The sequence below is a fragment of the Salmo salar genome, chromosome 19 (assembly GCF_965601325.2).
Source record: "Salmo salar chromosome 19, fSalSal1, whole genome shotgun sequence".
Classification (NCBI taxonomy): Eukaryota; Metazoa; Chordata; class Actinopteri; order Salmoniformes; family Salmonidae; genus Salmo; species Salmo salar.
This window is the reverse complement of record NC_138309.1, coordinates 27356696-27428784: the sequence shown is the minus strand read 5'-3', so window position 1 is coordinate 27428784 and position 72089 is coordinate 27356696. Positions and strand designations below refer to the sequence as shown.

The window sequence follows — 72089 nt, the reverse complement described above, 5'->3', positions numbered from 1 at the left end:
TCAGTGCCCTCCACCCTCCACTGATCAAAGCTGACGCTCCTCCGTGCCATAGCCCTGGTCAAAGGGGGCAGGGTCGGCCGATGAACTCTGCGTTTCTGTAATCTGGACGTGTCCAGACCCAATTGTCTCCTTTCACAGCCCAGAATGGACCCTTCCGGTGCCACTGATTACATTAGGGAGAAGAGGCTCTTTTCACAGGGGCCGTCCACACAAAAGGGGAGCTTCCGTGCCCCTCCACCATCTGGTCCCCAAAATAAGAGAAAAGGTCCCTGGAAGAGAATAAGCCTGGCGTGCCGCGCCTCCCTTTAATTAAAGGGATCCTATTTGAATAGATTGGATGGCTGGACAGATAAGCAAACATACAGTAAAGCCTCACACATTCAGCCCAGAGATTGGGACCCAATCTGCATCTACAAATAAAGCCAGTGTGAGCTATAACCATGTTGAAGGATTTATGCAAATATGGATTTTTGCTGCATAACCGCAGAAAACAACAACAATCGAAATGTGGCTATTGAGCACCATTCTTAAGCCATCTGTTAATAACCACACATTTTAATTCATAATTCATCGGGGGGGAAAATGTAGTACTTTGAATTGACAAATGGTGTAGAAAGGAGAGAGTTAATGTCAAAATTATCTCTTGTTGATCTGAAGGTGATAGTAACATGTTCATCAAAGCTCCTACCTCAGCAATGACAGGCCCATCCATGTCTTTTCTTGGCCAGTGTGAGGGATTTGAAGGGCATCTCTCCGGACATGGTACAATGCGAGAACAAGAGGATCCAACCGGCCAGCCATCCTTAAAGAGAGGAGGCCCCTCAATAACTTATCCATTGTATTCCCATTGGAGGAACGGACAGCCATCTTTGAAAAGACTCTGGACAGAAACTGGTCTCTATATCTATCGTTACAGAGGCAGAAAATTCTTTCAGGTTGCAATTATCTCAAGAGAACTCATCAAATGTTGTTGTCCATGACTAGAAAGAAAACAAATCCAGCCATTGAGGGACATTTTAGAAAACATGCCAATTACATAACTATCATCATCGGGCATCTACAGGCATCATGATAAGATTATACACAAGCAATATTTAGACAATTACTTTTTACATGGTTCAAATAATCCTCCAGGTAGAACTGAGCGTGTGCCGAACAATAAGACTTTGAATCCATGATAATCAGTTCCTCCTGAACTGTAATCACTTTTAATTACTTGTTTCTCTGAAAATTATACTTTAAGGCCAAACGGCATTGTGATATTGCTGTTATGATTTCATCTCGATTGTGTGTGTGTGTGTCTGTCTGCAGGGCGTGTCTGTCTGTCTGCAGGGTAAGGGTGGGGTCTACAGATGGATGTCTGAGACTGACTCAGTTCACTTCGACTGTTTTGGGACAACTCGAGGGAGCGTGGCATGAAGAGGGCAGGTGTCTGCAGTCAAATGGAGTATATAAGCACAGTCCCACTCCACAGTATTTTGGCTTCGTAATTAGTGTTTGTTTCATACGAATGTTTTCCGAGCAACAAATGATGTTATCTGGTCTTATGGTTCCCCATTACTTCTGGTAACAAACAAACTGAAAACAACTTCCAATCCTACAGAGACCTGCGAATGGCGTTCCAGGGAGGGACTCGAGTCACCGTGTGAAACGAACAAGAACAGACACGACACCTGGCATTTCTCAGCCAAAGTGTGCTGTTGCACACTGCTGAGCACACTGCTGAAACAGCCTGCTTATTTGTGCTAGTTGAAGGAGACTTGCAGAAATGGCAGTCTAATCTCCCCTTTTGTTTTCCCCAACAACATTTAAAAAACCTGGGGCTTTATTGACGAAACACATCTGAAAACTGCTTTTCTTTTTGTTACACACAATTTCTGATAAAAGTAAATCATAAAAACAGTGATAAAAGCTTTCTAGTTGAAATATGCTAAACTTCATTGTAGCCTGGTGTGACGCGAGTTGCCCATGCATAACAGCTACCCCAAAACATAGCTTGCGGTTTCCTTGGCATCACTGTTTATCCACAGTCCTGAAGTTAATGAAAGTGCCCAAAGTCTTTAACAATGAGCGCACTGAAGAAAAAAACCATGCAAAATGATTAAAGGGGGAGTAAAGCTACTAGATAGAGGTTTCTGAAAATGGTTGAAATGGGGAAGCAAACATAAACTCCACATTAGACTCATCAAATTGCAGTATTCTACTGATATGAGCTTACACTATATTTGTTTCCTGGTTGATAAACCAGACTTCTTTGTAATATGCACAAGACTTGACGTGAACATAAACCCATCGTTAATTGTGCCCCTTGATTTGAGATGACAGTCACCCAAATATACTGCTCAGTCACAAATGTCACGGAACACTGCATGTTCACCACCAGACATTTGCATACTGTATGTGACACAAAATGTTATTGTACAGTAAGATCCGGTTAATATTGATAATTCCATGAAAATGATATTCGCTGTGTATTCATGTTTGAGGTTATGATTGTTTGACAAACGAGGGCCTATGTAACAGTGAATATAATATGGTATTCATGCTTCCCCCATTTTTAAGTGATTCTTTAAAATCCAGCCAAAGACATCAACTCATTAAAAACTTTGTTTAAAGGGGAAGTTCAGTATTTTACAACTGGATGTTAAATGATTCATCATCATGAAAGTAGTCTATCGGCCAACAGAAACTGTAATCCATGGTTCAGTTCTCTAAATAGCCTCTACAAACTTCAGCTAACTTTAGCCACCGCTAGCGAACAATCAATTGAAGTGATAGGGGCAACCGAGCAGTGTATTTTTGAAATGATAAGTAATTAGCCCACAGTTTACAGCTGTACAACCGTCCTTAAGATGGTGTTGTAGATGAAAGAGGTCAAGTCAAAACAAACGTTACCATTGAGGTCAATGAGGGATCCTGGAGGTCACGGTTGTAAGCCCTGCTAAGAGCCTCAGATGACACAAACTGAACACAACACTTTGTAAATGTCTATTTTAAAAAAAACAGCAGGGTTTAAGCACACAAACATGAAAAATATCAATTTCACATTTGGTTTAGCGCTTTCACACTTTGTGTCACCGACACTCACGTTGGGCTGCGGAAGACAAAACAGCTCCTGGATAAGGATTGTGTTATTGCCTATCAATTAGGATCAAATGGGGATTAACCCACATGGCTGGTGGGGCAAGGTGGAGTGGGGGCAAGCACACCACCCCTGAATACCAGGGGTCACACCTCTGACTTCATTAGGCCTGACCTTTCCACACCCTTGTGTGACAGGAGGAAAGACATGGTGCAGTCTGCATTTCCCCTTTTCTCATTTTTACTTCTGTGGAGACAAATATATGAAATAGGCCAAAGGCATGCTAGCTCGCACTCAGTGAGATATGAAATCTACCCTAAAGGTCTCCTGACTGACGTGGATTTTCATGGTTTGCAGTAGGTGAGTATTTACCCTCCAACCCCCACCCTCCCTGTACTAGAAATAATTTCTTCCACCTTTGAGAGAGGTGAGCTTTACTAATTAGTTATGGTAGCTATGAGGAACCGCGGGGTAGACTGGTTCTAACTCCACTGCCTGGGCGTCTTAATTCATGAAAGGTCACAGTGCTGAAGGAGAGAGAGTGCAGGTATTCCAGGTGAACAGAATGAGCCTCTAATCAAGAAAAAACGTTAATACACCCTCAGGACGAAAACTGCCATGCGTACGAGGAAGCGTGCTGGAAAAAATACTCCAGGATGGTCGATATCTTAACTACGCAGGTGATACGCTAGGCTATGTATTTCATTTCCTTTAGGGAGATTGTCATGAACTATCAATTAACTCAGCTGACTAATGGTCAGTCAAGAAGTACAGGTAGTACAAGAAGCGCTCAACCAAATGTGTAGTAAGATAAATGAGAAAGAGCGAAGACAGAGAGGAAGAGAGGAATAGTCCATCTCATTATTCTGCCAACTGACAACTCCAGATATGAATACACTTCTCTAATGTCCCTCTTTTATTAAACACCTTCCATTTTTCCTCTGAACAAAGCAACAACAACGAGTTAGCATGGAAGCAACCCCTGCCCATCTATACCATTGGTCAATTCATCCCAAGAATACTCAAGAAAATAAATAACCAGGGCAGCAGCATGGTATGAATGTGTAATACTGTATCTTACGATGAAAGATGATACATACTAGGAAAGAAAAATGTGTTTAATATGAGATGCCATCCCTGGACAAAAGTTTCCAGCCACAGTCTCTATTCAATCTGGACAACCTTATGGAGAAAACACATGATTTCACGTGAAATGTTAACATGTTTTGCACATGTAATGATATTTCACATGATCACAATCTTTCACATGTGAAATCATGGTTTTGGAAGACTTCACGTGACATGGTATTTCATGTGGATATTTTTCACATGAGATTCCACAGGTGATGCCCTGCAAACAAAAATGAGTCGTTAGGATGTCCCCGGAACACGCAGTCGCAGTGTTCTCAACTTACATATTTTACACACATGATTATGTTATGTACATTTATTATTCAACAGGTTCTCACCTGGGATTTGAACTCACAACCTCTTGGTTGATGGCATTCTGATATTCCTGCTATGCTACCATGTCTGTGTCAATAACTGATTTCACCTGTATTCCAACACTTTGGAATTCCAATTAAATCTCAGCTTTCTTAAAAATACACTCAAGAAAAACTATTATATTTATCATAGTGAGGTGTAACATTAAAACAGAATAACATGTCCCACCAACATTAGACAACTATACAGAAAACCCTGAAATTGCTGAAATAAGTAAATTAAATCAATGATGAGAGAATAGTCAAATTAACTAATAACTAAAATAGCAGTGCAGAGGGAACTTACATTTTTAGATATATTTTTGGGGGTATTTTACCCCCTTTTTCTCCCCAATTTTGATCTTGTCTCATCACTGCAACTCCCCAACGGGCTCGGGAGGCGAAGGTCGAGTCATGCGTCCTCTGAAACATGACCCACCAAACCACATTTCTTAACACCCACCCACTTAACCCGGAAGCCAGCCACACCAATTTGTCACAGGAAACACTGTTCAACTGACGACCGAGGTCAGTCTGCAGGCGGTCAGCCTGCAGGCGCCCAACCTGCCACAAGGGTCTGTAGTGACGCCTCTAGCAATGCGATGCAGTGCCTTAAACCGCTGTGCCACTTGGGAGGCCCCCAGAGGGAACTCTTTTGCTAAATGCAGAGATTTATTATAGCTAATGACATTGCAGATGCCTTCTGAGAACGCTACATACTCTTTGGCCCAGCAGAAAGATCAGGGCACCCCAAATCCAGAGGTTGTGATTTCAAATCCCAGGTTGGGTCATATTGAAAAGTCTGCACTAAGTGATAACGTCAAATGGAATCAGATTGATTGAAGATGTTTACAATATTTTAGCTGAACAGCGTACCACTTTCATTAAAACCCCCATACCATTTCATTACTTCCCTTACAAAAACAAACACGTGAAATATCAAATCAAATTTTATTTGTCACATGCGCCAAATACAACAGGTGTAGGTAGACCTTACAGTGAAATGCTTACTTACAAGCCCTTAACCAACAATGCAGTTTTAAGAAAAGACCCGCCAAAAAAGATAGGAATAAAAAATGATTAAAGAGCAGCAGTAAATAACAATAGTGGGGCTATATACAGGGGGTACCGGTACAGAGTCAATGTGCGGGGCACCGGTGTTGAGGTAATATGTACATATAGGTAGAGTTATTTAAGTGACTATGCATACATAATAACAGAGAGTAGCATCGGGGGGGGGGCTGGATGGCCCCGGTGATGTACTGGGCCGTACGCACTACCCTCTGTAGTGCCCTGCAGCCGGAGGCCGAGCAGTTGCAATACCAGGCAGTGATGGTCTCGATGGTGCAGCTGTAAAACCTTTTGAGGATCTGAGGACCCATGCCAAATCTTTTCGCAAAATAGGTTTTGTCGTGCCCTCTTCACGACTGTCTTGGTGTGCTTGGACAATGTTAGCTTGTTGGTGATGTGGACACCAAGGAACTTGAAGCTCTCAACCTGCTCCACTAAAGCCCCGTTGATGAGAATGGGGGCGTGCTCTGTCCTCCTTTTCCTGTAGTCCACAATCATCTCCTTTGTCTTGATCACGTTGAGGGAGAGGTTGTTATCCTTGCACCACATGGTCAGGTCTCTGACCCCCTCCCTATAGGCTGTCTCATCGTTGTCGGTGATCAGGCCTACCACTGTTGTGTCATCAGCAAACTTAATGATGGTGTTGGAGTCATGCCTAGCCGTGCAGTCATGATTGAACAGGGAGTACAGGAGGGGACTGAGCATGCACCCCTGAGGGAAGTCCGGGATCCAGTTGCAGAGGGAGGTGTTTAATCCCAGGGTCCTTAGCTTAATGATAAGCTTTGAGGGCACTATGGTATTGAACGCTGAGCTGTCGTCAATGAATAACATTCTCACATAGGTGTTCCTTTTGTCCAGGTTTGAAAGGGCAGTGTGGAGTGCAATAGAGATTGCATCATCTGTGGATCTGTTGGTGCGGTATGCAAATTGGAGTGGGTCTAGGGTTTCTGGGATAATGGTGTTGATGTGAGCCATGACCAGCCTTTCGAAGCATTTCATGGCTACAGACGTGAGTGCTACGGGTCGGTAGTCATTTAGGCAGGTTACTTTAGTGTTCTTGGGCACAGGGACTACTGTAGTCTGCTTGAAACATGATGGTATTATAGACTCAGACAGGGAGAGGTTGAAAATGTCAGTGAAGACACTTGCCAGTTGGTCAGCTCATGCTAGGAGCGCACGTCCTGGTAATCTGTCTGGCCCTGCGGCGTTGTGAATGTTAACCTGTTTAAAGGTCTTACTCACATCGGCTGTGGAGAGCATGATCACACAGTCATCTGGAACAGCTGATGCTCTCATGCATGTTTCAGTGTTACTTGCCTTGAAGCGAGCATAGAAGTTATTTAACTCGTCTGGTAGGCTTGTGTCACTGGGCAGCTCTTGGCTGTGCTTCCCTTTGTAGTCTGTAATAGTTTGCAGGCTCTGCCACATCCGACAAGAGTCGGAGCCGGTGTAGCACAATTCAATCTTAGTCCTGTATTGATGCTTTGCTTGTTTGATGGTTCGTCGGAGGGCATAGCGGGATTTATTATAAGCTTCCGGGTTAGAGTCCCGCTCCTTGAAAGCGGCTGCTCTACCATTTAGCTCATTGCGAATGTTGCCTGTAATCCATGGTTTCCGGTTGGGGTATGTACATACGATCACTGTGGGGACGACGTCCTCAATGGACGTATTGATAAAGCCAGTGACTGATATAGTGTACTCCTCAATGCCATCGGAAGAATCCCGGAACATATTCTAGTCTGTGCTTGCAAAACAGTCCTGTAGTTTAGCATCTGCTTGACCTGACCACTTTTTATAGAGTCACTGGTATTTCCTGCTTTAATTTTTGTTTGTAAGCAGGAATCAGGAGGATAGAGTTATGGTCAGATTTGCCAAATGGAGGGCGAGGGAGAGCTTTGTACGCGTCTCTGTATATGGAGTAAAGGTGGTCTAGAATTGTTTTCCCTCTGGTTGCACATTTAACCTTTTGATAGATATTAGGTAAAACTGATTTAAGTTTCCCTGCATTAAAGTCCCCGGCCACTAGGAGCACTTCCTCTGGATGAGCGTTTTCCTGTTTTCTTATGGCGGTATACAGCTCATTGAGTGCGGCTTTAGTGCCAGCATTGGTCTGTGGTGGTATGTAGACAGTTACGAAAAATACAGATGAAAACTCTCTAGGTAGATAGTGTGGTCTACAGCTTATCATGAGATACTCTACCTCAGGCGAGCAAAACCTTGAGACTTCCTTAGATATTGTGCACCAGCTGTTGTTTACATAAATGTATAGGCCCCCACCCCATGTCTTACCAGAGGCTGCTGTTCTGTCCTGCTGATGGAGTGTATGTTCTTAATGTCTGTATGCTGTATGTTCTTAATGTCGTCGTTCAGCCATGTCTCAGTTCATCCCACACAAGGCACCCTGATCTCCTTCCGCGAAACCTCTGTTTCCTTCTCCAGCGAATAACAGGAATATGGGCCTGGTCGGGTGTTTGTATTATATCCCTCCCGTCCGACTCATTGAAGAACTCCTTGTCCAGTTTGAGGTGAGCAATCGCAGTTCTGATGTCCAGAAGCTCTTTTCGGTCATAAGAGACGGTAGTAGTAACATTATGTACAAAACAAGTTACGAACAATGAGAAAAAAATAAAAAAAATAGCATGGTTGGTTAAGAGCCGATAAGAGCCCTCCAGTGCCGTTCCGGCGCCATGTTGCATTTCACATGTGAAAATCGAATCTGCACTTTCACTTAAAAAACATTCAAATGTTATCATGTGCAGTTTCATTGCATCACGTTGAAATTTTACATCCCCACGTTGTCAAATTTATTTCACAAGATCATGTTTTCACATGCTCATATGCTTTCACGTGTAGTTTCATTTTATCACATGTTGCTTTTACATGTTGTCACATTAACTTCACATAAGATCACGTGATCATTTGAAATGCATGTGTTTTTTTCTGTAAGGGCAGTCTTCACGGCTAGAGGTTGCAGTTAGAAGTCAGACGTTGCTCACCCACCCCTACCGCTTTTTCATAAGTGTTATGGAGAGTTTTATAGACGAGTAAACCCCATGTAAAAGGCAGTGGCTGAAGGATTTGCAGTCAAATGAAAACAAGGGAAATTGCTGGAGCTGTCATTGTTACGCAGCTGGGTGGAAAAGGACATGCGGTGTATGCACATCCTAAAACTAGCAGCTGCATCTAGAACGGTTGAACATGGGAAATCACTTAGCATTCAGACTGAGCACCGCAGTCAATATCTGAAACAAACCATTCACTTGGTTACCATTCAAAATAAACAGCTCCCAGACAAAAACCAAGAAGTCCACTTGACATGCTCACAGAGCCATTCACCTACTACATGTTCAAAACTTTACTTCCATTAGTACACTCTTTGAAAAAACGGCTTCCAAAATGGTTCTTTGGCTGTTCCAGGTAGAACCATTTTGGGTTCCCTCTGTGGAAAGGGTCCTACAGTACATGGAGCCCAACATGGTTCTGCCTGGAAACAAATGGGTTCTACTCTGGAGCCAGCAAGGGTTCTTCAAAGGGTTCTCCTATGGGGACAGCCGAAGAACCCTTTTAGGTTCTAGGTAGCACCTTTTTTTCTAAGCGTGTAATCTGATGTTTACTCCATGTTTTCATTGGCATTGATATTTTTTGTCCAGCTAATCTTTCCTGTCTGAAGATCCCTTTGTTAGTGAGGGGAAAGCCAATCCTCGTCAAGGTAGGCTTTATGGCTGAGAAGTTCGCACAGGATCCTGGTACACACATACCAGACTTGAAAGGATGAGTAGCATGAAATGTGTACTGTACTGTACAAACATGATACAGCATTATTACAATGTCTTCATTACAATGTCAGAAGAAACATTGAGTAACAAAGTGTGCTAGATATCAAGACTTTAAAAATGGATAGTTCACTCAAATGACCAAAATACTTATTGGTGGTTTCCTTACCATGTGAGCAGTCTATGGACAAGACCACAATTACATACTTTGGTTTTGTTTACCTGACCAGTGTCTCCAAATACTTACTTTTTAGCATCCCCCCCCCCCAAATAAAGTAATTATCCCTGATTTGGACATGAAACACAAACAAATGCTAATATAAGGTCAGGGGATATGTCTCTTCTTCATACCCATAGCCCTATATGGATAGTCCTTTAGACAACAGTAAAGACGAAGGTACTGTTCACTCTGGATTAGAGCATCTGCTAAATGGTAGCTAGGTTGTTATCTTAAACTACAAAACACATTTTCTTATATCGAAACAAACACACTTTCGACTATCGCAGCTGCCTAGAAGGTAACGCTCGTGTTTTTTTTTTTTACACAGTCAGAAATTACTTAGAACCTCAGAGTATTCATAATAAGAGTATCACAAAATAAAGTATTCATATTCTTCAGCAGAATGAACTTTGAACTAAGCAGCCTTTATTCTATGTACTATGTGTGTACGGTACAAAAATATATATTTTCACAATTTTTACTAAAGCTCAGTCATGCAGTGCCTTGTTTAAAACTTTGGGAGATCTTCATGTTTTTGGTTGTTATGTAATACTTCAGCCACAACCATCAATGTAAAATGATCTATAATGCCTGCTGGGGTCAATACCAAATAGAAAATGTAGATGAATCTAATCCCATGTGTTCCAAACCCCAATGTACCCGAGAAATCTCACTGCAGAAAACTCAGCTCAACTGTGTTGGGCTTCGCTTTGTCTCACCCTGAAGGTCAAGAAGTTTGAGAGAACAGTGAAAATCCAGGACTATAGTGCAGACAACCTGACATTAAGCTAAAGCTTGATTCTCCTACCCCACCACCAGCCCTCAAAGCTCCCCAACACCCCTCTCCACACCACAACACACACACAAACCCACAGTCCTCTTTCACTCTTTCTACCTTTGTGACGAGGGAGTAGCATGGCAGCTCAACGCGTCACTGACAGACATTCTTGTGTTATGTGGTATAGAAACCCAGTTCGGCCTTCACAAAAGTTTTTTTTCTTTTTTACAGTAGACCAAGACCAGCATTCAGAGAGAGAAAGTAAGAGGCACCAGTCATCTATGCCCCACAATTCAAAAGATTAAGTCACTCGTCATACGTGGAGTTTGTAGCTACAGTTTTTACTATATGGGAACATGTTAAATACTTTCAACCAGACTATACACAGGACAGAGAGAGACATTTCAATGTAAGGACATTTACAGTTTATGAGTATTTTTTTTCTCACTTACAGAGGATACGTTTTTTTAAGACTTGATAATTCTTTGATTGTTCAAAAGTATGTTGACAAATAGTATATAGAAAACGTATTACAAGTGAATGTGAATTCAAGCAATTTAAAAATAACGTGGGCAAGTATAAAACATCAAATATTATTCCAAAACCTAATGAACTCGAAGGCCAACACCATAAAGTCTTATCGGTTTAAAGGTTTAGTTGTGAATGTCCACTTCAGGGGGTGAGTTTATTTGTTAATTCATTCCTCATGTAACATCCATTCTATTATAGTATAATAATTGATTGAAACGTTAGTTGAAAGTTACCTTTATTGCAAAAGAATATTCATAATATACCCATATATACCGTTTGAGTTTTGCAGTAATGATGGGTGTACAATCGCAATAAATATTTCAATGGGTTACACAAAATGAACGCTAAAATATACAATATTAGACCGCAAACCATGTACAGTACAAAATGGTTTTGTAGTTTTTGTTTAAAAACCAGCCAAATAACAACGTGAAATTGCAAAAACAAACAACAACAAAAATACAAAGACATTAAATTGTCACGTAACGTCATTCTATCATATTTTACAATAATCAGTCAATATTATACAATGTGGTATGTATCCTTATTTGTGTAAATCTAATTTGATTGCAATTCTTCAAGTTCACGAAAAAGTGAATAATATATTTGTTTGCAAATCTACGATTTTATTTTGTATTTTTTATATGTATTATATAAGCACCATCTGATAATGTTTGATACTAAAAATAACACGACTTGGTACGGTTTGAAATGAGGTCATATATAGGCCTACATATTTCCCACTATCTGTATTTATCAAGGTTACGTTTTTATTTTAGGACAAAACAACAGATAACAAGTTAAAATTAACCTGAAAACTATATTTTTTTTTTATATTGTGAAATGTTTTTATTTTACATAAACATTTCTTTTACATATAAAAAATAAAAAAATATCATAGGACATGTTGGATCGCGGTCAAATGTTAAATAATATACAGTCTCTGCTGAGAACAGTCAACTATTTTTATTTGATCTTATTTGACAAACAGATAATGTTGTATGATAACATTTTATGAAGATTGACGGGAAACCATATTTTAGTACAAATCGCCCTGATTCCTATACGCGCTGCATTTTCAATTAGCCTGTTCCAGTAGCTACACTGGAGCGCAAACTCTTTCCCCTTCGCTAGCATAAAATGGAGGCTGCTGGCCTTGAGATTTCAACAGCTAAGACCAGCAAAGAGTACAGCTGTGCAAAGACTCATGATCTTGTGCAGCCATGGGGGACGAGGAAAGTGGGCCCATATTCTGGCAGACTGCCAGGAGACCCCTTAAAATACAGCGAAGGCCTTGAGCCTTGATTCAAAAATATGCCAGACCAATGTCAAAGGAAACGCCCTGTTTCCAGAGTGCAGCGTCATTACGTAGTCAGAATAGGAAAAACAACCAGCCATTTAGAAAGCAGCATTGGCTGGTGTAGCTGTTGTGTGGTGCACTGCTCAAAGATGAAATTACCGAACTTAACCTAAAGTAATATATTGTATGAGCAGAGATACCCCAAGACATGTTTAGATAAAATATCAAACGGCTTTACATGAAAGATGAACCACCATTCTCTCTGGGAAGTTCCATGATGCTAGACCATAAATTGTGACTTCGGCCACTAGAGTGAGGCAAGCAAAAGGGAACCAATAGCAGAGTAGTAAAATTATTCTGAGATATACGTCAGTATTTTTTCCCAGCTAAAAGCCTTCGGTGAAAAGTTATCCGACTTCAGATCCACATTTTTTTATCATCTTATGAAGAGATCAAGAATCTGAGTTTATTAGAAAAGATTGCTGAAAATGATTGGACTGCAGTGCTGAGTACAATGTGCCATTTCTCAGCATCACATCAGATTTGACGATGCAAGCTACTACTCATTTTCTGTTAATATTAGTCCGTGCAGCAAACTCATGTTCCCCCAAGGCGATAACACTTTCTCTCTTTACCCAAAACCTTACAGCATTCCTAGCATTTCTCTTCTCTCCTTGCATCATGCTCAAATGTGCTTTAGCGAAAAACAGGTCAACAAGAATCTTACCATCATCCCTGGAAAAGTGTCATCAGTACACACATGGGGGGTTATCGACAGGGTTCAAGGTGTCATAAGGGCCCCCTGTAAACAAAGACAACAAACATCTAAATATGCTGCTAACATGAAAAACTAAATAATACTCCATGCTTGATATAGGATTAAGGACAGAGCCTGTTTTAAGTGCCACTGACATGTTCTTAAGCATTATAACTGCATAATGTATGGGCTGCTTTCAGTAAAGTGCAACCGAAAAAAATGAAAACAATTTGAGGTCATAATTTAATATATATGTGTGTGTGTGTGTGTGTGTGTGTGTGTGTGTGTGTGTGTGTGTGTGTGTGTGTGTGTGTGTGTGTGTGTGTTGAAGAGCATGGCAGGGATTTCCCAAAAGAGGCCTATTTTATTGCATTGTCATCGTACACAAATTGTATGGTTTTGAATTTAAACCAGCTCCGCTGGACCATCATGAAAATGCTTGCAGACAGACTAATAGCACCATGGGCACGGTTTGCTATTTTTTCTCCCTCTCTAATTGCAATTGGAATATCGTACATGTCAACCATTACAGGTCAGGTTAGGGACACACCTGAAAAGATCAAAGGAGCTGGCGTGTTTAAGCGTGGCTGCACACTTCCCAAGTTAGGCTACACTGAAAACAATCTAAAACCTTTCAAAAACCATTAAGGAGTATGATGAGGGCTCAGTGAGGACAAGGTCTGACAGCAGATACACAAAGCAAGCTTTAACAGGTGATAATTAAGTGATCTGTCCAGGCCGGTCAGTGATAAGAGTCACAGATAAACATCACAGAGCCACCGAGCGGAAATAACATGTACTGTCAGACAGCACCCAGAGGGCTGTTGAACAGCACCCAAAGTGGCCTTGCATCCATCAGCATCTCTCTGATTAGGCCTGTCTAAAGAAGAGCTCTAGTGGTCTACTACTGTACATCATTAACTAGACATTAGAACTCATTCTGATCATTTGTGGTTTTTGTACAGTTTTTACTGTATTAAATGTAGGCTATGAAATCTTGTGTCCATTAACCACATTTGGCACGCGAAAGAGTCTGCATCGAAGACTTGTCTATCACTTGCATTAGTTATGTCAAACCATACTGACGAGTCATTTTGAGCCATGAGGAAAATTGTGATGGGTGTGCCGGCGAGATCTCAATGTTCCAGGCTGCCCTGCTCATTTTCTGAACTCTTTCACTCCCTTCTACTGTGACGACGAGAGGCGTGAGACTGAATACTATGGATTTTTGGCTTAAACAAAACCAGACACTGAGATAATTCATATCATATGCATATCAAAAACAGGGGTGATGTGGGAAGAATATTGGATAACAATGCCCAGAACAATTGTTTACTTAACACATAAACAAAAAGCAGTTTTGGTGCAATGAAAGCTCACTTTAGATTTAGCAGTACCAAATAAATCTATGATTTCTCTAATCTAACGCGGATAACCGTGTTATACTATTCTGTCCAAGATTTGTCTCATCACATTCATCAACTAGCCAAAGAATCAATAGGCGATGGGACATAACAATGCTTTGAGACTTCAACAGCCGCCATCTTGCCCTGTCAGACCAGACTAGTGCCTTCATACAACTACAAGACAAAGCAAAGGTGTCTATTTCACATGCAAAGATTAATCTCTGACTGAGGCAACAAACAAAAAAAAGGATAGAGAACCGTTGTATCTAAAGACAATTTCTTAGAAGTTAATTGTATGTGTAATGGAAAAATCTACCATGTAAACGTTTCAGGCTACACGATTTATTTTGTGTCTTATACAACCATTTTGAATGGCTTCTCTTCAACTAAAATGCAAGTAATTCTAGTGTCCTATGCCAAATCCAGTGAATGACCAGTAATCAACCACCTTTGTGAGGTGCAGTAGACTAAACGACTAATAAACCTACAGCCTGAGACTTATGACGTTTTGATTCATCTTCAGGGCTACGTGGCCCTCCCTACCTGAAGTAACAACTTGTTACCTATATACATTGACTGTGTGAATAAAGAAAAGTCATAACTGTTACTCGTGTTTTGACACAGTTCCAACTTCCAATCCATGACTAAGATCTCTTTGAGCAATAGATATCATTTACTTTTTGGGTTAGGCGCTATCCTGCCTTACCTAAACAGGTAGACGCCATTTTTACAATACCTCTTATTTACTTTTCAAACAGAACCAACCTTTCAAATAATTGCTCCATTGAAATGCCACGTTACGCTTAAACTTCAGCTGATAGGCTTATTTTCAGAACCGAAGAAGATCATACCTGCGGGGGAAGAGCACACTAGAAAACAAACAAAACTAGAAAACCTACGTGTAAACTATTTTTCTACGTGCCAACAACGGCTCTTGTGGTCATATACACACGCTCAGTGCAGCTACACTAAATTAATTCAAATTAATTCAAAGTTGTAAATGTTTCCTCATCCAAAAACAACAAATGACTAATATGCTAGTTTGGCGTAACATCAGGGTATATCACACTGATAACATTTTCCAAAAAGCTATCATCATCCTCTGAAGATGCTCAACAGGTACGCGCCACTCTCGTGAGGTGCTCAAAGGGTTATTAAGAATAACGGTATTCACGAGAGCAAAGATGCGTTGCCTGCGCACATTCACAAAGTAGGCTACAGGACGAAGAATGAGGGATAGATAGGCTACATATTCCCAAAAGCAACAATTGCGTATGTCTGTACAGAGCATCATTCACATCGCATAACGCATGCAGCGTTATATCAACGAATTAACAGCAATGACGTCAACTTTAACGGCATGTAATGTTGGTTACTTTTATGTTACAATAACACATTTCCATTCTTTATCATAATAACATATACATTTTTAACAGCAATGAATAACAGCATTTAGTAAGCTTATATAAAATAGAATCGCGATCTACAGACGGTAGTCTTACCTGTGCATAATGAATTGTCTGATGATAAACATTGAAAAAACTTTCAAAGCATGAGCCTAAATATTGATTTGTATTGCGTCGTAATTCAATCGCTAGCATTGTTGAGTGACTGTAAATTCCCATTTCGAATTCATGATTTCTTATCAATTTACATAGCTAGAGCCTTAACTCCATCTCCAATTTTATCAGTTTCAGACAGACTCCAGACAGTCTCAGAGCAGTTACGTTCCTGTCTGTGTTGCGCGTTCACGACCCGCGCAAAAATCAGCAACATTTCAGACTGACAGCCAGAGAGCCAATGGGATTGTGAATCTGAACCTGGCATCCAATGACAAAAGGCCATAGTGAAAATCCTGGTGCCCGCGTGTTGGGGGTGAAAATGAATCAATAGTCTGGGAATTTGAAAATAGCATGAATGTGAAAACTGCCAAAGCACTTAGCCCATCTTTTGTTAAATAAAGTGTCTTGTAGATTTGTCAATGTAGTGCACCTATACAGAATGAATCCACAACTGTTAGGTTTATGTAGGCGTAATGCAAATGTTATATGCAATAATTCAGCCAGCAGACAGACCAATTGTTCCCAAAACAGTTATGAATTCTGTAACATACTTTCACACACAGCTTATCATGAAGGTAAACGTTTTATTATTGACAAACCCAATAGAGGGTGTCCCGGAACATCCTGACATATTGATTTGATTTGTTTTTGTGTTTGTAGAAGCTGTTTGGCTCCTAAGAATTGCCTGATGCTGTGATGGTTTTGGATATGTGTGGCCCAATGTGGAAGTAACATCTATTCAAAGTCACAGGTTCTAGGCCCATTTATAGGGAAACAGTTAAAGGCAGACATAAAAAACATATTGACACAAATTACTTATATCCAGTGATTATACATACACTAGATGACTGTCGGCACAGGGGGCGTTGTTTTGAAGGGACCGCGCCTCCATTTTGGTACTCTCCCACCATTGTTAAAAAAAGAAATGCATTTATTAAAGTTGGAATTCGTTGCGTTGAAACTGCCAAGTCCGTTTGCGATATTACAACAATAAAGTCGTTACTTGAAACAACGAACACTGTTTTATTCCCTCGGACATCATTGCACGCACAATAGAATAGCAGAGTATGTACTACAACTTTGTTTTATTATGTTGCTGGATAATCAGCTCCTCCTTTTCAAAAACAAAACAAAAACAGTAACAAATGCGCCTGGATCGACCATTGGCGCTATTTCACATTTCGCATATCCCAGCTTTAATGTCTACATTCGTTTTTGCCAGGTATATTCTATTACAGACACCTTAAAGCATACGTTTAAATTATATGTGAGCTAAACACACAAATAAAAATGAATATATATATTTTTTCCTTTAAGTAGATATTTTTATATAGTACTAATCTTACTGTCCCCACTACAACAAAAATACTTAAATGCATGTAATTTTGTCCTTGATTTTAATTTAAATACTGTAGAATTGCATTAATTCCTATGGGGGACTGCTCCTTCTGAGGATTACCAATATGACTGACTTGTGTCTTCAAAGCCTCTCCTTGACCAATACATAGCATCAGCAATCCATGGTTTATGCACTGAGTGTCCCTGTGTAATATTAGGAACACCTGTACTTTCCATTACATAGACTGACCAGGTGAATCCAGGTGAAAGCTATGATCCCTTATTTATGTCACTTGTTAAATCCACTTCAATCATTGTAGATGAAGGGGTGGAGACCGGTTAAAGAAGGATTTTTAAGATGAGCAATGTCGGAGTGGCACTGACTAGAATACAGAAGAATATAGTATATACAGTGACTTGCGAAAGTATTCACCCCCTTGGCATTTTCCCTATTTTGTTGCCTTACAACCTGTAATTAAAATAGATTTTTTTGGGGGGGTTTATCATTTGATTTACACAACATGCCTACCACTTTGAAGATACAACATATTTTTTCTTGTAAAACAAACAAGAAATAAGACAAAAAAAACAGAAAACTTGAGCGTGCAGAACTATTCACCCCCCCTAAAGTCAATACTTTGTAGAGCCTCCTTTTGCAGCAATTACAGCTGCAAGTCTCTTGGGGTATGTCTCTATAAGCTTGGAAAATCTAGCCACTGGCATTTTTGCCCATTCTTCAAGGCAATATTGCTCCAGCTCCTTCAGGCTCCTTCAAGTTGGATGGGTTCTGTACAGCAATCTTTAAGGCATACCACAGATTCTCAATTTGATTAAGGTCTGAGCTTTGACTAGGCCATTCCAAGACATGTAGATGTTTCCCCTTAAACCACTCAAGTGTTGCTTTAGTAGTATGCTTAGGATCATTGTCCTGCTGGAAAGTGAGCCTCTGTCCCAGTTTCAAATCTCTGAAAGACTGAAACAGGTTTCCCTCAAGAATTTCCCTGTATTTAGCGCCATCCATCATTCCTTCAATTCTGACCAGTTTCCCAGTCCCTGCCGATTAAAAACATCCCCACAGCATGATGCTGCCACCACCATGCTTCACTGTGGGGATGGTGTTCTCGGGGTGATGAAAGGTGTTGGGTTTGCGCCAGACATAGCGTTTTCCTTGATGGCCAAAAAGCTCAATTTTAGGCTCATCTGACCAGAGTACCTTCTTCAATATGATTGGGGAGTCTCCCACATGCCTCTTGGCGAATACCAAACGTGTTTGCTTATTTTTTCTTTAAGCAATGGCTTTTTCTGGCCACTCTTCCGTAAAGTCCAGCTCTGTGGAGTGTATGGTTTAAAGTGGTCCTATGGACAGATACTCCAATCTCCGCTGTGGAGCTTTGCAGCTCCTTCAGGGTTATCTTTGGTCTCTTTGTTGCCTCTCTGATTAATGCCCTCCTTGCATGGTCTGTGAGTTTTGGTGGGAGGCCCTCTCTTGCCAGGTTTGTTGTGGTCCCATATTCTTTCCCTTTTTTAATAATGGATGTAATGGTGCTCCGGGTGATGTTCAAAGTTTCTGATATTTTTTTATAACCCAACCCTGATCTGTACTTCTCCAAAACTTTGTCTCTGACCTGTTTGATGAGCTCCTTGGTCTTCATGGTGCCACTTGCTTGGTGGTGCCCCTTGCTTAGTGGTGTTGCAGACTCTGGAGTCTTTCAGAATAGGTGTATATATACTGAGATTGTGTGACAGATCATGTGACACTTCGATTGCACACAGGTGGACTTTATTTAACTAATTATGTGCCTTCTGAAGGTAATTGGTTGCACCAGATCTTATTTAGGGGCTTCATAGCAAAGTGGGTGAATACATATGCACACACCACTTTTCCGTTTATTTTATTTTTTAGAATTTTTTTAAACAAGTTATTTTTTTTCATTTCACTTCACCAATTTGGACTATTTTGTGTATGTCCATTACATGAAATCCAAATAAAAATCAATTCAAATTACAGGTTGTAATGAAACAAAATAGGAAAAACACCAAGGGGGATGAGTACCTTTGCAAGGCACTGTACATATGAAATGAGTAAAACAGTATGTAAACATTATTAAAGTGACCAGTGTTCCATTATTAAAGTGACCAGTGATTCCATGTCTATGCATATAGGGCAGCAGCTTCTAAGGTGTAGAGTTGAGTAACCGGGAGGTAGCCGGCTAGTGACAGTGACTAAGTTCAGGGCAAGTTACTAGGTGGAGGCTGGCTAGTAATGGCTATTTAACAGTCTGATGGCCTTGAGATAGAAGCTGTTTTTCAGTCTCTCGGTCCCGGCTTTGATACACCTGTACTGACCACGCCTTCTGGATGATAGCGGGGTGAACAGACCGTGGCTCGGGTGGTTGATGTCCCTGATGATCTTTTTGGCCTTCCTGTGACATGGGGTGCTATAGGTGTCCTGAAGGCCAGGCTGTGTGCCCGCGGTGATGCGTTGGGCAGAACACACCACCTTCTGGTGAGCCCTCCGGTTGCGGGCGGTGCAGTTGCCGTACCAGACGGTTATATACCTAGACAGGATCTTCACAATGGTGCATCTGTAAAAGTTTGTGACGGTGTTAGGGGCCATTCTGAATTTCTTTATCCTCCTGAAGTTGAAGAGGCGCTGTTGCCACTTCTTCAGCACACTGTCTGTGTGGGTGGACCATTTCAGATTGTCAGTGATCTGTACACAGAGGAACTTGAAACTTTTCACCTTCTCCACTGCGGTCCCGTCAATGTGGATGGGGGCGTGCTCCCTCTGCTGACTCCTGAAGTCCACGATCGGCTACTTCGTTTTGTTGACGTTGGGGGAGAGGTTAATTCCTGACACCACTCTGCCAGAGCACTCACCTCCTCCCTGTAGGCTGTCTCGTCATTGTTGGTAATCAGGCTTACTAATGTTGTGTCGTCTGCAAACGTGATGATTGAGTTGGAGGAGTGCATAGCCACACAGTCATGGGTGAACAGGGAGTACAGGAGGGGGCTGAGCACGCACCCTCGTGGGGCCGCTGTGTTGAGGATCGGTGTTGTGGAGGTGTTGTTTCCTACCTTCACCACCTGGGGGCGGCTCGTCAGGAAGTCCAGGACCCAGTTGCACAGGGCGGGGTTCAGACCCAGGGCCTCAAGCTTAATGATGAGCTTGGATGGTACTATGGTGTTGAATGTTGAGCTGTAGTCAATGAACAGCATTCTTACATAGGTATTCCTCTTGTCCAGATGGGATAGGGCAGTGTGCAGTGCAATGGCGATTGCATCGTCTGTGGATCTATTGGAGCAGTATGCAAATTGAGGGGTCTAGGGTGCCAGGTAAGGTGGAGGTGATCCTTAACTAGCCTCTCAAAGCACTTCATGATGACAGAAGTGAGTGCTACGGGGCGATAGTCATTTAGTTCAGTTCCTTTGCTTTCTTGGGTACAGGAACAATGGTGGACATCTTGAAGCAATTGGGGACAACATTTTGAAGTGCCTTTGAACTGAGTATGGTAGTAGGTGCCAGGCACACCGGTTTCAGTGTGTCAAGAACTGCAACGCTGCTGGGTTTTTCACACTCAACAGTTTCCTATGTGTCAAGAATGTTCCACCACCCAAAGGACATACAGCCAGCTTGACACAACTGTGGGAAGCATTGGAGTAAACATGGGCCAGCATCCGTGTGGAAAGCTTTTGACACCTTGTAGAGTCCATGCCTCAACGAATTGAGGCGGTTTTGAGGGCAAAGGGGGGTGCAACTCAATATTAAGAAGGTGTTTCTAATGTTTTGTACACTCAGTGTATACATCATAATTTGCTTAGATCTGTTACTTTCACTGGAAGTCTCTCACGTCCTACAGTACTGGGCTGCAGTGCTTTCAGACCTCAGTAGTTGCTGACCAAGATCACGACTGACAGAAAATGCACGTAAGGGAGGTCAGATTCACTGTGCTTGGACCCCATCTGACACTCTAAACACATGAAACCAACTGAAAACAAAATACATTATTGCAGTGTCATAACTTCACACAATTATTTGAATATTATAAAACAAACAAGCACTGATACAAATAAATAAACACTGTATCTTTTCAGAACAGCCCCCCCAACAGCTAAACTCTCAGCGAAATAGATTTGCACAGCATAGACTATACATGACCTTGAGGGACAAAAGCTCTCACCTTCCACAAGTCTAAGGGGTGGTTTTATACACTTTTACATATTCATCACAACTTGGGGTCCCCTGGAAAACAAGGACCAAAATGAAGAACCTATCCTGTCACGTAGGCCTACATTACAATTTGATTGTATTTTTCAGGGGATCAGAGTAGACGGTGTGTAGAAGACAGAACTATAATGAGATTAAATTTCTATGGTATAGATAGGACCTACTGTATGCTTTTTATTTTAAAGGGCTTATGTGTGTGTGTTATCTCACCAACTCAATAGAGGAATGTTCTGTTACAATGAATCCTTTCATTTACATGTCTCTTTGCAATGCTATTGGGCTTTCTCAGGATGGTTTATATTATTTTGACAATGATTAGTTCTTTGTAGATACAAATGGCTTACATACAAAAACAAAGAAGATGAGGCTGTGGCTTTGTCAAGTGGGTCTACACAAGGCATATGGGCAGGTTTGTTGTGGGAAGAACTTTTGTCCGTTAACTGAAGAGGATAAATTCTTGTCGCCTCAGGCTTTCCACCCTTTAAATTGCATTGTTATGGAAAACCGCTGGATTGAGAAAAGAGCACAGAATCATTCAGGGCACCGTAATAGAATGTGACAGCTATCCTCAGAACTTGTTATTGGAAATAACCCCCAAATTCTTGGAAAAAAAGAATCAGGATCGAGAGATAATTATATACAACCTCTCAGCATCTTAAAAGCAGCTGTTCAGTTGTTAATATTTCATAAGATGGTATCCCAATTATGAATATCAATATGCATAGCAATAATGTTGATCATCATAAGAAAAACATGGTAAAACATGTAATGATTGGAGCATGATGAGTACTTATAAGTTAAATAATTGTATTATTAACTGAAATGTATATATAGGCTATCTATCATCTTTTCAAGTCATGTTTTTACAGCAGGATCTGTACTACTACTGCTGACGGCTAATGTTGTTTTGTGTTCATTGGACACCCTGAAAGTTATTTTCTTATTTACTGTATAACAACCTTATCCTTAATAACAACCATCAAGAGTTTAATTGTTCACTGCTTGAGGATTTCCTTTTGTACTTGCATGCATAAAGACTTTATTTACAGATAATGTTTCCAAAAATGTGTGTCAGAAGGTAAGCCTACCTTCCAAACATCAAAATAAATGGCATGCAATGCTAAGGAAAATTACATAGTAATTGAGAAATAGGGATAATATTGTATATTTTATCAATACACAACTCCATAAGAAACCAGGAAAATATTCACCAGCTCAACATCTTATCATTCCAATCCTTCCAGTCCATTAGGATTCACAGACTGTCAGTTACCAGGAAAGTCCCTTTACACCTTCTGAAATTAAAAATCTCATGGCTGATCCCCTCCATCACTCTGGCTTTCAGATATTGACCTTGTGGTGCTACAAAATGGCTTCTTCCTCACTGCAGGATCCCATAATGAGCCAATACAATGAGGCTTCACTTCACTGCTCACCTCTCTTTGGTGTCTCTAGGGGTCTTTGTTGACATTTGTCAGCCAAAGAAGAATTTGGGGGTTAGACTTTACCAGTAGCTCCAAAGTCTGGCTGTAGAGTCTGAGAGACAACTGCTTGGATTCCTACTTCAGAGCTTAATGGACTCCAGACTTTAGAATGGACACCAGAAAAAAAAAATGCTATGCCAAAACCTTTGTTACGTTAACTGGAAAGGCTTTGGTTGCCCCCCCACCAAAAAAAAAAAAAATCAAAGGAGGGACTTGAATAACTTTAATAAGATTAACTCCAGTTCTGGAATTGCATAATGACTAGATCTAAATGTAAATATGCATTTGTTGATCTAAAAACATCAAGTAGAATACAAAAGATTTACATCGGTCATGTTTACACCAGTCAGTTTCTGGCCTAAAGAATAGATCTGAGAGTGATTGATAACCTCAAGTTATTCCCAATGGACTGAGTCCTTTGTTAAGGATAGTTCACTTTTTATTCACAATCCACTGTGACATCATTGTGACACACCCATTATCCACAAATGATTTTTGTGACATTTCCCCTCTGTTAATTCCTATAGCTGCCAGTGAGACTGATAAGCATCGTCCGTTTCCTATCCAAGTCACAATCCCAGAGGATGGTCTCTATGAAGAACGGGATAAATTGGCCCAGTATGTGTGACAAATGACTGACATTGTATAGCTATGTATTGTATATTTAATGTTATCACCTACTCTTATTAAGAAAAAAATGTATACTTTCATAGTTTTATGCAGTGGTGGAAAAAGTACACAATTCACACTACTTGAGCAAAAGTAAAGATACCTAGAAAATGACTCAAGTAAAAGTCAACCAGTAGAATACTACTTGAGTAAAAGTCTATAATCTGGTTTTAAATATACTTATTATCAAAAGTAAAAGAAAATGCTATAAATCATTTCAAATTCCTTATATTAAGCAAACCAGAAAGCTCAATGATAATTTTTTTACTTATATATTTACAGATAGCCATAGGCACACTCCAACACTCAGACATAATTTACAAACGAAGCATGTGTTTAGTGAGTCCACCAAATCAGAGGCAGTACGGATGACCACATGTTCTCTTGATAAGTGAAGTCGAAGTGGAGTAAAAGTAGAAGTTGTCAAAAATATAAATAGTAAAGTAAAGTACAGATACCCCCCAAAAATGACTTGAGTATTCCAAACTATTTTTACTCAGTTTCTTTACTCCACTGGTTCCATGCAATATGTACAAATATAATTAGATATCATGCATACTTATTGTTGGGTCTCATGAACCGCAGAGAGAAGTTGACCAAAAGAGCAGATTTAGGATCAGTTTATTATCATATATCCAAAATAGATTCGATATATTTTAGGTAATATAATCTGACTTCGGATCAGGTTTTAGAGAAACATTTATGCTTTCCCAGAATACATCAGAGCTCATTCCCTCCGCCATGTTTATGTTCTGATTCTCTGCCGATGGTGGTAAACAACGTTAGCTGTAGCATTAGCTTGATTTAAACACAAAGGTGTAAACATTTCAATGTATTCTGCAATTATATAGAATTGCACTTACACGGAGGGAACAGTATTGCGTCATGGCGGCCAGCCCCCGAGGTATGTTAACCATCATTATTTCGGTAGAATGGGCTTGCAAGAGTTAGGCCGCATCATTGGCCTAACACAATAATTCACAGAAACAGATCTATAGGTAAATGTACAATCACGATACAAGTTCATGCTGTGTAGTGAGTGTCTTGGTCAAAAGTTCGACGGTGCATGTAGATATTTGAAGCCATTATAACCAAGTGTAAAGCCCACAGTAAGCTAGCCAACTAACGTTAAAACATGCCTAGATAGCGAATTTAGTTCGCTGCGCCATGTCACATTTTAATGGTCACATACACATATTTAGCAGATGTTATTGCGGGTGTAGCGAAATGCTTGTGTTTTGTGATTGTTTTGATAACGTAATTGCAAGTTAACTTGCTACTGTGTCTGCATGTGATAACTAGATGCATAACTGTAGAAGTTAAACAAAGCTATGTTCTGTTCCTGATTCAAATAAATGCTAACGGTAGCTAGCTAACTGTATGACGCAGGCTCCGCTGCCTGGCTGGTTAGCTAGCAGGCATGGTAGCTATGTGTCGCGCTAAAATTGTGTCTTACAGTAACTTTGAACGATTAAAACAAACCTTTGTTGGTTAGTAAAATGTTGTAGCATGCTAACCACACAAGTCATTAATTCATTGGGCGCGTTCCTCTGCCAGATCTTACACCAGGATATGTATTTTACTGCCGCGTTCAAAACAACTGGGAACTCGGAAAAATACGATTTCCCAAGTTGGATGACCGTTCAAATCGATTTTTTCCAGTCGGAGCAGTTGTTTAGTTTCCAGTTGGTTTGAATACACGGAAGTCGGAGATTTCAGAGTTCCGCGCTCCCAGTTGTTTTGAACGCGGCATATGTATCAGCTAACCACATATGTTATAGAAATCTGACAGTCGGTGAGTCTGACATGGCACTCAACCATTAGTTGACGCATGCAACGTCTGTGCGGGGGACGTGAGCCATATGTTATAGGCTATGTATGCAGTGTTAAAAAACACAGGGATCCAGACATCTGACTGAATTCAGTGTGTTCAAGACAACTGGGAACTCTGGGGGGAAAAATAGTTTTGAATGGTCATCCAACTTTCCGACCTGAGGATCACTGATGTCGATGATTTTTTGGGGGGGATTTCCTAGTTGTCTTAGGGTGCGTTCCAGACAATTGGGAAGTCAGAAAAATACATGGTCAAATCATGACTTCGGTGATCTTCTGGTCGGAAAGTTGAAGCTCTAGAAAGAGGCCAAAGTTCCTAAATTGAATGACAATTCAAAACGATTTTTCCCAGTCGGAGCTCGTTTTTTTCCCAGAGTTCCCAGTTGTCTTGAACGCACTGATGTTGGAACACTGATGTCTCAGATTTCTGAGTTCCCAGTTGTTTGGAACACGGAATTAAAAGCACCAATAGCAATCTGGTGCCCGACTTCATAGTCAATGACATGGCACGCAACCATGGGATGCTGCATGCAACGTCTGAGCAGGGGAACGCAATGACCAATGAAACAACTAGGGTTATCAATGGGCGAATTAGATTATGCTGAGCCGCAGGGCGCCGGTCTATGGCCCATGATGTGAACGGGCAAAGCGGTGAGGAAGGAGTGCCCTTCTCAAATCAAACAGTAATCTGCACCGCTCGGTTATGTTGTCAACAAGGCAGCATGGTGCATCATCCAGAAACATGCATCTCATTTCCAGGACGAAATATGTTTACATTATAAAACTAGTTTTCATTAGGAAGGCAGATAAAGCGTTTTCATTAAAAGCAATCACTTTCGCACGAGAACACAGAATCCTACTCATTACTCCACGTGCTTAATTACGTTAAAAAAAAAATTGCCGACATAGCCGTGGGCTTTGAACAGGGCACCGAGCCCTCGCCCGGGACTTTGCCCGGTTTCTCAAACAAATGCATCCAACTTTCACCCGGAGCAAGACCCGGGTGCCCGGCCAGGTTAATCGAATCCCCTCAATTGCTGAACCGAATTGATCGACCAGAGAGTGTTCACACCTGGTTTCCCATGTTTTAATTTGCCAATTAGAAAGCAACGATGTGCTAACTTTGTGGCCCTCAAGGACTGGTGTTGAAGACCCTGACAGCAAACAGAGTTAAGAACCCTGTCTCTTTGTTTTCAGATGATGACTTTGAAGATTATGATAAACCAGGTGCAGAGAGATCACGCAGGAGGAGAGGCGAAGATGATGATTTAGACAGGTATATCTGCTGCTTGGTGTAACATGACTGTCTTAGGCTAAAGATTCAAGCATTCCCCATGTTTTGCATGCCCCCTTTTCCCTTTACTGCAGGCAGTTTTAGGTTTGGCCTCTAACAGGCTATTTTAGTTAGGCTTGGGCGGTATCCAGATTGTCATGCTTTAATACCAACCTTTGTGCCATTCTGGGATATTCGATAATATCGGCACTGAACACAGGGGGCGCTATTGTAATTTGAAAGTTAGCAATGCTAACAGGTACATGTGCAATCCCAAAGAGAAGACTAACGAGCGCATTGCGTCTCTGACCTAAAGTATTTGCATGACTGACATCCCAGTTCAAAAACAAAAATGCTACTCAGTTTGCTGCACGCACAAAACATTTTTTAGACAGCAAGGCTCTTGATCCAAGCAAAACTAGATTTCTTTTAAAGATATTTGTGTATTTATTTTTGGCTGGAGTTAACCACTTAGTCAACTAGCTACTAAATTAGCAAACCAAATGCACAACTGCAAAGCATTTAGCACATTTTAGACAGTTAACTTAATAGTAATAATGTATCTAGCTGGCAAACATTTACAGTTGAAGTCGGAAGTTTACATACACCTTAGCCAAATGCATTCAAACTCAGTTTTCCACAATCCCTGACATTTAATCCTAGGAAATATTCCCTCTCTTAGGTCAGTTAGGATCACCACTTTATTTTAAGAATGTGAAATATCAGAATAATAGTAGAGAGAATGATTTATTTCAGCTTTTATTTCTTTCATCACATTCCCAGTGGGTCAGAACTTTACATGCACTCAATTAGTATTTGGTAGCATTGCCTTTAAATTGTTTCACTTGGGTCAAACATTTCGGTTAGCCTTCCACAAGCTTCCCACAATAAATTGGGTGAATTTTAGCCCATTTCTCCTGACAGAGCTGGTGTAACTGAGTCAGGTTTGTAGGCCTCCTTGCTTGCACACGCTTTTTCAGTTCTGCCCACACATTTTCTATAGGATTGAGGTAAGGGCTTTGTGATGTCCACTCCAATACCTTGACTTTGTTGTCCTTAAGCCATTTTGCCACAACTTTGGAAGTATGCTTGGGGTCATTGTCCATTTGGAAGACCCATTTGCGACCAAGCTTTAACTTCCTGACTTATGTCTTGGGATGTTGCTTCAATATATCAACATAATTTTCCTACCTCATGATGCCATCTATTTTGTGAAGTGCACCAGTCCCTCCTGCAGCAAAGCACCCCCACAACATGATGCTGCCACCCCCGTGCTTGACAGTTGGGATGGTGTTCTTCAGCTTGCAAGCCTCCCTGTTTTTCCTCCAAGCATAACGATGGTCATTATGGCCAAACAGTTGTATTTTTGTTTCATCAGACCAGAGGACATTTTTCCAAAAGTACGATTTTGTCCCCATGTGCAGTTGCAAACCGTAGTTGGCTTTTTTATGGCAGTTTTGGAGCAGTGGCTTCTTCCTTGCTGAGCGGCCTTTCAGGTTATGTTATAGGACTCGTTTTACTGGGAATATAGACACTTTTGTACCTGTTTCCTCCAGCATCTTCAAGGTCCTTTGCTGTTGTTCTGGGATTGATTTGCACTTTTCGCACCAAAGTACGTCCTTCTCTAGGAGACAGAACCTCGTCTTCTTCCTGAGCGGTATGACGGCTGCGTGGTCCCAGGGTGTTTATACTTGCGTGCTATTGTTTGTACAGATGAACGTGGTACCTTCAGGTGTTTGGAAATTGCTCCCAAGGATGAACCAGACTTGTGGAGGTCTACAATTCTTTTCTCCTGAGGTCTTGGCTGATTTCTTTTGATTTTCCCATGATGTCAAGCAAAGAGGCACTGGGTTTGAAGGTAGGCCTTGAAATACATCCACAGGTACAGCTCCAATTGATTCAAATGATGTCAATTAGCCTAACACAAGCTTCTGAAGGCACAGTCAACTTAGTGTCTGTGAACTTCTGACCCACTGGAATGGTGATACAGTGAAATAATCTGTCTGTAAACAATTGTTGGAAAAATTACTTGTGTCATGCAGAAAGTATATGTACTAACCGACTTGCCAAAACTATAGTTTGTTAACAAGAAATTTGTGGAGTGGTTGAAAAACTAGTTTTAATGACCCCAACCTAACTGTATGTAAACTTCCGTATTCAACTGTAGTTGTGAATTCCATACTGTAACTAGATCACCTGGCTGCACAACAGTGAGTGACTCACAAGGCTCTGGTCTCTCATCGTTCTGTGCTTGTAAACAAACACCACTTGACTTGAGACTACCGGTAAGTTTCATAATAAATGACAGGTGAAATGAAGAGTGAGATCTTTATCTCCTAACATATTGCACAAGTTGACTGCAGGTATTTACTTAAAAAGTAGTTATAAGTATTCACATTGATAACATTTTTTCTCTCCAAATAAATTGTTTCAACGGTATTGACTGTTGAAAAACCATCCTGTGGCTATTTCCAAATTCTCCAGTATACGGTATGTACAGTGTACCGCCCACGCCTAATATTAGTACAGTAGTTCCTTACTCTTAACTATGTAGCACATAACTCATGCAGAAAATATAGGCCAAGAAGAGATTTTAGGCAGAGACTATCTTCTGCAGAGACATTGCCACCATGTCACCACATATATTTTTCCCAATTTACCAAGTGTGTTCATGAATGGAGCTGGGTGATACTGTATATACAAAAGTATACTATCGTAATTTGTAAAACAATTTCCCCAACAACAATATGACAAACAGTATGACAACATAATGAGTTTATGATCTGAATGTGATGTAGATTTATGAGCATACCTGGTAGGAGAGAAATTGAGGTGGTACAGCTTCTATTTAAAGTACTTGCTCCTGTTTGGGGCCAACTGAACATGACCCAGGAACAATATAGGGACTGCAGCCTATGAGAACAACATTTGTATCACTAGAATCTGGCCTTGCAGAGACGGGTCTAGTGTAAATATTGTGGAACATTGGCATCTGCTTTTCGTAAATATGTTGTGTTATTGGCGCACAATTTAGCCTATTAGCTGGCCTTGCTCATAAGAATTTAGGCTCCAATGAAGAACCCTATCTAGACTAGCTGCATAGAGACTAGACCAATACATAGCATTGTAAAATTAGATACACTGCCTTGCTTTACGTCATGGTTTATCTCTTCTCTTACAGTGAATTTGATGGTGATTTGCTCGATGAGGATTGGCTGACAGCCAAAAAGGTAAGACAGAGGACTCCCCATCTCCTCTTTTTGTGATTACTTACATAGCATTCATAGGTGCCTCTGCCATGCTAACCTATGACACATATTAACAATGCAGCCTGCCAGCTGTAGGAAAGGTGAATTAGCCTTGATCCCATAAAGTTAGACCTCACAGTGATGCTACATTTTGCAGTAGGCTTGTGCCAGGTGGCTCCACCACAGGGGCATTTATTGACGTGAGCCAGGAGGAAGTACAGTGGTCAACAAAAATGATCTTAGGGTGTGTTTTTTTTTGTATTTTTTTTGTTTTGTACATAGAGTCCTTTTTGGAGAGAAAAAAAACTGTCCTCTTTAAAGTGGAAAAAAAACATAAGAACTCAGTTCTCTTTGTATTCTCATTGCCTTTGAATGAGGACCCAATTCTTATATCTCCCTCACTAATTTTAAGCATCAGCTGTCAGAGCAGCTTACCGATCATTACACCTTTACACAGCCCATCTGTAAATAGCCCACCCAACTACCTCATCCCCATATTGTTTTTTGTTTTTTTTGCTCCTTTGCACCCCAGTATCTCTACTTGCACATTCATCTTCTGCACATCTATCACTCCAGTGTTAATGCTAAGTTGTAATTATTTTGCCACTATGGTCTATTTATTGCCTTACATATGGGATACTCAAAACGTCCAGTCAATAACACAATAGAAAAATCTATATACAGTGTGTGCAAATGTAGTACTACATTTGCACACACTGTATATCGATTTTTCTATTGTGTTATTGACTGTACATTTTGTGTATCCCATGTGTGACTCTGTGTTGTTTGTGTCGCACTGCTTTGCTTTATCTTGGCCTGGTCGCAGTTGTAAATGAGAACTTGTTCTCAACTGGCCTACCTGGTTAAATAAAGGTGAAATTTGGAAAACAAATAAAAACTCTTTTGCCATTTCACTTAACCCATTTTGTGGTCCGAGTCCTCTTTGCATTAACATTGCTATGTTTACAAAGAAACAAATATATTTTCCTAACATTCACTCAATGCACCCTGGGACAAACCATTTCATCAGAATGTGTTATTGGACAGCTAGATATACCTACTTAAATTTTGGAAGCTAATAGATTGCATTTGTTAAAAGATGAGGCATAATAATTGTAATCAGAAGATACTATTAACATAACTATTATTGGTAACAGAATAAATAGCAGAAGAATAACTGCAGATTAAATCATGTTGTAATTAATAATTGTACACCCAGTGAAGGCTACTGCTCTTTTAAGAGCTATCATTTATTTTGTACCCTATGTTGTGATTCTCCAAATACACTATATGACCAAAAGTATGTGGACACCTGCTCGTCAAACATGTCATTCCAAAATAATGGGCATTAAAAAGAACTTGGTCCCCTCTTTACTGCTTTAACAGCCTCCACTCTTCTGGGAAGGTTTTCCACTAGATGTTGGAACATTGCTGCGGGGACTTGCTTCCAATCAGCCACAAGCATTAGTGAGGTCGGGACTGATGTGAGGTGATTAGGCCTGGCTTGCAGTCTGCGTTCCAATTCATCCCAAAGGTGTTCCCTGGGGTTGAGGTCAGGGCTCTGTGCAGGCCAGTCAAATTCTTCCTCACCGATCTCGACAAACGATTTCTGAATGGACCTTGCTTTGTGCATGGGGGCATTGTCATGCTGAAACAGGAAAGGGACTTCCCTAAACTGCTGCCACAAAGTTGGAAGCACAGAATCGTCTATAATATCATTGTATGCTGTGGCGTTATTTCCCTTCACTGGAACTAAGGGGCCTAGCCTGAACCATGAAAAACAGCCCCAGACCATTATTCCTCCTCCACCAAACTTTACAGTTGCCACTATGTATTGGGGCAGGTGGCGTTCTGCCATCTGTCAACCTGTCAGACTGTCAGATTGGTCCTTTAGACTGCCAGATGGTGAAGCGTGATTCAATACTCCTGAGAACGCGTTTCCACTGCTCCAGAGTCCAATGGCAGTGAGCTTTACACCACTTTAGCCAATCCTTGGCATTGTGCATGGTGATCTTAGGCTTGTGTGTGGCTGCTCGGCCATGGTAATCCATTTCATGAAGATCCTGACAAACAGTTCTTGTGCTGACGTTGCTTCCAGAGGCAGTTTGGAACTCTGTAGGGAGTGTTGCAACCGAGGACAGACAATTTTTACTCGCTACGCGCTTCAGCACTCAGCGGTTCTGTTTTGTGCGCTTGTGTGGCCTACCACTTCGAGGCTGAGCCATTGTTGCTCCTAGATGTTTCCACTTCACAATAACAGCACTTACAGTTGACTGGGGCAGCTCTAGCAGGGCAGAAATTTGAAGAACTAACTGTTGGAAAGGTGGCATCCTAGGACGGTGCCGTGCTGAAAGGCAATGAGCTCTTCAGTAAGGCCATTGTACTGCCAATGTTTGTCTATGGAGATTGCATGGTGGTGTGCTCTATTTTATACACCTGTCAGCAACAGGTGTGGGTGAAACAGCTGAATCCACTAATTTGAAGGGGTGTCCACATATTTTGTGTGTGTATTTATAGCGTATTACCAAAATGGCCTATGTGTGGAGGTTTTACTTCAGATTATTTATTAGCAATATGTGATCTTTAGACTAAAAGAGCTTCATAAACTGTTTATTCGGTTGTGCGGTTTGAATAGTGTGAGAAGACAACATATATTTGGTGAGAGTCACAACAGGGTACAAAGTCCATTCTAGCTCTTAAAAGGGCTGTAGCCTACATTGGGTGTACAATTTTCAATTACAACATTATTTAATCTGCAGTTATTCTTCTCCTATTTATTCTGTTACCAATAGTATCTTCTGATTTAAAATTATTGTCGTGTATTTTACCTAAATTCAATCTATTCGCTTCCCAAATGTAAGTAGGTATATCTAGCTGTCCAATAACATATTCTTATGAAATGGCTTGTCCCAGAGTGCACTGAGTGAATGTTGGACAAATATCTTGGTTCCTTTCTGAATATAGCAACTTGGACCACAAAATTGGTGAAGTGAACTGGCAAAAGAGTTGCATCCTCGTTCAAAGGCAAGGGCAGTGTGAATACAAAGAGAACTGAGTTTAAAAAATATATATATATATATATATTTAAAGAGGACTATATGTGAAAACACACTTAACCTGCCCAGATTGCCTTCACCACATGAGAATAAAGCATCCTTTTGGACTGAAGGAGATCCCCATGTTTGTTTGAACTATTTTATTAATTCTCAAGTATTTACCTAAAATATGTTAGATTAGCAATCTGATTCGATCAGACATAGGCCTACACATTCAATCTGATGTGGTTTGTAGAAATGAAAGCACACTTCACTTTTGGTTGATATTCAGTAGTTGTACTGTAGTTGACCTTGCCATCCAAAGCCTTGGCTTGCAAGGAATGAATAACATGAGCTAGAACATACTGATCTGTTCTGGGTTGTTTTTCTTCATTTTAGAATCCCTCAGAAGTGTCAGATGAGGAATTGAACGACGACCTTCTGCAAAGCGATGACGAAGATCAAAACATGTAAGTTCATTTGTGTCTACGTGGTCTGATTGTGCTGATTTGCGTTTCCATACTTAATCTGTAGACACTTGACGTTACAATTTCTGAGCTGCAGTCTCCTTAGTTTATAATTTAGGGTGTTCACCCATAAAAGGATTAATGCATTCAAGGTTTATGCAAATATGTCCACACAATTTGAAAATTCAGTCAGAAAAACAATGGTCCGAACCCCATGTCTCTACCATATATGGTTCCACACGATTTACTCTGAGAATGTTGCATGTTTAGAGTGAGTGGAATGTTATCACAGGCATGATCAAAAAGTGGTAACTACTCAATAGAACTCTGTGGCACTGCTCCGGCGCTAACGGAGCTAACTTTGTACGTCAACTGACAAGCTAACTAGTCAGTTTGTGAGTGGAAACCACGACCCCCTGAAATCTGCTGAACACAAAACAAATAGGGACTAAATGTATATTTCTTTACAAAGCTAACAGACTGAATTTCAATATCCACCCTCCGTGAAGACAATCTGTTCTTGTTTTCATTGTGTATTTCTGAGTCTTTCCCTTTAAAAAGCCATAGAAATGGCCCTCAGCGTAGATTGATCTCCAAAATAGGCAATGAAAGCCAAGGATCTGGAGGTGAAAATGACAAAGGTATCAAGTTGATTTTTTTTATTGGTCCAACCAGTGGAAACACCTCCAAATAATACCACCTCACAACACCAAATATGGAAGAGATACAACCAAGAGCGGCGCAGTCTAAACTAGCAACGTTCACAGCAAATTAACGTTCATCAACACTGTAGAGAACAATCAATCTAATGAGTCATTCAATGTCATTTATAAAGAAAACAACTACGTTTTGACATTAATTTCGTAGCACTTTCTTGAATTGCCCGTTTTTCTCTACATTGTATAGCATTGAGTGAACACCCTATATAATTGTGTGTTTTTGCCTTTCAGCGGCCAGGGCGTTAGCCTCAATGCTACTCTAGGCGAATTTGACCAGCAGGTGAACCCCGTAGACTACACAGACGACCTAGGAGATGTAGAGAGGGGCTACCAGCAGGAGGGGGGAGAGTACGTGGATGAGTACAGCCAGCCCGATGACATGGAGATGCCAGACGGCCAAATGGAATACTCAGGAGAACAGGCCGAAGGCGACGGGATTTACCAGGACGAAGTGTTAGACATTCAAATCAATGAGCCTCTAGACGATGAATTTCAAGTGAGTCACCCCCCCCCCCCCCCCATCTCCCCTCCTTCTGTCTTACTCCATTGTATCTTGAAAAGATAACGTTGATTTCCCCGTCTTGGGTTTCAGGGGGCACATATCAAATCTATTCAGGGGGTGCTAAAGGGGATGCGTGTTGGGTGGGGGGGATTAGATTCATTATCACTCTCCGCCAGTTGATTTCTCCTTTCGCTGACAAAGTTGGTGTTGACAGCTTGTTTGGCGGTAGGTAGGTAATGCTCTGGTGTCTGTCGGCTGTGACGCCCGGTGCCATTGTGACCTTGGGCCCTGTATCTTTGTCCGGCTAAAGAGCCGCTTTGTGCGAGGAAGACGCGCTGCCAATCGGTGGAGGTTTACGCGAGGGGCTTTTATCTCGGGCTCTCGACTCCATCTGATAAACTCTCACATAGGTGAAAAGATTATTGACCTTCCTAAGGACAAACCGACACCCCATACAGTCCTGAAATGATTGATGCGATTTTCCCCGTTATTTATTTCCCAAACCTCGAAGTGAAGAGGGGAAAAAGATAAGACTAGATTAATGTGTGATGTCTGTAATGGCCCGATTTACCAAGGTGTGATGACGCTTGACACCTGTCTGACAAAGACGTATTACTTTCTCCACACTGAAAATAAAGCCTTTGACCTTAGTAGGGTTGCACGGTTTTACTTCATACTTTCTTTGAAAAACCCCAGTGAGTGCGTATTGCACATTTTGTGTTTTTGTGTGTAATAACTATGTTTACAAGGTGACTTGACTGCCTGGGCTTAAACACTTCTTTTTGCAGTGCTATTCAGAGGTAATATGTGGAACAGTTTAAAGGATTAAGCCCTTTCTGTCCCTTCGGGGCAGTCAGTCTGCCTATCCTTCTGCTGCCAAGGGTATTTGTCTGCAATATTATGTGTTGGGTTGGCAGGTTAATGGTGCAGAACACCAAACACTGGCCTGCGACCTACACACTGACCTCATTTGACGGTTATGAAGCACCTAGTGGCTTCTCAATGGAAATATGCTTTTAATATTTTTTTTTATTACCAGAATTGCAGGTTTCGGAACCATAAAACTGTTGTATCGTGTGTGTGATGTTCCTGCATGGCATTGAGTCAGGATCTTCTAAAGTGAGCCAATAAAGCAGCGATTTGTGCAGTAGTCAGTAGCTAGCTCGATGATATTTTCACCATCACTGATCCGGAGAGTGTGTCGTCGTCGTCGTTTCTGTATATCATGTCAAACATTTACATCTCATTGAATTTCAAATGCCGTCAGGAATAGTAATGAAGCCTGCTCCCACTGTTATGGTAATTCAAAAGAGGCTCCCCCTTTCTAAACCCCACCCCCCTCCCTGCTAACCCCCCCTTCATAACATTTCAATGTTTTCCCCTTTATACTCGCGGTTAATATTTTCATTAAAGGGAAACACTGCAGTACTTTTGGCTCTACCGTTATTCCTTTAGACATCAGTTCCATGGGGATATAGTTAGCCTAAACCCACAAAGGCTGTAATCTTAGGCCAGTGTAAAACTATCCTCCTAATATTTATAGTAACAGTAAACATGAGCCAATACAAGGGTGGTAGAAAGAAGGAATATACTTCATCTACAGTGCCTTCAGAAAGTATTCATACCCCTTAACTTATTCCACATTTTTGTTGTGTTTCTGTCTGAATTCAAAATGGATGAAATATAATTGTTGTTCACCCATCTACACACAATACCCCAAAATGACGAAGTGAAAACATGTTTTTAGAAATGTTGGCAAATGTATTGAAAGTTGTATATAGAAATATCCGATTACATAAGTATTCACACCCCTTTGATATGATACTCCAAATTGAGCTCAAGTGCATCCAATTTCCTTTGAGCATCCTTAAAATGTCACTACAACTTGATTGGAGTCCATGTATGGTCAATACCATTGTTTGGACATGATTTAGAAATGAACACACGTGTCTATATAAGATCCCACAGTTGACAGCGAAGTCCAAGGAGCTGTCCGTAGAGCTCTTGTGATGAGCCATATCAACTCAGCAAAAAAAAAGAAACATCCCTTTTTCAGGACCCTGTCTTTCAAAGATAATTTGTAAAAATCCAAATAACTTCACAGATCTTCATTGTAAATGGTTTAAACACTGTTTCCCATGCTTGTTCAATGAACCATAAACAATTAATGAACATGCACCTGTGGAACGGTTGTTAAGACACTAACAGCTTATTTAGGCAATTAAGGTCACAGTTATGAAAACTTAGGACACTAAAGAGGCCTTTCTACTGATGTCTCAGTTGTTGAATCTTATTTTCATACAAATATTTACACATGTTAAGTTTGCTAAAATTAAACGCAGTTGACAGTGAGAGGATGTTTCTTTTTTTGCTGAGTTTATCTGGGGAAATATGGAACGGCCTAGAGCTGGCAGTCCGACCAAACTGATCAACCGGGCAAGAAGGACCTTCGTCAGGGAGGTGACCAAGAACCCAATGACCACTTTGACTGACATACAGAGTTCCTTGGCTGAGATGGGAGAACCTTCCAGAAGGACAACAGTCTCGACAGCACTTTAACAATCTGGGCTTCATGGGAGTGTAAAATATGGGATGTTTATGAATTCGAAGGACCAATAAAAAAGGATAGAAAAAACGTAGGTGCTGGATTTTAGGCTGGTAGCAACCACCACAGGGTGTCCGTTCAGAACACTAGGAAGCAGTAGTTCCAGTTCAAGGATTTAATGAAGAGCCACACACACACACACACACCACTCTCTCTGATACTAATTGTGGTTCTGTAAAGAAAAGAGGAGAACTTAGGCTATGGCACAGTATGGGAAAATATATGCCTATTTGCATGTCAACAACTTAACAGGCTATGTGGACCCAAACACATGCTAGATGCACAAAGAACAATAGAGCAATGCAGAAAAATCTACACATTTTAAAACATAACAAGCATGAGCGATCTACAACCGAAAATCGCCTAGCACCACAGACAAGTGCTAACAAATGTTAATCGCTAATAAGCATGCTAAATAGTAATGCATTCTGGATGACAATATGCTAATGCTAGCGGGAGTACGCAAGCTAACTAGCTAGCAAGTTTAACACAAATGGTGCATATTTATGTCAGACACTATTTAGCTCCAAACAAAAAGACATCAGGATTTTGGCACATACATTTAGCTGCACACACAATAACATCAGAAAGAAAAGCAATTTCTTCTAAGGAGGTAAAATAAGCAGGAGAGAACACCGGTTGATCATCAGAATGGAAACTATAGACTGCCTGAGGCTCTGTCTGATCGGGTATTACCCTAAGTCCCGGAAAAGAAGGCTGCTTATTAGCTAATAAAATTATGATGATTGGCGTGACCTTATTCCAATAGGAAAACTAAAAGAATGTTGGGGTCTTGGAAAGGAGATGAGCTGGCCTTTTTAACAGGAGAATGGCCAGACGGAAGCACTCCTGAGAAAAAAGTACATGACAGTATGCCTAGAGTTTTCAAAAAGGCACGTGAAAGACAGATCATAAGGCAAAATATTTTGTGGTCTGATGAGACAAAAATGTGACTCTCTGGCCTGAATACAGAGCGCTATATCTGGAGAAAACCAGGCACAGCTTATCACCCGTCTAACACCATCCCTTCCGTAATGCTTGGTGATGCTTTTCAGCGACAGGGACAGGCAGACTGGCAAGGATAGAGGGAACAATGAATGGAGATAAATACAGGCAAATCCTTGATGAGAATCTGCTTCAGATTGCAAACGACCTTAGACTGGGGCAAAGATTTATGTTCCAACAGGACAATGACCCCAAGCAAACAGCCAAAGCAATGCTGGAATGGCTTCAGAACAACAATGTGAAAGTCCTTGAGTGGCCCAGCCAAAGGCAAGGCTTGAATCCCATTGAAGAACTGTGGAAAGACTTGAAGATTGCTGTTCACCACCACTCCCCATTTAACTTAACAGAGAAAATCTGCAAGGAAGTATGGGGAAAAATCCGCAAATCCAGTTGCGCAAAGCCTTATCCAGACATACCCAAGACGACTGACTCAAAGCTGTAATCGGCGCCAAAGGTGCTTCTGCAAAGTATTGACTCGGGTGTGAATACTTATGTGAATGAGATTTCTGTATAAAATGTTTTATAAATGAGCTAAAATGTCTAAAAATATGTTTGCGTTATTGTGTGTAGATGGGTAAGATCATTTTTTCTAATCCATTTTGATATTCAGGCTGTGGAATAAGTCATGGGTTACAAATACTTTCTGAAGGCACTGTTTGTTAATGACTGACTAGTATTTAGAATATGGATTCTGAATCTCTCCATGTTGTTGTAGGTGGATGATTACTCGGCAACCTACAGAGATGGAGAACAACCGGAGCATCTAGAGGAGCAGGCAGAGCAACAGGAAGCACCGGAGGGGGAAGAAGAGGAAGACTCTCAGCTTGCAGAGGAGGTGTGAACAGAATGGGTCTCCCTCACTCACTGGCTATGTCCCAAACGACACCCTATTCCCTATATATTCCTATATAAGGAACTACTTAGAGTTTCAGGTCAAAAGTAATGCACTATATAGGAAACAAGGTACATTTGGGACACAGACATTAATATTCAGAGACCCGTTGTGTTGACTGACGCTCGCTGTGTGGCGATTTTGGAGTTGCCTAGCTAAAAAAGTAGCAAATTACCAATAATATCAATAGCTAATTCTAATGGTTTAACCCATACTGAAGGCCTGCATCTTTTGTGAAGTGTTGTGAAATCAGATAACACCTCGTATGTTCATGGTTGCAGTTCATAGGCCTTCAAGATGAACACTATCCATATATCTGATGGGTTGTTCATCATTTATGACTAAGGTGATCCATATATTTCCAAAGGCTGAAAATGAACCAGAGCCAGAGGAAGAAGTGAAGGAGGAGGAAGACGAGGACGAAGAGGAAGACGACGATGGACAGTCTGGCCGGTTGCGTTTCAAAACGGAGCGCAAAGACGTCACGTCTGGCATTGTGCGGCTGGCAGATGCAGCAAACAAAAGAAGAAACATTCCTGAAACATTAGGTACATTTATTTACAACCTTGCACGCAGTTAGGAAACTCGAATTCAAATGTCTACATTTCTTTTGCTTCATATGTTAGCTGTAATATGTTTGGGCTTTGTTTGGTTGACTTGGTTAAGGATGAAGAGCATTTCAAGTTTAACTCTAAAATGTATTTACACAACATGGATCAAAAGAAAATGCTCAACAAATCTATCTTGAGCAAGTCCTCTTAAATGGGCTGTATTTGAGGGCTTGTTTCCCAGACATTGCTTTAAGCCAAGTCCTAGAATAAAAAGCATGCTCAATGGAGATTCTTCATAAGAAGTGCTTTTTAGTCTAGGACAAGACTTAAATCTGTGTCTGGGGAAACTACCCCTGAATGTTGCAATGCTCACTTCCTGATGTGTTTTGCCCACCAGAACTCTCTGAAGAGGCCAAAGCAGACCTGATGGAGTTTGAGGAGAAGGAGCGCCAGAGGAAGCAGGGCCGCTTTGGGGGCCGAGGAGGAAGAGGAGGAGAGAGAGGAGGATTCAGAGGACGAGGAGGAAGAGGGGGGTTCCCCGGATTCGGGATGGGAGACTTTGGTGGAGGAAGAGGACGAATGAATGACCAGAGGCTCCCAATGATGCCACTGCATATGGGCATGCAGGTAAATCTTAACAAAATGAACCGACACAATGCAAAAGGTTTGCTTCATGTTTTCATTTTTGCCAAGGAAAAAATATTGTGATACTGGTATCGTCCTGGCCCTAATGTTTACCTGCAAAACTAATAAGGCACAGCCATGAAGGCTTCTTGTGATTGTTCGCAAATATGCCGTTCTCTCCATGGCCTATTGGAGCCGTGATCACTTGCGCGTGAACAAAGTCAATTATTCCGCTTCTCTGCTCCCCTTATCAATGTTGATATATGGATTATATCAAAACGTTGGCGGTAGTCCATTTAGACAGAACGATATGAAATTAATTTTGTTCTTTGCGTAGGATTTAGTTTCTCATGGCCTTTTATTAGGCATCTTTCGAAGCATATAATCCATTAATTTAAGTTGTTCATCCATTTGAAGTCGTTTCTGGATAGGCCATGTCTGCAGATAAGACTTTTTCCAGACATATTTTTTTTCCGGAATTAAAAAATCCCGAAGCTTCTGCACACGTTTCTTTACTTTACGCACACATTTTGTGGCCTCCTTCCCTTCACATTTGTCACTGTCAATTGTGAATGATAATTCTTACATTTTTACCAGTGAAATGCCCATGCAGCATCTGCATACAAACCATTTGATCTCAATCAGTTTCACGAGGATAGGCATTTAGATTTTCTTGAGTTTATACAGTGTTTCGAAGTTGCCCACAGTGTTGTTTTGAATGATGTACAGTGAGCGAATATTAGAGCAGATGGTGTTAACAAATTGCAGCATAGCCTACTTGTGTATTTTGTCTAGTGGCGTGCGCTGTTGAGTTTTAGTCACATGAGTGAAAAAATGCGGTGGTGTTTTTGTCTTAAGCCTGTCACATGCTTCCCAGTTGAAACAGTTAGCGCATATTTTGTGAGGTTTTGGTGTTCGGCAGTTTTTTAGGGAGCTGTTCTCGCACCTTTTTTTCTTGAGGGAAGTCTAAGTTCGGTAGGCGAAGTCTACGCACATTCGTCGGTGATTGGTCAAAAGTTGGGGTGGGAACTATGGACAGGAGTTTTCAATGAAGTGTTTGCTGTCTTTCGACGAGAGAGCACAGCAGCAGTTAGGCCCTACTGTCTGCAGTGCATTACTAGTTTTCATGCAAGTTGTTTCACTTGAGAAGAACTGCACCAAACAGCTTAGCTAGATGAAAAATTGTGCGACTAAGACCTCCTCAGCAAAAACATCAAAATTAATGACAGATTTCTTGATTTATCTTAGATTAATTCGGGCTATTTTGAGGAAGTGTTACTCCGTATGTTGTTACGGTTGCTCAAGAGGGACAAACGACATTAATATTGCCACTTTTTTAAAAAGTCTTTGGGGAGTATGCGGGCACAGACGTTTGCGTTGCCTGGCCGAGGTGGCTAGGAGCAAACCGAACCTATGTATACAGACGCCTTTAGAGTAATGTAATACTATGCTATTGCATTTGTTATGCAGAATACTATCAATATGTGATCTTGCAGACATTGATTCAGCTTTGATCCGACTTTATTAGACAAGCACCATTCGCCAGAGTAGCCTGTTCTCTACGAGTGACGTAGAGCATATGCACATGCGGAGAAGGTGATCGGCGCGTTGCACAGAAGCTTCGGCATCTTTAGTCCGGACCAAAAAAACGATTAGACAAAAGTCACGTCCGCAGCCATTCCGTTCTCTATATGAAAAAGGAAAATCCTTTTAAACATGCTTCTTTAAGAGGTATGGGAATGCTCAACTGGATCGCAATTGTGCTATGAATTAAAAGTGGGACCAGTCTTAATTTAGCTATATATTACTAAAAGCCTAACAGGATACATTCATGCATTCGTCTTAGTGGTGATGTACTGTGTGGGGAATGACTGGAGAGGTGAAAATATCTTAACTTGGTTTAGAATTGATACATGACTGGCCAACAGGTAATTGAATAGGAGCTAAACTTAACGTATAGGCCTACGTGAGGGATTAGTGGTGTCTTTATTTAACTAATTTACTGAGCAATACACCCACCCCGCCCAAAACCGCCTCAATGCGTCGGGGCATGGACTCTACAAGGTGTGGAAAGCATTCCACAGGGATACTGGCCCATGTAGACTCCAATGCTTCCCACAGTTGTGTCAAGTTGGCTGGATATCCTTTGGGTGGTGGACTATTCTTGATACATATGGGAAACTGTTGAGGTGAAAAGCCCACCAGTCTGCTACCAGACCTTGTTCAAAGGCACTTCAAAAATCTCGTCTCGCCCATTCACCCTCTGAATGGCACTCATATACAATCCATGTCTCAATTGTCTCAAGGCTTAAAAATCCTTATTTAATCTGTCTCCTCCCCTTCATCTACACTGATTTGAAGTGGATTTAACAAGGGACACTAGTAAGGGATCATAGCTTTCACCTGGTCAGTCTGTCATGGAAAGAGCAGGTGTTCATAATGTTTTGTATACTCAACATATTTGACTTGTTGTATTGGTCTTCCCTCTTTCTCCCCCACTCTATCTCTCCATTTCTCTCTCTCTCTCTCTCTCTCTCTCTCTCTTTCCCTTCAATTAGCAGTCTCCCTCCAGAATGCCTCCCCCTCACCACCAAACTCATCAGCAGCACCATCGCCAGGGCGGCCCCGGTGGCCCCCGAGGGCCTCTTTTCCAGGAGCACAGTGGGGGCTCGCTGGCCCAGCAGCCCCTGCAACCCCTCATCCCCCAGCACATGGCCCACCGTAGCTCTCCCTCCTCACACGGGGCACCAGTCAGGCCCCAGATGGACCCGCCTCCCCGCATGATGAGTCCCCCTCCTTCACACAACCACCCCCACCAGCAACAGCAACAGCAGCAGCAGCAGCAGCAGCAGCAGCAGCAGCAGCCCAAGAACATCCACATCAATCCCCATTTCAGGGGCCCAGCGTCCTCCCCTGCACAAGGTAGGTCTGCACTTCCGGCGGCTCCGCATGTTTGCAGGGTTTGGCTTGCGTTCCAAGTAGCACCCTATTCCCTATATAGTGCATTACTTTTGATGTTGTCATAAATGGCACCTTATTCCCTTTGGGCTCAGGTCAAAAGTAGTTCTTTATTTAGGGAATAGGATGTCATTTGAGTGGCTCACTGGGTCCTTTTTCATAAAGTTTTGGACTTATTGTAAGGATAGCACCTCCGTTGAATGTTTTGAATATTTGCCTCTAAGTAAAGGCGTACTTTGCCGTATGGTTGGCAGTTATCCGTGCACTGCTTTGAAAAGTGTCTGGATTAGAATGTCATGTTGTTGTTTGGGTTGAATGACAAGTGAATAGGGCTTTCAGCCAGTAATAGGTTTATTTACTTGTCGTTTTTTGGCGGTATCTCCATTCCATTCCTTGAGATTGGTTTATCTTCCCTGTCTGTCCAGGCTGAAATGTGTTGGTGAGGTGTTTGTGTGTGTCGGTCTCTGTGTGTGAAAAGATCAGGGATTGCCTTCAGTCATGACTCGGGGTGTGTGTAACAGAGATAGACAGACGGTGTGTGTTTTGAGGGGAGGGGGGTGGACAGGATAACGGGAGTGTTTACCAGAGGTTGGCATATGTCCCTTAACCCATATTTGCAACGAATTGTCCTTTTCAATTTCTGTGGGAAATGAATTGCCATTACCAGTGGCAACTCAAACTGATTTATGAATTGAAGATGCATGGAGTATTTACTGAAGTCAAAAAGCCTCATACTGTGTGATGAAATGGCCTCTTTCAGAGCCCAAAGTACCTATCCTCCTTGTCCATTAGACAACTTCAACCGCAATGCTTCACTATGTTCATCCATTCCTTTTTGCCTCTGTCCAGCTGTGTACAAATGTGAGCCCATCTCGGAGGTGAAATGTAAGATGCATGCCTGTGAATCAGCCTTTAGTACACACAGAGGTGTCTAATGGACTACCCCTCCTTCTCCCCACCCCTGCGTTCTCTCTTCCTCTTCTCATTTCTCTCTTGACCCCTCCCCCCTCGCTCTCTCTCATTGCAGTGCCCTTGATGCCTCCTGCCCAGAGCCAGCCCAGACCTGCTGCGAGTCCTCAGAGGTTCCCTGTGAGTAGCAGCTGCTCCTACACACACTCCCCCATCACACGGTTAGCGCTGGGCCTCTTTGTGAGAGAAATATCATTATCGCAATTAGATACCCGCTCTGGTCCATATACTGTTGGAGCAAATCTGTAAACACTCATACCGAGTCTGTCTGCACAACTGGAAATGGTTGATAGGGGCTTTTGGCCGTGGCTGGCCTTCTTGGAGGGCTGGGGTGGCTGAGGCTTAAATTAGTTAGCACTCTTTATGGATGTGCTAGGGCTCAAACTATGTGGTTGGCTTCACAATGGAATCCTGAAATCAGGGTTCTGTCCCAAATGGCAACCTTTTCCCTACATAGTGCACAAATTTTGACCAGAGTACTATGGGAATAGGGTATCATTAGGGACACAGTCCAGGATACAGCCCACTACCACCAGTGAAAATACTACTTTTTTACGGAAAGTTTGTGGCACAAGGCAGAACAGACCTTTAGAAGGCTGTTTTGAATTAGAAAAACAACCCAATAACATAATTGTGGTTTAATACTAAAGGATAAATAGATATTCAGGTAGTTAAGAAAAGGAAACTGGAATCATTGAAGAACCTCTGAGGCTGCGTTTAGACAGGCACCTGAATTCTGATCTTTTAACCAATCAGATCAGATCTGAAAAATATCTGATGTGAAAAGATCTGATGTGATTGGTCAAAAGACCAATTCATGAAAAAAATGATCAGAATTGGGCTGCCTGTCTAAACGCAGCCAGAGTAACATAGAACCCATTACAGAGATGACAGGAAAGGAATGCCTTTAAAGTGATTACAGCACTGGCAGGGAAGTGGATTGGCCAGGCAGCCAACTGTGCCTCCAGTTACTCAGGTTGCATTAGTGCTGGGCGATTATATCAGATTCATTTGAATGTATGTTTTTGAGCGATATTCCAAATGCCTGTATTGCGAGAAGGTTTTGAGGTTTTGTTCTTTTTTGTTTTTATGAGCGTTTGTCGGCTTGTTCTCGTGTTGTATTTTTGGTCTCCTCTCCTTCGTGCCTCTGTGCTGTGTGTACCTTCCCCATTTACACCATAGATATGTATATAATTAAGAAATGTAAGTCTCCGCCCTGACAATGGGAGTCGTTATCCCAAAGGCTGGAAGGCAGGCGACAAGCTTTGGTCCAAAATAAGCCCATAGAAATGCATTGGTCTTATTTTGGACAGATTTTAGCGAGACTGAAACCTCTCCCTTCGCCTCTTCCTCTATGGTTTACACACACCAAGCCCCCTCCCTCTGCCTCTCATGCCAACAAAGTTGAGATCACATCTTCCTCTCTGGCAAGCGGTTTCATCTCGCTATTTGCGTTTGAGTTTTGGACACCAAAACACATTCAGACAAGAAGTTAACTTTTCAAACGATACCCTTTTCATGTCTCAACTACTCAAATTGCGTGCAGAGCAGACACTACTACAACGAAAGTATCATTGAACATTGATTCTGGAAAATGAATGCTCTGTTTGTCGCATGTGGAATTGGTACGTTAGCAGCGTTTTAGCCAAAGACTCTTATACTAGCTGTCTAGTCTGTGTTTTGTAAATGTGCAGTTAGCATAAAGCACAAACATATAAGGAATTGGCAACTCTTTGTCATTCTGAGAAATAAGTTAGGCCACTTGATTTCAACATCTGAACAAAGTGCACAGGCTAACATGCTTTAAAAAAAGTTGGAGATGGACAGAAGGGTGTCTTCATAACAATTCAACTGTTCAACCTTGTTAGCTAGCAAATAGATCCAAGTTGGCTAAACTTGAAATATAAAGATTAGCTGGCTAATCACTAGCACGTGGGCTTGAGAGGTTGTTGATGAGACCTGTGTTCATTTTCTATAGCCTAATACCTTCTACAAGAAGTCATTATTGGTGAATGTGCATTATGCATGGTTAAATTTGTAACAAAAAAGGGCATTTTCATAGATGGACTTGAAAGCCAGATCCATTATTATTGCAAAAAAAAAAGCAAGGAACTTTTTTCATGAAATATTGTAATTATTAGTGGGTCTTATGGTTGTGGAAGGCTTATATTTAGCCTAGGTATAACTTCACAATTCCTGAATTCATTACATTATTGCTGACTGTTTGAAATGCAGTGTATTTGACCTTTAATTGTATATAACACATATTTAGAGAAAACATTTAAAAAAAAATCGAAATACAGTACCAGTCAAAAGTTTGGACACACCTACACACCTACTCAAGGGTTTTTCTTAATTTTTTACTATTTTCTACATTGTAGAAAAGTAGTGAAGACATCAAAACTATTAAATAACACATATGGAATCATGTAGTAACCCAAAAAGTGTTAAACAAATCAAAATATATTTTAGATTCTTCAAAGTAGCCACCCTTTGTCTTGATGACAGCTTTGCACACTCTTGGCATTCTCTCAACCAGCTTCATGAGGTAGTCACCTGGAAGGCATTTCAATGAACAGGTGTGCTTTGTTAAAAATTAGTTTGTGGAATTTCTTTCCTCCTTAATGTGTTTGAGCCAAACAGTTGTGTTGTGAAAGGTAGGGGTGGTAAGGACTGGGGGTCTCCAAGGAGAGGTTTGAGAACCACTGATGTAGAGAACAGGGTGCCAAGCTTATTGATGCCCAGGCATCAGGTGGCACTGGTACTGACTGACACCTTCTCGGGAAGAGCGTTTTATATGGATTAATGCAAATCAGACATTGACAAATGGCTGCATCCAATTGCATTTGGCAAAGATGTACTTACAAACCTTGTCAACAAATGAGCCAGGATCTCACGTTTAGAGTCTGAATACAATTTTGTCGTTTTTCAAATAACCATTGTCCTCGTCTCCTTTCCAGTCTGTCATTGTGGTGGACGATGATAGCAGAGAGGGCTCCAGTGTGTAGCAGAGCTGTTTTTCACTATTATTAGAGTTGGAGGGAGAGGCTGGGCTGATGCCTAGCATAGTGTTGGATTCTCCAGCTGTCATTCACATTTAGGCTGCTGTTGCCAGGGACACGATTTGAAATGCAGGTGACAAAACACCCAGCAACATCCATTTACCACTGGGCAGCAGATTATGGATGATTATCATACATTATCATACCATCAGATTTAATTGTTCAAGAAGGGGAGGGGTGATTTCCCCCCCCCCCAATATGTAATATCATTCTATAAAACATTTGGAAAATGTATTATGAAATATTAATCTGAGGTTCCAATTAAGAGCTAATTAGAGGCTATGGCGATAGAAACTGCTAGTCAAGAATACATTTTTAGGTTTGTAATTTGGCCCAAATGTACATTTCTTGCGTCTAGCATAAAAAAATTATCCAGCATATCAAGGGACTGGTGGTTAAAATATAATATATTTTGTCATTTGTTCCAAATATGAATATGTTGTAATATCATCAGGTTAGATATTGAAAAGATAAAAGTAGCCTTGGTTCCACATTGTCCAAGCTACAAAGATGACATTAAAAGGTGACATTGAAGTCACATCAGGGCAAATTTCTTTCTGATGGTGGAGGCACTTGTCTAACGTATCTTTTAGTCTCATTGGTCAACAGTACCACTGTCCTTTAAATATGAAATTCCTCCATAAACAGTGGCAACAATGTGAAATTTGTACAAGACACTATGTCCAAAGAGGGACCGACCAAAACAAATGCCACTTCTAATCCTCTTCATTTCCATTTCTCAGTGAATGGTTTGACATATGGCCCGGTCCATTGTATGACGTTTGTTTTAGCTAGCCCTCTCTTTCCGAGAGGGATATCTGCAGCATCAGTTACACATTGAGCACCTCTCAGCCTGTTTATCAAGGATTAGCACTCAGAGCGGATGAGCCGCGTTATCAAATTCATACAAATTTCCAGAGGTGTTATGTAGACAACCGAGTCTCCATTGTGCAAACCGGACTGACCTTTGGAACAGAGCGATAATGTCCAAACTAACAATATGATCCACTCCCTCTTGTCCTCTGCTTCGTTAAGCCCCGTTGATTAACTTTCTGTTAAGTAACTTTGGCGACTCTCTCCCTTCCAGCACTCAAAACGCGCCTCTATCCCTCTCTAAATGCCGGCAGTCTACCGTCGAATCAAGGTGGATTGAGCCTAGATAGCATTTTAAGCAATTTACAAAGGGGCGAGGAGGATGGAGGTCTGAGCAACCCAGTTGTGGAAGTGCCACATGTTGAGTTGAAGGTTAATTTTTCAACAGAGACTGATGTTTAAGCGAATAAAGGAGAGACAGGCTATGAGGGGGGGGGGGGGGGGGGATCTTATTCCGAGGAGGGATTATGGGATCGTTATCTGCTGCTTTTCCTTGAAGGTAGACTAGATGGAGCACTGGGGGGGGATTTTGTGCTTTGTGGAAAGCTGTTCTACATACACAATAGGTAGATGAAACAAAGAAATTAGCACTAATCTAACACCAGCCCAATATGCTTTGCCGTCCATGTTCCCGAAATGCGAGCAGGTCCCGTCAACAAAGATCTATGTTGGCTTTAGTACAGGTTTACCATAGATCCATTGTGTTATAAGATTGATTACGATTTTTTAACAGTTTCTTGAATTAATGTTTTTCTGGCCAAGATGGCAGATTTTTTTGTCACAATGCTTAGGATGCTAATGAACACTAGTGAATTTAGAGGTTTACTCTCAATGGTATTTCTCACAAAATGGTGTAAACATTGATACATTTTACCCAAGTCAACATCGTGCCTAATGAGAATCAATTCTGAGCACTCACTCCCTCTGTAGTATAATATTGTTACCCAAAATGCACCCTTTTCATTAGTTTTAATTCGTTTGTGATTACTGTGGTTCCCAATGTGGAATTCAATGTATGAGTGAGTGTGTGTGCACCTCTCCCCCCTCACAGGGATCAGGGGACTTCCAGCAGCAGCACATGCCTGGTAATTTTGGCCAGCCGCCCCAGAGGCCCCCCCATCACATGGAGCCCTGGAGGAACCAGCCTCCCCCCGCCCCCCAGGACAGAGAGCCCTTCTTTATCGGGGGTAAGACCACAGCCTGCATCCCAAATGGCACCCTTTTTTCCTATTTAGTGCACTACTTTTGTCCCAAATGTCACCCTATTCCCTATATAGTGAATTACTTTTGACCAGGGCCCGCTCGTCATAAGTAGTGCGCTATATAGGTAACAGGGTGCCATTTGGGACGCAAACCTCCTCACCTAGACACACACACCTAGCTTGCCCACCCACGTGTCCTTCCCTGCCTTTAAGGGGTTAAATCGTCTCTCTTAGCATATCTAAGCCTTCTGGGCATTAACCCCTAGCAGTATACCTTCAGGGTACGCTGCGAGCGTAATTGCAGAGTTCCATTAACTAAATTAATGTTATACAGTGCCTTCAGAATGTATTCACACCCTTTGACATTTTCTACATTTTGTTGTGTTACAAAGTGGGATTAAAATGAATTTAATTAGATTTTTTTGTCAACGACCTACACAAAATACTCTAATGTAAAAGTGGAAGATAAATTGGTACTTTTCTAAAAAAAAAAGTACTAATACTGTATATCTTGATTAGATGAATAAGCATTCAACCCCCTGAGTCAATACATGTTAGAATCACCTTTGGCAGCGATTACAGATGTGAGTCTTTCTGATTAAGTCTCTAAGAGCTGTCCACCTGGATTGTGCAACATTTGCCATTTTTTTTAAATGTATTCTTCAAGCTCTGTCAAATTGGTTGTTGATCATTGGTAGACAACCAATTTCAGGTCTTACCATAGATTTTCAACCAGATTTAAGTCAGGAACAAGCACTGTGCTCTTGGTAAGCAACTCCAGTGTAGATGTGGCCTTGTGTTGTAGGTTGTTGTCCTGCTGAAAGGTAAATTCGTCTCCCAGTGTCTGGTGGAAAGCAGACTGAACCAGGTTTTCCTCTAGGATTTTGCCATTACGTTTCTTTTTTATCCTGAAAAACTGCCCAGTCCTTAACGATTACAAGCATACCCATAACATGATGCAGCCATCACTATGCTTGAAAATATGGAGTATGGTAGTCAGTATTGTGTTGTATTGGATTTGCCCCAAACATAACACTTTGTATTCAGGACAAAAAGTGAATTATTTTGCCACATTTTTTGCAGTATTACTTTAGTGCCTTGTTGCAAACAGGATGCAAGTTTTGGAATATTTTTATTCTGTACAGGCTTCCTTCTTTTCACTGTCAATGAGGTTAATATTGTGGAGTAACTACAATGTTGTTGATCCATCCTAAGTGTTATCCTATCACAGCCATTATACTCTGTAACTGTTTTAAAGTCACCATTGGCCCATTTGGTAAAATCCCTGAGCGGTTTCCTTCCTCTCCAGCAACTGAGTTAGGAAGGACACCTATATCTCACCATGCTCAAAGGGATATTCAATGTCAAATTTTGTTCCCCATCTACCAATGGGTGCCCTTCTTTGTGAGGCATTGGAAAACCTCCCTGGTCTTTGTGGTTGAATCTATGTTTGAAATTCACTGCTCGACTGAGGGACCTAATTGTATGTGTGGTTGTACAGAGATGAGGTAGTCATTCCAAAAAAAAACATGTTAAACACTATTATTGCACACAGAGTCAGTCTTTGCAACTTATTCTGTGACTTGTTAAGCACATTTGTACTCCTGATCTTATTTATGCTTGCCATAACAAAGGCGTTGAATACATTGACTCAAGACACTTCAGCTTTTAATATTTACTTCATTTGTAAAAAATCCCGAAAATCATAATTCCACTTTGACATTATGGGGTATTCTGTGTAGGCCAGGTTCTCAATTTAATACATGTTCTCTTCAGGCTATAACACAACAAAATGTGGAAGAAGTCAAGTGGTGTGAATACTTTCTGAAGGCACTGTATGTATGTGCACCTACATGCTTTCGAATGAGTCGGGGCTCCTAATATACAAGCGTATCACACATTTTCTAATCACTGCTTATGTGGAATTAAATACCATCATATATTGGTGTTGTGTTATTTTCTGTTGATAGAGATGTAGACCTATGTGTGGTGCTTCCCCCAGCCTTAGTCTGTGCAGCCAAGACTCGAGGCAGTCGCTGTCTCATGTATTTAAAGTGAGTGGGAAATGTGGCGACGCAGCAAACAACTTGACGTCTCTGTTGTGGATTTTTCCTCCCTCCTACTTCCCCTCCTGTTCTATAGACCCAGGGCGGTTCCCTGGGCAACAGCAGCACATGTTCGATCACCAGAACCCTGGCTTACTCATAAACAGTAACAACCATCAGATCCCCAGCCAGGGCCACATGGCCTTCAACCAGCCAGGCCTAGGAGGGTTCAACCAGCCAGGCCAGGGTCCAGGGGGCCAGCTAGGGCTGTTCCAGAGAGAGCCCCCCAGACCCAATCTGCCTCCCCAGGGCCACCCCCAGGGCCACCCCCAGGGCCACCCCCAGGGCCACCCCCAGGGCCACCAGGGCATGGCCAGCCTGACGGGGCTCGGCGGACCCCCCAACACCAGGCCCTTCATGGGCCACATTCAGCCCGGGTTTCAGCAGCAGCAGGTGCCCCCCGGGCCCTTCCCCCTGCAGCAGCTCCAGTTTGGGATGCAGGTACGGATGAGAGTAAGTGAATCTTCTACCAATGTACGTGTGTGGCGGTGGCCTGCGCTTTGCCTGTGCAATGTGGAGTGGAATGATTCAGGGGTTGGTCCACAACTAGGTATGTGTTGTCTATTGCTTAACCTCTTGGGGCTAGGTGGGACGCTAGCGTGCCACCTGTGGTGCACTCCATCAACAGCAGGTGCATTTCAAGAGCGGCAAATTTGAATCCAAATAAATGTCAAAATTCAAATTTTTCAAAAATACAACTATGTTACACCATTTGAAAGATAAACATCTCCTTAATCTAACCACGTTTTACGATTTCAAAAAGGTTTTACGGCGAAAGCATAAATTTAGAGTATGTTAGGACAGTACATTTACAAGAGTTGTGTGTAATGTTTTGTCAAGTCAAAGACAGGGTCACCAAAACCATAAAACCAGCTAAAATGATACACTAACCTTTTACAATCTCCATCAGATGACACTCCTAGGACATTATGTTAGACAATGCATGCATTTTTAGTTCTATCAAGTTCATATTTATATACAAAAACAGCGTTTTACTATGGCATTGATGTTGAGGAAATCGTTTCCCTCCAATAACCGGCAGTCAAGTCAGCGTCAGAAATTAAATAATTAAAATTAGAAAACATTGTTAAAATATTATATTGTCATTTAAAGAATTATAGATTTACATCTTTTGAACGCAATCAACTTGCCAGATTTAAAAATAACCTTACTGGGAAATCACACTTTGCAATAATCTGAGCACTGTGCCCAGAAAAATACGCGTTGCGATACAGACTAGACGTCATGTTGGGGAGATCTAAAATCGAAAATACTATGTAAATAATCCATTACCTTTGATTCTCTTCATCAGATGTCACTTCCAGGTATCACAGGTCCATAACGAATGTAGTTTTGTTCAAAAAAGCTCATCATTTATGTCCAAAAATCTCCGTCTCGTTAGCACATGATGTAAGCCAGCCGGACTTCTCGTCATGAACGAGGGGAAAAAATATATTTCCGTTCGTTCAAACATGTCAAACGTTGTATAGCATAAATCATTAGGGCCTTTTTTAACCAGAACATGAATAATATTCAAGGTGGACGAATGCATAGCCTTTTATAACGTATTGGAACGAGGGTACCCAACATGAAGTAGCGCGCCAGGTGTCTAATGGGACATCACCGTTCCATGGCTCTTGTTCGGTCAGATCTCCCTCCAGAAGACTCAAAACACTTTGTAAAGGCTGGTGACATCTAGTGGAAGCAATAGGAAGTGCCAAAATATTCCTAAACCCCTGTGTCTTTCAATGGGATAGCTTTAAAGTCAATACAACACATCAGGTATCCACTTCCTGTCAGAAAATGTCTCAGGGTTTTGCCTGCCAAATGAGTTCTGTTATACTCACAGACACCATTCAAACAGTTTTGGAAACTTTAGAGTGTTTTCTATCCATATATAATAAGTATATGCATATTCTAGTTACTGGGTAGGATTAGTAACCAGATTAAATCGGGTACATTTTTTTTATCCAGACGTGCAAATGCTGCCCCCTAGACCCAACAGGTTAAGTATTAACTGGGCATAGATGGAAATCACTTAGATGTGAATCACATATTGTATACTGTGGGTTTTTACAAGCTTCTTCACAATTAGTGATTCTGGCGCGGCAGGTGGTTAGAGCGTTGGGCCAGTAACCGAAAGGTTGCTAGATCGAATCCCCGAGCTGACAAGGTAAAAATCTGTCCTTCTGCCCCTGAACAAGGCAGTTAACCCACTGTTGCTAGGCCGTCATTGTAAATATGAATTTGTTCTTAACTGACTTGCCTAGTTAAATAAAGGTTAAATAAAATAAATTATACAATACCTGTCGGGATACATATCAAATTTGATATATGGTCCTTATTCTAAATTCATGAATTTCGTACCATTCTTACTCGGTTATAAAAATATTGGAACCGCTTGTTGAATATTCCCTGTTTAGTGAAAAAGTCATGAAAGCAGCTAATATTTCTGAGACCTTCCCATGCGGTATGAATGGTGAGGCGCAGACAAGAGTGCCCTCTAGTGTACGGCTCATTGTTCTACCTCTGTTGCCGCGGCTATATGAGGACACCGATTGGAGGTTAATCATATGCATGTAACCGTTTCTCCTTAAAGAAGCGCCAATCGTCTGCATATGAGAACTTTAGAAGTGTGGCTGATTTTAAAAAAATAAATAAAAAGTTGTAAGTCAAAACAGTCAATCTTTTACCCTGTCTGTCAGAATCACTCATTCTGCCCGCTTTGTCTTTTTGCGTTGAAAATAAAACTAGGGCTTGATGCAGCACGGCCCTCCCCACTCGCACCTCCAGCATCACGACTTGCCTCTCTCCCATCAACAACAACAGCAGCAGCACCACAGACAGGACCTGTCTCAGCCGCCCCCCCACCACCACCCACAGCACCAGCTCCACCCCAACGAGCAGCGGCAAGGCCCCATGATGCACCACGGCGGTGGGCAGGGCCAGCCCCTCTTTCACCAGATGCAGCAGCACGGCAGCCCCAGACAGACGCACCCTGGCGGACCCCACCCACAGCAACGGAACGCCCCCATCAGGCCCAGGATGGTGAGCAGCCACTATCGGTCGTAGGACTATTTGGATTCATGACACGTTCCAACTGATTTCGAAGGAATCAATGTGCTTTGCTTTCAATCAAAAACCCAACGTGCACAGAATAAAAAAAAAAAATCACATTGGTTATATAGATATATGAAGCTAATGTCAGTTCGGAACTGGCTAGTGATTTAGAATATGATTGTGATCAAAAGACTAACAAAATACAAATCCTCCCCCCCTTCCACAGAACCCTCCTGCACTGAAAGTCCTTCCCCAGCGCAACAGCAACCTCCGCGAGCTCCCCGTGGCACCTGGCAACCAAAACATGAACAATGTCCGCCCCGCCTCGGCGCCCAACGTCAGGCCCGTTGCCAGGGCAATGCAGTCGGGGGTGCGACCGAGCCTGAACGCTTGGCCGGTCCCCGGCAGTGGCAGAGGGAGAGCCCAGCCTACTGTTGCCAACAAGGCTGCAGCACAGCTACCTGGACCACCTGAAAGAACGGTGGTTCGCAGGGATTCCACAGGCACTCAGCCAAACATAGCAGTACAGGTCAGTCCTGCACCACATGTTTGTTTCCCCGTTTTGGCCATGACCTCAACACCGTTTTATTTAGACACTACTTTTGTGTGCGTCCCAAACGGCACCCTATTCCCTACATAGTGTAAATAGGGCTCTGGTCAAAAGTAGTGCACTATATAGGGATTAGGGTGCCATTGGGGATGCTACCCGTGTTACTAGCTCATGGAGAGTGTGAGTGTGATGTTTCTCATAGTGTTTGGTTGGTTGCAGGATCCCGATGAGGACGAAGAGACGCGGCAGTACCGTCTGAAGATCGAGGAGCAGAAGCGACTCCGGGAGGAGATCCTGAAGAGGAAGGAGATGAGGAGGCAGATGCAAGCCGGCGTCCGCAAGAAGGAGCTTCTGGAGCGCATCAACGGCCAGGGTGACCCACAACAACAGCAGCAGAGGCAGTTTCCACCTAAACCCCAACAGCCCCAGCAAGGTTCTACTGCCTTCCCTCCCAACGGCACTCCACCGACGGCCCCCGCGCTCCGCCAGAACGTGAAGACCCGCCTGCAGATGACCAAGGGCCAGGGTCAGCAAGCCCCAGCGCCAGGCTGGCAGGGGGGCCAACAGGCGCAGAACATGGGCCCTGGTCCCAACCCTACCCAGCAGGCCCAGCAACAACAACAGCAGCAGAGGAGGAACGTTACCCAGCTGAACCCTATCAGACCAGGGGGGCCCACTGCCCTGGGGAACATGCCCATGCAGGGAGCCCTGATGGCAGGTCTGAGTCCAGGCCAGGCCCAGGCTCTGGGGCCTAAGTCAGGGGTGAAGAGAACTGTGATGCAGCGAGCCAATAGTGGAGACAGAGCGGGGCCACACATCCCACAGAAAGTCAGAGTTGTCAAGCTTCTAGGAGGGGTGAGTGCCTGTTTTGGTCATTTGTTTTTAGACCTGACAAATATAGGATTGCAAAATTCACGGAATCAGGAGGAAAATCTGAAATCCTTTGACAAGGATTTCTGGAAAACATGGACATTTGGGAAAATGTACTGGAATTTTACAACCTTAGACAAACGGTATCTTTATTGTTTGGTTAGTGCCTTTGTCCCTCCACCCCCCCATCATTGTTCCCTTGAATTCAACTTAAGAATTTCCAGATACTTTTAAATGTCACTCACTCCGTAGGAGGAACTAATTTTATGTAACCTATTCCGAATGACATATGGCTCTCTGTCGGTTTCATGTTGGCAAAATGGATCCATAAAGTGTCTGATTCCCTTTGTTTGAGTGGTGGTATTGAAGATTAGGTGCTTCCACACTAATATTACCTTTAAATAGTGAAAGGCGCCAGTCAATAAACTGTCTGGCATTCATCTGACATTTATAGCATTTATTTGGTGGCGACACCAGTCCACTGCCCTTAAAGGTTGGCGTCTGTCCTTTTAAAGGCAAAAAGATAAAGACAAGGGAACTTGAAGTGTAAAAAGAAAAGAGCGTTATAAGCCAACTGTGTCCCGATTCAATCCCTCCTTTGTCAGCGTCGATCATTTTATTCTCATTTGATCAAGTCACTGCCGCCGCCTTAATTATGAATTCAACTCGTTTGTAAATTGGAAATGGCTTTGTGTTCAAACATTCATATTTGTTGTTGATGAGGCCTTTGTGAGACGTGATAGTATTTTGGAGTAAGCTGCGTTGCCGCCATCCCAGAGGGTAAGGCTGTAAAGGCTGAATTGCAGGCTCTCTCTCTCTCTGCTGCCTTAGATTAAGATAACTAGGTGTCAGCCGCGTTAATAGAAACCTGTGCCGAGCTATCTGAAGTGCTGCATCTCAGAGGGAGAAAGAGAGAGAGAGGGAGGGAGCCCATAGCTGTGCTGAAAAGCAGATTCTCCTGATGCTCTCTCTTCCACATTGTTCCGCTGTCATCGACGGCAGCTTGACAATGTTCTCTCCCTCGCCCTCTCCTTCTCTCTCCCTCCCTCTCGCGCTCTCCATCAGCCGTCTCTCAGGTGTGTGAGCTATAGAAACGTCAACCGTCAAACCCCGACGCGCGGCAATTAATCTTCCTTTAACAGGGCGGTTCTGCGCCATAATACCTGTGTAAAAAAGTCACCACTTTGGAGGGATTTGGATTTGTATAGCTTAGGCAGCGCAGATAAGGGGGGAAATAAAATTTTCATCAGACAGAACAGGGCCCTACAATGCGGCACAAAAGCAAGTGGGGTGGGGAGTAGAGGGGGAGGGGTAAAGGGACAGGGAACATGTCACTCGGTTGTAATTCAGCTTAGCATCTGATGGGTGCAATCAGCAGCTGTAGATTTCTATAGGAGGATTAATCCATTTGCTTGGGGGGGGGGCAAGAGACAGGTCAGTCATATATATCACTGCTGTCTTTCTCTCCACCGTTCTCTCCCTCCCCGGTATTGATCTGTCACATTTAGAATAAGAGAGAAGACGGGAGACGACCTTTCAGCTGTGTCAGCCTGTGCACGTTTGTGTGTCGTGTGTGTGTGTATGCATGGTAATTGTAGGCTGCACAGCCCTAGCTATCTGTAACTCTATTTAATAACGAGAGTGTCCATCCACCATCCCATGTTGTATCCATTCACAGCATGAGGCCCACACTGCTCCACCTCAAAGCTAATGTCTTCATGGGTATTGTAAGGTGTGAACGGGGAAGCCAGACTCGCCTCAGACATTGCTCTGGCGGTCCATTTCGGCAGGATCTTTTTCAACCATTCTGGAATCCGTGATCGGTCTGTGTTCTCTGCATCGCCGGGCACTTGTATTGTTTTCAAGGACTTAGGACTCCAGTCGGACAATACACTGTATAACTGTGTGTTAAAACCAAGAAATGTGTGGAAAGGCAATCGATCAAAGGGTATACGTCCGAAATGGCAACCTATTCCCTACAAAGTGCACAACTTCTGACCAGAACCCCCTATGGGTAGTGCACTACAATAAGTTAAAAGGAGTGCAATGCCTTCCGAAAGTATTAATACCACTTGACTTAGTCCACGTTTTGTTGTGTTACAGCCTGAATTCAAAATGGATGAAATAGAATTGCTGTTCACCCATCTACACACAATACCCCATAATGACAAAGTAAAAGCATGACATTTTAGCAAATTTATTGAAAATGAAATACAGATTTATATAATTTACTTAAGTATTCACACCCCCAGGTCAATGCTTTATAGAAGCACCTTTGGCAGTGATAACAGCTGTGAGTCTTTATAGGTAATTCTCTAAGAGTTTTCCACACTTGGATTGTGCAACATTTGCCCATTATTCTTTTCAAAATTCTTCAAGCTCTGTCATTGGTTGTTGATCATTGCTAGACAACCATTTTCAGGTCTTGGCATAGATTTTCAAGTAGATTTAAGTCAAAGCCACTCAGGAACATTCACTGTCTTCTTGGTAAGCAACTACAGTGTAAATGTGGCCTTGTGTTTTAGGTTATTGTCCTGCTGAAAGGTAAATTTGTCTCCCAGTGTCTGGTGGAAAGCAGACTGAACCAGGTTTTCCTCTAGGATTTTGCCTGTGCTTAGCTCCATTCCGTGTCTTTTTTTTATCCTGAAAAACTCTCCAGTCTTTAAAGATTACAAACATACCCATAATATGATGCAGCCACCACTACGCTTGAAAATATGGAGAGTGATACTCAGTACTCTGTTTTATTGGATTTGTCCCAAACATAACACTTTGTTTTCAGGACAAAGCTTTACCACATTTTCTGCAGTATTATTTTAGTATTACTTTTTTTGCAAACATGATGCATGTTTTGGAACGTGTTTTATTCTGTACAGGCTTCTTTCTTTTCACTCTGTCAATTAGGTTAGTATTGTGGAGTAACTACAGTGTTGTTGATCCATCCTCCGTTTTCTTCTATCACAGCCATTAAACTCTGTAACTGTTTTAAAGTCACCATTGGCCTCATGGTTAAATCCCTAAGCAGTTGCCTTCCTCTTCGGCAACTCTGTTAGGAAGGACGCCTGTATCTTTGTAGTGACTGGGTGTATTGATACACTATCCAAAGTGTAATAAATAACTTCATCATGCTCAAAGAGATATTCAATGTCTGCTTTTTATTTTGCCCATCTACCAATAGGTGCCCTTCTTAGCCAACCACAGGAAAACCTCCCAGGTCTACAGAGATAAGGTAGTCACAAAAAAATCATGTTAGCCCTTGGCCTACAATTTCCGCGCCCCTACAGAAATCTAATTAACATAATAATAAAAAATGATTATCAAAATCCGTCTGTTTAAGCTAAAGATATCCGTTTTTTTGCCTGGGCTGCGTCTCAATCCACCGCGTCTGCCGATATTGCATTTCTGCATCTGCGGTGAAAGGTGGCAGAGCTAGAGTGGTGTTTGTCAGACCATGAGACATCCCGAAAATCGTTCTTCTTACAAAAACATCTGTAATGGTTTGGCCTGCAAACTATTATGACCACTCCTAAGACTTATCAAAAGGTCCCTGGTACCAGTTTAAAAAATGAATGGATGTATATATGGAGTTTAGTGCCTAAAATAAGGGGATAAATAGTTCTTAGTTCTCTCAGATATACAGTTGTAGTCGGAAGTTTACATATAACTTAGCCAAATACATTTAAACTCGGTTTTTCATAAATCCTGACATTTAATCCTAGTAAAAATTCCCTGTCTTAGGTCAGTTAGGATCACCACTTTATTTTAAGAATGGGAAATGTCAGAATAATAGTAGAGAGAATGATTTATTTCAGCTTTTATTTCTTTCATCACATTCCTAGTGAGTCAGAAGTTTACATACACTAAATTAGTATTTGGTAGCATTGCCTTTAAATTGTTTAACTTGGGTCAAACGTTTCGGGTAGCCTTCCACAAGCTTCCCACAATAAGTTGGGTGAATTTTGGCCCATTCCTCCTGACAGAGCTGGTGTAGCTGAGTTAGGTTTGTAGGCCTCCTTGCTCGCACACAATTTTTAAGTTCTGCTGCATGTTTTCTGTAGGATGAGGTCAGGGCTTTGTGATGTCCACTCCAATACCTTGACTTTGTTGTCCTGAAGCCATTTTGTCACATTTTGTCTTTGGAAGTATGCTTGGGGTCATTGTCCATTTGGAAGACCCATTTACGACCAAGCTTTAACTTCCTGACTGATGTCTTGAGATGTTGCTTCAATATATCCACATAATTTTCCTACCTCATGTTGCCATCTATTTTGTGAAGTGCACCAGTCCCTCCTGCAGCAAAGCACCCCCACAACATGATGCTGCCACCCCCGCGCTTGACGGTTGGGACGGTGTTCTTCGGCTTGCAAGCCTCCCCCTTTTTCCTCCAAACGTAACGATTGTCATTATGGCCAAACAGTTGTATTTTTGTTTCATCAGACCAGAGGACATTTCTCCAAAATACCATCTTTGTCCCATGTGCAGTTGCAAACCGTAGTCTGGCTTTTTTATGGCGGTTTTGGAGCAGTTGCTTCTTCCTTGCTGAGCTGCCTTTCAAGTTATGTTGATATAGGACTCGTTTTACTGTGGATATAGATACTTTTGTACCTGTTTCCTCCAGCATCTTCACAAGGTCCTTTGCTATTGTTCTGGGATTGATTTGCACTTTTCGCACCAAAGTACGTTCGTCTTTAGGAGACAGAACGCGTCTCCTTCCTGAGCGGTATGACGGCTGTGTGGTCCCATGGTGTTTATACTTTCGTACTATTGTTTGTACAGATGAACGTGGTACCTTCAGGCGTTTGGAAATTGCTCCCAAGGATGAACCAGACTTGTGGAGGTCTCCAATTTATTTTCTGAGGTCTTCTTCTGATTTCTTTTGATTTTCTCATGATGTCAAGCAAAGAGGCACTGAGTTTGAAGGTAGGCCTTGAAATATATCCACAGGTACACCTCCAATTGACTCAAATTATGTCAATTAGCCTATCAGAAGCTTCTGAAGCCATGACATTATTTTCTGGAATTTTCCAAGTTGTTTGAAGGCACAGTCAACTTAGTTTATGTAAACTTCTGACCCACTGGAATTGTGAATTATAAGTGAAATAATCTGTCTGTAAACAATTGTTGGAAAAATGACTTGTCATATACAGTCGGGGCCAAAAGTTTTGAGAATGACACAAATATTAATTTTCACAAAGTTTGCTGCTTCAGTGTCTTTAGATATTTTTGTCAGATGTTACTATGGAATACTGAAGTATAATTACAAGCATTTTATAAGTGTCAATGGCTTTTATTGACAATTACATGAAGTTAATGCAAAGAGTCAATATTTGCAGTGTTGACCCTTCTTTTTCAAGACCTCTGCAATCCGCCCTGGCATGCTGTCAATTAACTTCTGGGCCACATCCTGACTGATGGCAGCCCATTCTTGCATAATCAATGCTTGGAGTTTGTCAGAATTCGTGGGGTTTTGTTTGTCCTCCCGCCTCTTGAGGATTGACCACAAGTTCTCAATGGGATTAAGGTCTGGGGAGTTTCCTGGCCATGGACCCAAAATATCGATGTTTTGTTCCCCGAGCCACTTATCACTTTTGCCTTAATGGCAAGGTGCTCCATCATGCTGGAAAAGGCATTGTTCGTCACCAAACTGTTCCTGGATGGTTGGGAGAAGTTGCTCTCGGAGGATGTGTTGGTACCATTCTTTATTCATGGCTGTGTTCTTAGGCAAAATTGTGAGTGAGCCCACTCCCTTGGCTAAGAAGCAACCCCACACATGAATGGTATCAGGACGCTTTACTGTTGGCATGACACAGGACTGATGGTAGCGCTCACCTTGTCTTCTCCGGACAAGCTTTTTTCCGGATGCCCCAAACAATCGAAAAGGGGATTCATCAGAGAAAATGACTTTACCACAGTCCTCAGCAGTCCAATCCCTGTACCTTTTGCAGAATATGAGTCTGTCCCTGATGTTTTTCCTGGAGAGAAGTGGCTTCTTTGCTGCCCTTCTTGACACCAGGCCATCCTCCAAAAGTCTTCACCTCACTGTGCGTGCAGATGCACTCACACCTGCCTGCTGCCATTCCTGAGCAAGCTCTGTACTGGTGGTGCACCAATCCCGCAGCTGTATCAACTTTAGGAGACGGTCCTGACGCTTGCTGGACTTTCTTGGGCGCCCTGAAGCCTTCTTCACAACAGTTGAACCGCTCTCCTTGAAGTTCTTGATGATCCGATAAATGGTTGATTTAGGTGTAATCTTACTGGCAGCGATATCCTTGCCTGTGAAGCCCTTTTTGTGCAAAGCAATGATGATGGCACGTGTTTCCTTGCAGGTAACCATGGTTGTTAGAGGAAGAACAATGATTCCAAGCACCACCCTCCTTTTGAAGCTTCCAGTCTGTTATTCAAACTGAATTAGCATGACAGAGAGATCTCCAGCCGTGCCCTCGTCAACACTCACACCTGTGTTAACGAGAGAATCACTGGTCCTTTTGTGGCAGGGCTGAAATGCAGTGGAAATGTTTTTGGGGGATTCAGTTCATTTGCATGGCAAAGAGGGACTTTGCAATTAATTGCAATTCATCTGATCACTTCATAACATTGCCATCATACAAACTGCGGCAGCAGACTTTGTGAAAATGTATATTTGTGTCATTCTCAAAACTTTTGGCCTCGACTGTGCAAAGTAGATGTCCTAACCGACTTGCCAAAACTATAGTTTTTAACAAGAAATTTGCGGAGTGGTTGAAAAACAAGTTTTAATTACTCCAAGCTAAGTGTATGTAAACTTCCGACTTCAACTGTAGGACAGGCACTTCAGAACAAACTTCCTTTTAATATTTTTTGGGACCATCTGTTGTTCCATGTATTGAGTCTGTTATTCAATGTGTTTCTGTTGGCTAATAGCAGTAGTGCCAAATTCAATGTTTCATCCAATAATTTTTTTAAGTATTTTTTGTTGATACCTTAAACACTATTATTGCACACAGAGTGTGTCCATGCAACTTATGTGACTTGTTAAGTACATTTGTACTCCTGAACTTATTTAGGCTTGCCATAACAAAGTGGTTGAATACTTACTGACCCAAGACATTTTGGCTTTTAATTCTTTATTAATTTGTAAAAATGTCAAAAACATAATTCCACGTTGACATTATGAGGTATTGGGTGTAGGCCAGTGACTAATGTCAATTTAATCCATTCTAAATTCAGGCTGTAACAACAAAATGTGGAAAAAGGCAAAGGATGTGAATACTTTCTGAACACACAGTATATAGGGAAAAGGGTGCAATTTGGGACGCAGCCCTGCAGTCTATTTATTTTCCCTGTGCTGTGTGATCTCCAGGGAGCAGATGTGATTGGTATCAGCGCCCCCATCCAGCAGCAGCAGGCCACCAGGCCAGCCCCCCATCTCCGCCAGGGCCCAGTGAGGAAGATAACCCTGGCCAACCCCCCCGGAGGACAGCCCATACAGGGCCTGGTCACACAGGGGGACAGAGGGGGCCTGGGCAACAGGGTAGGTTGTTCTCCCTCCTCACACTTAGCACCATTACCACCACTACACAAAATACATAAAAACATTTAACATTTCCCAAATGGCACCCAATTCCCTACATAGTGCATTACTTTTGACCAGAGCCATATGGGGTGCCATTTTCAACAGAACATGTGTTTCCTCTGATGAAATGATACAAAATTGTCTAATACTGTCATATTTGTTAAGGACAGGTGTTGTGTTTTGGATAGGAGTGGTACCTAGGTCTTTCATCTTAAATATAAATGTAAGAAATCCTCTGAGCACATTGCTATTCTCTATATGTTTTTTATACCTCTGGCATTCCCCTGCCATTTAGTAGGTTTACCATTTGGAGTAGCTCTAGTAATATGACAGGCCATTATGCCAGGTATTGTAATGTTGACAAGCTGAGAGTCGGCGTGACACAGATGCTACACAGGGTCTCCTGGCATCTCTGCACGCCTGTCATCCGCCCGTCGTCTCGGCGGACACCCTCAGCTCGGCGACGCTGACCGGGTGAGTCAGCCACCATGGCGCCTGGCTGGTTCTCTTCTCTGTACTCTGGGGTCTCTCCCTGGATGCAGCAGATGCACACAGCGCGCAGGCAGCAGTCGTCATGGCTTGACGTTGATGCCGTATGTAGAAATATGATGAGTCAATCAAAAAAAAGCAGCTCAGCAGCCTGGAGGTGTTTGGGAAGATAGAAGGGAGGAAAACCATCCGGTTGTTGAATTTTCACTCATGCTGAAAAACAGTAGACCCTGGTAGATGTGTCAGACATCTCGTCTCCGCTCGGCTGGATACGGAATTAAAACATAAACATGCTTGCATAAGAGGTTCAAGCAGTTTCCTCTCTTTCTTTCTCTCTCTCTCTCTCTCTCTCTCTCTCTCTCTCTCTCTCTCTTCCCCCCCCCCCTTTGCTTTCCTCTCTGCCTGGTACAGGTGGTTGTCCCGGGGCGTGGCAGAGCCAGAGGGGCAGCGGGGGCAGGAGGAGCGGGTCAGCTGGGGTGTGGGCGTGGCAGAGCCAGAGGGGCAGCGGGGGCAGGAGGAGCGGGTCAGCTGGGGTGTGGGCGCCTGATGCCCACCAGACAGAATCAGCGAGGGGCGGGGACGGGGGACAGCCAGGCCTGCACTGTGTCCATAGACGGCCTGTCTACATCCACCACGGACACGCAGCTCCAAAACCTGCTCAACTCCATCGGCCCCATCCAGGTATGCCCCCCCCCCCATGTCTGTGTCCCAAACGACACCCTATTTTCCACATATAGTGTGCTACTTTCAACCAGGGCCCAATATGGATGAGAGAAGCTTGAGATGAGAGTAGCAGCAACTGCCCTGTTCTAAACACATGCTCTTCCCTTCTTCTGCTTATTCGGCTACAGATGTTCAAAATGCTGCCCCATCAGAGGAAAGCTATTGCCAAATTTCACAATCCCCAGCATGCCCTGAGTTTCCAAGTCAGCTTCAACAGGTAAATAAACCACTTTGTTTCACTCTCCCTTTTTAAAACCCACAAATCCTAATGAGGCCCATCTCTCTAAAATAGGGCCTACACCTAACGCCAAATTAGAACACTTACTCAACGAGACATCCTCCTTTTGTAACCATACAGGCATATGATAGATTTGTCGCACATTGACGTGTCACTGATTGACGGCTGAAGCGAGCGGTAGAGGGAGGAGGCGAGCGCCCGGTGCGGGGACGTCGCGTCAGATGCTTATTCAACCTTGAGGCTCCCGTGTACAGCTCCTTCAGCTAGATGTAACCACGTCCCTATGGAACACTAACCTACACCGTACCCTCATCCTCCTCACAACAAGCACCCCCAACCGCCTGGCCTGCGGACTATCTACTGTGGAAATCCTCAGCACAACGCAGCATGTCTTTTTCTCCTCGTGGTTGAATTGCGGTCAAGGGGGGAGGTTCAATGCCGGTTTCATGTGACAATATGTTCACGGTCGCCGGTCTGGTGACATTCAAACTGTGACAGAAGAAATCTGAGATATGAGAAAAGGTTTGAGTAAAAGGTTTGTGCATCGGGCACTTACGACAACAAGAAGTAGTGGCTGACACTGGATAATGGTTGCTCCCATCCTCGGCTCAGTTGTGAACACCATCGATATCAACAGTTAGAGAGAAGAGATCTGGAGATCTGCCTGTGTATAGGCTATTGTTTTAAGCTGTACCTCAAGATTTTGCTCATTTTTCTGAACAGGTCTTTTGGATTCGAGGAAAGCTACTGAGTAAAACAGGTGTAGAAGAGGAGCGAGGCTTGCCACTATGTTGTTTCCCTTCTGGCAGTGCCATTTTCCTCCTATAGATGGCAGCATTTGATAATGATTGTGTACAGTATGGGGGGGCTTTTTGGGTAGGGCCCTTCCTCAAGCAGCTGGGTAAATGGCATAGTTTCTGGGTAAATGGCACTGCCTAGTGGAGAACATGTAGGATCGTATTAAAGCCATTAACAAGAATTCTGGTCAAATGCAGTTTGAGGGTATGACGATGGGGATGATTCAAACTTACACATGCGTCAGGTAATGGTTCCATGGATTTTTGTTCGAATAGAATCTAGATTGACTGGCCATACAAAATAAAGTAAGATCTTATTCCTAACATTTAAGACTGGATAACATGGATAATAGTGTCTATATGTGAGGTTTTCTTCTGCACTTTTAAGTTAATTGACGTTAACTGGTATACTGGTTCCATTTTCCTTCTCACTCTAAAGAGTCCATTTTGGCCGGTAGCATTACTTGATCACTGAGCTTTTAATTTAGTCTTTTAATTGGTTAAACACGAGTAGGCCGCCTACATTGGTGCGATCTCTAAATGGGTTTTAGACATTATTTTACTTTTCTGATGCACTCAACTTTAGTTTTGTATATTTTTTTAGCATATTCTGATTTCATTGGTACATGTCAGGTTTAGTGGGTGTGCTCCAGAATAAATTATCGTTACAAGTTCTATTTTAAAGATTTTTGATTGTCATGGTCCTTTGGGATAATGATTGAAATGCTGAGTATGGCTGGTAGGCTATAAAACTATGTCAACAATATCTTTCACAGATTGATTGGAAAAAGAAAGACCTTATGAAGCTTCCCGATTTTTGCAGGGTACATTTTTACATTGTAGCAGATTTGTTTAAGTTGCTATAAATTCATATTTATCTGTATTGGATTACTGATACAATGAATGTTGTTGGCCGATTTCTATTATGAAAACTATTGATATGGCTCATTTAGGAACAGTTGGAAGCCTGGTTTGGTCTGATTTGCATGCCTTTCTGACTAGCTGATATTCATATAGAGCTATAATTTAATAGTAAACTTTCCTTTTGATTTAATGGTAAAACAAGGATACTGGTTTGTTGTTTTTGTGATTGGCCAGAGTTAAAAATGTCGTAGCAGTCTTGACAATCTCTTTGTAGTTTAGCATTCTGATAAGAACACCAAGCCGCAAAAGGAAAGAGGACGTTTGTGTTTTGTTTTACTTTCCAGAACAAATTGATTTACAAACTCTTTCTATGCTGAGTGATTATCTAGATTAATGAACACATACATAACACACACACACACACACACACACACACACACACACACAGGTCTTTTGATGTCATGAAGATGTTCCCTTCCTTCGGTAGTTAATTTGATTTAGTATTGATCCATTTCAGGTTTACGGAAACCTGGTGTCTGGTGCAGCAAAGTCCAATTTACTTCTGAAGACAACGTAGTACATGTCAGTGTTGCTGGATCACGGTCTAGTGAAGTTTTTATTTTGAAAATATTGTTGACATTTCCTTGCTTCCAAAAGTGGCAAACCTCGAGTAATAAGATATGAGAATAGAACAGTCGCAGTATAATTACATTATTTTGTATATTTTCGTTCAAGTCGTTCAGAGCAATACATTTTCGGAAGGTGTGGGGGCAACCATTATCAGTGTATTAGTAATGTACATAACACCAAACAAGTAGAACTTTCACCGAATGTTTATTGCTGTTCCAAACTTTTTGAGTTCTCATTATGTGCTTTGTTGTATCAAGTTAACTTTTTATATATGTCTATATAAAAAAAAACTGATGTGTCCAGACTTGAATTATTCTACTAGTGTTTCATTTGTGTGTTGAACCGAAACTAAAGAGACCCTGGACCCCGTTTCTGTTTGTTGATATTTGAAGGCTTTTTTTTAAGGGGAAATAAATAAAATATGGCCTATATATATACCATGAAGATATGGGTATGTGAAGCCGATTTAACTTCTCCAGCCCACAACTTTGTCTGTGTGTCTAATGTCTATGTGTCTTGTGCTTTACGATGAAGCTCAATTCTGATGCAAGCTGTCATTCATTGTGATCTAATATTTTTCTTAAGGTATTGTTTCGTTTTTATCCCCCCTGGTATTGTTTCTTGCATTGACTCCCCTCCCTGTGCTGTGTTTTACCAAATCCTTTAACAATTGCCTGTTGCGCAATGAAACTTGGGATCTAGGTGTATCAGTAAGATGAGGTACTTTTTAACGTAGGTTACATATTTCCATTACATGCCAATTTGGTACAATAATATGCCATTATTTGTGGCAAGGAATCTATTGTAGTAATTTATTTGAGTATACTTATTCATAGTATATATTTAATTACCCTCCAACACTCAGCACTGATAATTTATAAAGTATTTTAAATGCTAATAGTATTAGCTGTAAGTCTAAATCTTGCCGTTTCCTGCGAGACATAGAAGGGTACAGTTTTTAAGTGGTTTTGTTTGTCATTGTTCCCCTTTCGTGGTTTCACTTTGACTACTGACCTAGTTTTGTTTTGTTCCTTTTGTTTGCTTTTTCTAACTGTATTGAGTTTTAGTTCTGAATCCTATGGATTTTTGAAAGTATCGGCTATGCCATTTCAGTCACATTAGTATACGACATAAGTTATGTCTGGTAACGGAGAACAGGTTCATATTGGACCTATTTGTACCTTCTTTCTAAGGTTTTTACTGCCAATGTACTTGCATGAACTTTATGATGAACATAATGATTTTTATGTCCAGGTTTGGAGCACTCCTCTTTAGCGGTTTTAAATGTTGATGATTTTTTTAAAAGCTGCACTAATTTAGATTTTAAACAAGATGTTACATAGTGTCTTAGTGATTGACCGATCTGCTCATATTGTCTTATTGTTTTTGCTATTGGTTATTTTATTTGAAATGTCTATGGTTTTTGCCCTGGAACATCCAGTGAACTGCTATGCTGCTTAAAATGTTATCGTGGCCAAAACCTGTTAAACCTGAAGTTTAAAAGCTCTTCGAACGACTAACATTTCTTATTCTTCTCAGGTGTTCTGGATGGGATCCAGAAGCGCTTTGTGTTTTGCAGAACCACGGCTGAATAACCATAGTTGACTCCTTCTCTCCGTAATAGGTTGGATCCCGCCGACTGACACCTTGCGTCAATGCTAACACTGTTTGTTTGATTTGCAGGTCCTGTGAGAACACAATTGACAAATCTTTCTTCATCTTGATAATTCAGTCAATTTTGCAGCATGGTTTTGGACCTCAAACACCCTTGGCCAGACTTCTCCTTCTTCCAACCTCTTTCCCCCCCCCCCCCAAACCTCCGAGGTTGGCGTTGACTCAGTTGAGGTGTGTTGTTATTGTGGTGGTTGTTGCTGCTCTTAACCCTCTGTATCAAGCAGGGGCCTTGCCTGGATTACCTTTGTTTGTTAGCCCAATGGATGGAGGTTAACATCTCTGTGACGACACCCGGGGGTCACAGATCAGACACACTTAAAGCCACTCGCTTCCACTCCACCCAACTCATGCCAGCTATGCTCGGCATTCAAATGTTTGGTTGGATCGTGGAAAAGGTACTACACTGATTTCTTGTGCGGTGTGATATTGTCAAGCACTGGGGGAAAAAACGGACTTGAATCGTTGAAAGAAGTACCAAAATGTATGTTTCACATTTGTGTTGGAAGACATGTTGATCCGTCGAGATTGTTCAACCCCAGAGTTTGTGATGCGATGTTGTTGTTTAAGAACTTCAGTGTTTTGTCCGTGAAATGTTTGCCTGTGATGCGTTTGTACACTGAATATTGATGCAACACGTTGAACAGTTAAAATGATTTTTACGAAATATACAAGCTACAATGTAACTTTGTTGACTAGTTAAGTGATTCTTACCTAAATAAACACTTTTAAATGTATTTCGTCTTTTGTTTTTCTTGAAATAACTTTCAGATTGAAGACTGTGGGGTGTCTAGAGTGATGAAGATAATAGTAATAGTATAAAGAGCTTACTAGAAGCAGATAAGAAATATGCTAAAGTTAGGCTTATACACATATTTCTATGTTATTACCACTTCCTTTGAAGATTGTGGTTATGTACTCTTTCATGTGTTCTTTTGGGGCTCTGTGGCTTTTTCCAAGTTACTACCAAGCATCTACAGTGTTGTAGAGACACCTAGTGGTTGGTGGAAACATTAGATGCAACCCATCAAAACAGTTTCCACAAACATTTTTATGGAAACATCCATTTTCAAGCAGCCATAATTTAATCTGCCATTGCGGCAACATAACCCCTATGAAACCAAGTTGTGTTTTCAGAAATGCCAGACGATTGCTCATGTTGCAAATGTCACCAATTGTTGAAACGGTTGTTCAAACTGCAGCAGGCAGCAGTCAGACATGAGGCCTACACAGGGATTAGAGGGCTTTATTTACCTGCTCTGTGGAATGCTTTCGCTCAGCCGCTTTTGTATCTGCCAGAGACCCAAGGTCAACGCTCTGGAGGAGACGTGCCACATTGTCCCTCCCAAGTTTCCACCTCACAATATCAACAACAACACACAATGTAGGTGACTCGAGAGAAGGAAGTGAAATTCCTAGTCGTGTTGCAACAGTGTTCAGACTTCAGAAACCTTGCAGTGGCCCTACCTCTTTTTGGAGACTTAAGGGGCATTTACTCTTTCCCCCCCCCCCCATCCCCCATTTTTATTTTTGTCTGTTTGCTCTTACTCTCTGCTCAGTATAAGATGTAGAGCGCTGCTCAGTAGTACAGCATTACACATCAAATCAAATTTTATCGGTCACATATATACACATTTAGCAGATGTTATTCTGGGTGTAGTGAAGTGTTTGTGTTCCTAGCTCCAACAGTGCAGTAATATCAAACAATACCCAAGAATGACAAATAAAAAACATGTTTTTAGAAATGTTAGCAAATTTATAACAAATAAAAAAACTGATATCACATTTACGTAAGTATTCAGACCCTTTACTCAGTACTTTGTTGTCTTGGGTATTACGCTACAAGCTTGGCACCCCTGTATTTGGGGAGTTTCTCCCATTTTTTTTTCTGCAGATCCTCTCAAGCTCTGTCAGGTTGGATGGGGAGTGTCACTGCACAGCTATTTTCAGGTCTCTCCAGAGATGTTTCATCAGGTTGAAGTCCGGGTTCTGGCTGGGCCACTCAAGGACATTCAGAAACTTGTCCCTAAGCCACTCTTGCATTGTCTTGGCTATGTACTTAGGGTCTTGGTCCTGTTGGAAGGTGAACCTTCGCCCCAGTCTGAGGTACTGAGCGCTCTGGAGCAGATTTTCATCAAGGATCTCTCTGTATGTTGCGCCGTTCATCTTTCCCTCGATCCTGACTAGTCTCCCAGTCCCCACCAATGAAAAACATCCCCACAGCATGATGCTACCACCACCGTGCTTCACCGTAGGGATGGTGCCAGGTTTCCTCCAGACATGATGCTTGGCACTCAGGCCAGAGTTCAATCTTGTTTTCATCAGACCAGAGAATCTTGTTTCTCATGGTTTGAGAGTCCTTTAGGTGACTTTTGGCAAACTCCAAGTGGTCTGTCATGTGTCTTTTGCTGAGGAGTGGTTTCAATCTGGCCACTCTACCATAAAGGCCTGATTGGTGGAATGCTGCAGAAATGGTTGTCCTTCTGGAAGGTTCTCCCATCTCCACAGAGGAACTCTATAGCTCTGTCAGAGTGACCATCGGTTTCTTGGTCACCTCCCTGACCAAGGCCCTTCTCCCCCGATTGCTCAGTTTGGCCAGGCGGCAAGCTCTAGAAAGAGTCTAGGTGGTTCCAAACTTCTTCCATTTAAGAATGATGGCGGCCACTGTGTTCTTGGAGACCTTCAATGCTGCAGAAATGTTTTGGTACCCTTCCCCAGATCTGTCCCTCGACACAACCTTGTCTCGGAGCATTACAGACAATTTCTTCGATCTCATGGCTTGGTTTTTGCTCTGACATGCACTGTCAACTGTGGGACCTTACAGGTTTGTCCCTTTCCAAATCATGTCCAATCAATTAAATTTACCACAGGTGGACTCCAATCAAGTTGTAGATACATCTCGAGGAGGATCAATGGAAACAGGATGCACCTGAGCTCAATTTCAAGTCTCATAGCAAAGGGTCTGAATACTTATGTAACTAAAGTATTTGTTTTTTATGTTTTATAAATTTGCAAAAATGTATAACCTGTTTTCACTTT

General features: G+C 41.9%; 1 protein-coding gene across 5 annotated transcripts; it reads left to right on the top strand.

Annotated features, from left to right (window-relative positions):
• Positions 1 to 24412: 24412 nt before the first annotated feature.
• On the top strand, positions 24413 to 69787 carry LOC106578609 (RNA-binding protein 33). 5 transcript variants are annotated; one of them, XM_082965665.1, is made up of 19 exons: positions 24413 to 24587; positions 26714 to 26792; positions 29971 to 30019; positions 33472 to 33542; positions 34490 to 34754; positions 39086 to 39205; positions 39630 to 39810; positions 40211 to 40440; positions 42999 to 43359; positions 44423 to 44484; positions 49351 to 49486; positions 51644 to 52059; positions 54361 to 54654; positions 54893 to 55195; positions 55436 to 56071; positions 63426 to 63596; positions 64539 to 64808; positions 64979 to 65067; positions 65209 to 69787. In XM_082965665.1, exons 1-19 carry the CDS (start codon positions 24569 to 24571, stop codon positions 65255 to 65257), a joined length of 3801 nt encoding a protein of 1266 aa, XP_082821791.1. In that variant the 5' UTR covers positions 24413 to 24568; the 3' UTR covers positions 65258 to 69787. The 5 variants fall into 5 exon arrangements, with proteins under 5 accessions (XP_082821791.1, XP_082821794.1, XP_082821792.1 ...); XM_082965668.1 differs by having other exon boundaries at positions 42996 to 43359; positions 51644 to 52047; positions 54436 to 54654; XM_082965666.1 differs by having other exon boundaries at positions 42996 to 43359; positions 51644 to 52047.
• The last annotated feature ends 2302 nt before the right edge of the window (positions 69788 to 72089 follow it).

Coding starts and splice junctions, on each gene's coding strand:
- LOC106578609 (XM_014157600.3), top strand. Junction 30,020..33,471: donor ATTGGCTGACAGCCAAAAAG/GTAAGACAGAGG, acceptor TCTTCATTTTAG/AATCCCTCAGAAGTGTCAGA. Junction 43,360..44,422: donor AGCGTCCTCCCCTGCACAAG/GTAGGTCTGCAC, acceptor CTCTCATTGCAG/TGCCCTTGATGCCTCCTGCC.